This window comes from Nansenia antarctica (assembly GCF_963989245.1).
Source record: "Nansenia antarctica genome assembly, chromosome: 2".
Lineage (NCBI taxonomy): Eukaryota > Metazoa > Chordata > Actinopteri > Argentiniformes > Microstomatidae > Nansenia > Nansenia antarctica.
Window position 1 is genome coordinate 67,768,557 of NC_137675.1, and position 72,089 is coordinate 67,840,645.

Here is a 72,089-nt window from a genome sequence, read left to right on the forward strand (position 1 = left end):
TGCCACTGTCTTATGTCCTGTCTTGTTATCTGAACTGTTTTTTAAGCTACTATTTTGACCCTGTCTTGGCCAGGTCTCTCTTGTAAAAGAGGTTTTAATCTCAATGTGACTTCCTGGTAAAATAAAGGTTAAAAAAAACACACACAAAAACACGTCTTTGCCTTGTGACCGACGTGCTTGATCTGTTCGGTTGCGATGTTATCCAGTCCAATTGCCTTTCCTGGTTTGAGGATAGAGATTCCCCCTTCCAGCTCTCCCATGGTAAGCTGTCTTGTAAAAGCAGGTCCGCCATGTATTTCTTGCGGTTCAGCTTGGTCTTTTTCCCTTTCTTTATACTCTTTCCATTTTAAAGCAATTGGTTGGCAACTTGGTTTGCAGTGACTTTTGGGTGCTGAGGAGCTGCTTTAGGATCACCCCGTAGCTTGTGAATAAGTGTCCATGCTTTCTTGCTGTTTTTTGACATGTCTGTGGACTCAATAAGAGCATTCCAGGTCTTGCTTCGCTCTTGGGCAATGCTTTCCATCACCTTCTCGCCTTGGGCAGTTGTTTCATCTGAGAAGGGATCTGCTTCAAACATGCTGACGTAGTTGTCATAGAGTCCTGCACAGTCCTTTGAAAGTCCAGGTATATATTCAACTCTACAGCCTCGTGGGATATGTTTCCGAGCAGTTTTCAGCACCAGGTTAGCAAATTGGTCGTAGTTCTTGCTAACTGGTATTATATTTTTGATCTTCTCTTCCAGCTCGTTGGTGAAACCTTTCCAGTCTGCTTTCTTGTAGTTGAAGCGCCTTTTAAGGTTAATATAACATATATATTTATGTGTTGTGCAATAGCAGGTAGCGTCTAATACCATTTGATGTACGGCACCACTGAGGTATTACTTACAATTCTCCAGGTAATGACACTGTCATATCATTCTAATTCACAGACAAACAATCCAATACTTTTTTTTGTCTTTGGGAAACCTTTATCCATCACTCAATGTCTCATGACATCTCATGATGTTGTGATCAGATCTGACTACATTTCCCTGGTTGCTAATGGGCCTCTAGTGTTCCTCTGATGAGAGATTGGATGGACAGAGAGTAGAGTGAATTTCTCATCTCCTTCCTCAGGCTCTATGATAAGGCCTCCTTTACCTTCTCCCCAGGGACCCCATCTTCATCTGCCTCATGCATACTCCAAAGCTTATTCTGATTAATGGCTTCATGGTAAATCTCTTCAACACTGTAAGGGAGATAGGAAAAAGAGGTTGCAGAAAGAGAAGAGCGGCAAAGGAGGTCGTTACAGAAACTCTCAAATCTAGCAACATATTTTGCCTCAATTCTTTACCAATTGGGATCTGGCAAGATACTCAATACTGTTTCTATCTTCTAGAAATGAGACTAAGAACCAATCAACAGGTGCGCACAAAGAAAGTGACAACACTTTTATGTAACTTTGTTCCCACTGAAAATACTTAAGCATTAAAATACACATTGTTAGTCATAACCTTGCAATCACATGCTGAGTTAACACCTTGCAATCTGCCATTGTGATGAAGAGTCACCAGCTGGGGCTTATGAGGCTCCAATAAAGCTGCAGTTTATTACTCTGAACAAACTTTAACAGAAATGTCCCTGGGGACTCTATGAACCATTCTGCCCTACAAAGTTAAAAATAGACAAGCCAAAACTCTCATGACAGCCAATTGTAAATAAAAGTAGATTTGCATGGCATAGACAAGCTGACTTCAAACACAAATGAGTGAGATTTCTCAGGTGGCAGATGGTACTTTCAAACAACGCTGATCGTAATTCTAGATAAAAGCAGTCTCTCTAAAAATAAATGAGCAAATATATAACTTCTTACAAATTCATGCTTGTCAAGACCCTTTCATCATAATTTCTTGGTAATAAAAGACTAAAGAGACAGGTAATTAATTGTTGAGGAAGCATATATTTGCCACAGCAAGTGTTGCATGAGAAAAAAACAGTAGTTCAAGCTGCTTTGAATATGATTAGTAAAAACTTCAGGGAAAACTTTTAGTGCTATTCAAAGCATTTTTAGGTGTAAGCAATTATATAATCAACAAAATAATAATAGTTGTGCAATTGTTTTTCATTGAGTTGCAAAACACAAAATGAACTATGTATTTCATATGCAACCTGAACTGGCAACACGGTTATCTACAATAGCATTCAGAAATACTAGTCTAGTTTGCAAAATACTGTCTCTGCAACTCTTCACATGCTTTTATACAAGTCTATGTAGTAACACTGTATAACATTCGTAACACAATGTTATTAATATACCAATTCATTAAATAGCTCTGTTTGTTATTGTACTCATGGAACAGAGACTCCTCCAACTTGTGTAATAAAAACAGTCTGTTATTACAAAACAATGACTAAATACAGTAACTACGCAACACCATGTTAATACTATGTTGTTACTATATATCACAGGTCTAGAACCAAGGGGGGTTTTAACGCTTACATTGAATATAGGCTATCTTTGCAAGTGGTCTCTTAATGTTTAGATTTCACTAACAGGAAATCACACTGAATTTACTCTACATAAATGTATTGTTATTTTGTGGCTTAGTGTAGTGTAGAAGATGAAAATGAGGCTCTATTACGCACCTGGTTTCTATGGCAATAGCGGTACTAAGTGATCCCTATAGTGACTCAAGTACCCACTGAAGGGTCTCATTGACCTGTTGCCCCTGACAACCCTCAATCCACCCTGAATTACAGTGCAGTTGGTGTTATCTTGGAAGTACAGTGACAGCTCTAAAGCAGTTTACAAATCAGGCAAAAGCAGTCAATGATATGATGTCTGTGTCTGAAATAGCACTCTACTACTCTTGTCCAGTGAAAGGCTGACATTATAATAAACATAATCTCAACAAACATGATGTCATGTGAGTGGTATCAGGATAAGCCGTACATTATAAATCCTACAGAAATCATGATGCCAAATTTACCACAACATTTGTGAGTATTTCAATCACTATAAATACCAATATACATTTAGAAACCAAAATTAACATTCTTTTGTATGTGTCCCAACCAGACTTTAATGAATTGTCATCTCAATAGATAATAGATGATGTTGTGGCCTTTTGAACAACAATTGAACCAATTGAAAATTGTACATATTATATAATAATATGTACATTGATAATATATTATTGAAATGTTGTCAAAAAAGAACATTACATTAAACGAAATGTCACATCTGTACATCAAATTGGCAACCTGAGACCTCTAATATGAAAACAAGAAGTAGGCTATTGCATATAACTGTATCATGAAAATGTGAAATCTGCACTCCAGCAGATTCTCAATTCTCAATAACAACAACAGATTGCATGCATCAGATCGCTCTCTCTCTCTCTCTCTCTCTCTCTCTCTCTCTCTCTCTCTCTCTCTCTCTCTCTCTCTCTCTCTCTCTCTCTCTCTCTCCTCCCACAGTAGGGTCTCTCCCATCCTCTTTCTTTCCTCTCACTCACTCTCAGTAATCGGTTGGGTAATATTCCTACTGCCTGAAGTGAACTACCAAAAAGAGCTCCGACTACCAACGGAGGATGTCAGTTGCGCAGCGCGGTGCTCGAAAACGATTGAATGTACCTGTAGCAGTTGTTGGACAGTAAGTGTTAGATAGGCTACCCTGTGTTTTAAAACATTTTCATTTTTTTTAATGTAGGCTATTCTGCAAAAATCAAAAGAACATTAACAATATTCCTAAAAAAAAAACATACGTACGCTGATGGGCAATTGCACACAGAAGTTGCGATAATCATGATAATCATCGCGGATGGCTGTGTTTCGCTCCTATGGATTATGTGTGAAGGCTTGTTATGAGAGCAGGTTATCTCCTGTCCTTTTGGCTACAGTGGAGAAGAAGTATAACAAAAGGGACGCAAATGATGAGAAGCGTGGGCTTGTTGCTTGGCTACTTTTTGGTGAAAGTTCTTGTATGCAACGCGGAGGGGGAGCCAGGGCAGAAGCTTGACGGCTTTATTATGGTATCGCCGGGGTCCAACGAATCAAAGGATGGAGAAAATAGCATCTCAGAGACCCCGCACACAGAGGACAGGTGCCGGGGTTACTACGATGTGATGGGCCAGTGGGACCCTCCGTTCGTCTGCAGGACGGGCAGTTACCTGTACTGCTGCGGGACCTGTGGCTTCAGATTCTGCTGTGGGTTTAAAAACTCGCGGCTGGACCAAACTCCCTGCAAGAACTATGACACCCCACCTTGGATGATGACAGGCAGACCCCCTCCTAAGAAAAACGACCCCACACACGACCCTACAAAGGATAAGACCAACTTGATCGTGTATATAATATGTGGAGTCGTGGCTATTATGGCTCTAGTTGGGATTTTCACTAAACTCGGGCTGGAAAAAGCGCACCGTCCACACAGAGAGAATATGTCAAGGTATGTAGGAGTCTAATTCCCATGCAACCCCGTGCGTAATAGCACACAACCGTTATAAGATATGATGAGTGCAATGATTGATAGTGGGGCTACATAAACATCCCCGTATACAAATGTGTTGTGTTGATGTAGGGTCTGTAGACTTCAAAAGTAAACCTTGTAGTTTTAATTGGGTGTTACAGAGGTTTTTCTTAAAACATGATTTGATTAAAAAAATAAAAATAAAAAAAAGTGTTTTTCAATGGTTAGGAATAAGGACACGTGCCCAGCTGTTCAGCTGAGAATTCAGGCATACCTGTGGGATCAAAACCTCTCAATGTATTGGCCTGAATAAACTATCCGTCACATTTCAAACCTGTGGTGTAGACGTTTTAAGTAATTACCCGGCACCTCTATGTGCTAATTGTTGGGGCGTAATTGAAAATAAATAAATAAAAGACATTCATTTTCAACGACTTTTCAATACAACGAAAAAAAACATCTGAGTATCTGGGCATACTGTATGTACCAATAATCAGCAATTAAAATATGTCTGTTCTGTACATTGTACTGTAAATTGAAAACAAACAAAAAGCTTTGAAATTTGGAATAGAATTGAGTTTCAAAATACTTCCTGAATTGATGGAATTGAGGGGGGGAAAAGGAATCCAACACTGGTGTGATGATGGGTACTCCCATGCCTCTTGTTGTGATTTCATCATACACCCACAGAGAGCCATTTAAGGCAAATTCTTAATCCATTACATCTGGAATTGTTTTCAATTATCTCATTGCCCTGGATTTCTTCATTTTGATTAGGTTAATTGCTCTTCTTATGTGTCCACTTAGGGTTGTTCTTTTACCTTGCCTTGTGATATGCCTGTTGAAGGTGAGCCCACTAACAACCTATACTGACCCTCTCAGGATTTCATAAGATCATTAGTAATCATACTAGGTAGACACAAATACAGTATGTAACGAATTACTCCGGGCTGGATCAGAAATACAGTGTTGAAGTTGTTGAAAATGTGCATGCTGTTTACCAGAAATGTAGGTGAGTTTGAGCTAGTGTTGCCAAGTCTCTGAACAGCTCTAACTTACATGTTGTGCTTTATTGACTGCAACAACTCACTGAGTGTATACTGTATTTCCTCAGGGCTCTTGCCCAGGTGATGCGGCAGCCTGGACCAGGGGAACACACAGAGGACATTGGAGTGCATGGGCAGCACTATGAGAACATGCAAGGCAGGGCAACGGTTAACAACCTCCGTAAGTGTTCGTCTTCTTTCATGATTTTATACACAGGCAATCATTCGATAAAACTAAAACAAAGTAACTAGCAACGGTATAGAGTGCGCACAAATATGGAGCTCTTTATTCACAATGGTCATGGTGGAGACATTGAACAGAGGATGCCATCTGCAGAATATCTAGGGATTGAGTGATGTGCTCAGAATTAATATTGGCAAGGTTTATCTCAGCACACAATGCAGTGTTTCAAACAGTCACCATCAAACTGTGTTCAACACAACTAATTCCTGTCACGCAAGGAGCTCTGAGTCTATTCAAATGTCCAACAAAATCAGATCTGCCTTTGTGGTTGTAGAGAGGCAGCTGTGAAATTCAAAAGCTTTTACACCAACACACATCGCCTTGCTTGCCTGATTGAGCTTTTCCAGATAAGAGGGGAAGTTGTGAAAGAAGTCCATTTTGAAGAGTAGGCTGGTAAAGCAATTACTCACGTCCTCAGTAATCATTTAACATACTGTGATAATTACTGTATCATCATCAACTGAGCCGCTGCTAACTCTAGCTAGCATCTATACTAGCATAACGTCTCCTCTCACCACTCTTTCTCTCTCGCAAGCACGCAGGCACACACACACACACATAACCAAACGCTGCTGCAAAACAGTGTTCCTTCCTCGCTCACAAGCTCACACGAGTCACAATCTGGTGTCCTCTGTATTGCCAACATGTAACTGCCCTCCAGAATACCCAATGTTTACCAGCTATACCACGAAAAGCTATTCGATGGCATGGGTGGGGGTATTTCAACTTAAGGAGGGTGTTTGAGCTCACCTCTTCAACTTGGTTACACTCTCTCACTCACTCACTCACTGATATAATGTTCGTGACGCCATTTGATAATAAGGAGATCTTTCTTGGTCACGTGGCCGGAAATTATATATTGATGACTCAGAGAGAAGGTTGAATTGTAATCATTGTATTAGGCAGATCTGGGTTGCATTCCCATGTACAGATGTTTCCAAGGCAGCATGCTCTGTTAAGTCCAAGCTTCAATCATGGCTACGACATGGCTGGTGCCGAGCCTGGCTGTGGCATAGAGATGCCAAGCCAAGTACTGATGTTTGTTACAGCTTATATACAGTTCTCAGAGAGGGAAATAGCTTTACCTCGTAACTTACAATAGTGACATTAGTTCCCATACATGGCTATGCTGTGTTCATGCTGTTCTGTCTTGCTGCTGACCACTGGGCTAAGGCTCCTATGTCCTTTAGAGTTAAACTGGTCTCACTGTTACTTGATATGGTATGTGCCTGCTCCTAAAGAATGTTGTTTACTACTGAGAGTGGGCACACATAACATATGTTTAAGGTTAAACAATGAGTATTGCAATATTTGATAGGCACACAACATTTGGCATTATAGTCACACAAAAACGCATCATATCAGCTCACTCTTTTTTTTCCCCATGATGTAAGATTAATTTGACTGGTAAATTATTTCTATTGAAAAACATGTGGAGTTCTTAACAAAGTCAATGAATGACCACATCAGAAATAAATTAGGCATCGGTTCCATCATACAAAGTACATTATATGTCAATATAACAATGTCTGGAAGTAGATCTTCAATCAAAGGAACGGCCTTGTGTTTCTGGTAACAAGGAGTGCTATTTGATTCTTTGATGGTCATCAGTCTTGCACGTGTTCTTGCCTCTGTTCACAGCGTTAATAGGTTTTATTAACTTAAGACAATTTTAGCATTATCATTACACTACACCCCTCCTTTTCTTGACTTAAGTCTATAAAATCTTAGGCTCTCCATCAATTGATTGTGGAATTAACCTGCTCAGAAACAGTTGGAAACAAAAATACAGATGTTAAGCATAAGTTTGTTAATTGGGTTATCTGGACTGTTGTTCCCGTCCCTTAGAATTCCTAGAAGAAAGTTTGTAAGTTCGTGCTGTTGAATTCAGCTGTTTACTGCTGATGACACTGTTAGTTGCGTGCGTCAGTACAATTGAACAATTACGACTACATAAAAGTATGTGTAAGTCTCTCTTGTCATCATCATGTCTCTGTCTTAAATCATAAGAATTAACATTTCCATTGTTTGTCACATTGAAATGTCATTAGTTTGTCTCATTTCTCTTGTTTCATCCGGCAATAGCTTCCTTCAGCATCTGCAACATTCTCTCCCCACTTCTGCAATGGTTAATATAGACCAGATCTTAACAGCATCTCGGTCTCTGAGTCCTTCGCTCAATGTCTCTTGATTTCCTTGATTCTGTCAGGAAATAGAATCGACAGGCATTGTCAGAATACATTCCAGGTCTTTCTTGCTGAATTGTGTTTTCTCCATCAGAAATGTCCTCCTTTGATGTTTCACAGTCTTAGAGTCTTAATGCGTATTTCTCTGTTCACTAAATCAATCAAAATGTTATATGTCTGCTGAATCAACACAGATTTGCATGATAATTTCATTATGAGACAAATTTGTCTATTTGTTGTATGTTGTAGCTCGATGTGTGTGTGTGTGTGTGTGTGTGTGTGTGTGTGTGTGTGTGTGTGTGTGTGTTTGGTTACAGGAGCAGTCTCCGTTCTATTAATAGCCTAGGGTCAGAGTTTTAACACTCTCGCCCTGTTGTGAAGCTTGGTTCAGAAATATGGTTGTTATTCATTTCATTCTTAATGATAACATTCTGCATGCCATTCATACTAGTTTGCTTCCCATGATGTTAATAGACATGCGGTTTTAGTCATCAATTATGTTGATTGAAACTTCTCTTAGAGTCTTTTAAATTTTATGGCCAAATCTTTTCAAACTTAGTTTTCCTCAAAGTGCTGTGCTTTCAATCACGTATTTAAGGTCTTGTCCCTAACTTAATACACAATAAATATCTCAGTCTGTACTGTTTGTCCACAGTATTTCCATACACAATAGACTTCTGCTTTGTTCCTTACAAAGTTCAGAATCTCAATAAATCCTAACTCTCAGTGTTTTGACCACCGTCTTTGACTATACAGCGCCTTCTATTCAAACTATAATTATTTTAATTTAGTACTTTCCAATATCAATACATCTCCTTTTTGAATTTTTTTTAGATTCGTTCTAGAACAGCAATTCAGGTTAAGCAAATAATTACATTGTGCCTTACCTGTTTCGCTGAATCTAGCATCCTGTTCGTTAGAAGCCATTTGATATAATGTTCGTGACGCCATTTGATAATAAGGAGATCTTTCTTGGTCACGTGGCCGGAAATTATATATTGATGACTCAGAGAGAAGGTTGAATTGTAATCATTGTATTAGGCAGATCTGGGTTGCATTCCCATGTACAGATGTTTCCAAGGCAGCATGCTCTGTTAAGTCCAAGCTTCAATCATGGCTACGACATGGCTGGTGCCGAGCCTGGCTGTGGCATAGAGATGCCAAGCCAAGTACTGATGTTTGTTACAGCTTATATACAGTTCTCAGAGAGGGAAATAGCTTTACCTCGTAACTTACAATAGTGACATTAGTTCCCATACATGGCTATGCTGTGTTCATGCTGTTCTGTCTTGCTGCTGACCACTGGGCTAAGGCTCCTATGTCCTTTAGAGTTAAACTGGTCTCACTGTTACTTGATATGGTATGTGCCTGCTCCTAAAGAATGTTGTTTACTACTGAGAGTGGGCACACATAAAATATGTTTAAGGTTAAACAATGAGTATTGCAATATTTGATAGGCACACAACATTTGGCATTATAGTCACACAAAAACGCATCATATCACTCACACAAGGCCCGTCCGCACGCACACACACACACACACACACACGCGCACACACACACACACACACACACACACACACACACACACACACACACACATATAGATAAGACTGGTTTAACTAAGCATTGCATGTCTTTGTTACCGCTCATTGCCTTTGACTACTAATTGCTCATTGACTACAATGCTAGCATCAGCCTTGCCAATGGACATTTCTTTGGTCTTTTTACACATGGGTGATCTCATGCATCTCCTCTATTGTTCAATTGTTTTATGACGACATGTTTTGTGATTTTGGTAGTGATACTGTATGAATGATTTTTGTTTGAGAGTGAGATCAAACATTAGTTGACATTATGAAACTTCATGAAATATGGTTTTGATAGTGTCGTTTTATTGGGTATGTTTTTAGAGACCTTTGTATTGTATTAATGAAGATCTTGATTGAATGTACATCTTGATCAATAGACACATGCCCACCTTTGATTTACTGTTATGTTGACTGTGGATGTTGCTTTGTTTATATGCTAGCATGTCTTTTGGGCCAGCTTAGTACGTACAGTACATAAACATCAGTTTCTCAATAGTAGTGAAAATACAGGTCATGTCGTTCATGCATTCAGATGCTGTCAGCTGGCTCAGTAAACACTGCATTGACTTTTACACACAGTTCAGTTGAAACTCTCAAACTCTCCATATTTGCATCAGTCTATCTCTCCCTTCTATAAGAATGACGAAATGGGATGTAGACCCCGTTCAGAAATAATGTGGGCTGGGCTGCATGACCACACTTCACATTGTCACAGTGTGGAAGGATCCACTTCTACACACAATAGTATTGTGGATTTAAGAGGGCAGATGAATGGAGAGCTGGGCTCCCGGTAATCTCTGTCTGTCAACGGTCTACCCTACACAACACAATCTCTGAGTCCATCACATCAACGTGGGGCAAGGACCACTTCAATCCCCATTGTGTCAGTGCACAAAAGGTCGTGCAAGGGAAAGTATTGGTAAAAGCTGGACGTCACTCAACTTTTTTTCTTCCAATTTACATAGCATATTTGTGGGTATAAAATACAACAAAAACAATACTAAACAATAAATGTAATACAAACAATATGATCTAATACCAAACCATAGACCCCCAATAAGAAACCATGGAAAGAAATGGGAGAAAAATATAGGGCACAGTGGCAAAAAACCCCTGGGAGGAAGAAACCTTGAGAGGAACCAGTCTCCAGGTGGGACCCATCCTCCTCTGGTTGATCAGGTGCTGAATAGTAAACTAATGTGGAATGTGGTGTGATGGAAATGTTCAGGGGTCCATTAGGGCAGCTTCCTGGTGGCACCCGGCTGGGGTGAGAGAGATAACACCAGGAGTGATACTGATGATCATTTCTGGGCTATAGGAGTAGAGGTACAGTAATGTGTACTTATGCACAATAAATTGTTCAATAAAGAGGGAGGGCAGATTCCTTTGGGCAAGAAATCCCATCTATTTCCCACACTATCCTCCTGTATGAAATCTTAAGCAGCAGCAGTCTTGTTTTTCATGAGGAATGATGGGGAATCAGTGTTAACAGTCTCAGTGAGTGTGCTCACAGTTGGAATTTTTGAGAGGGTGCTGGTGACACACAGGTGTTATGCCACTAAAGAGCTGTCTCCAAGCAAACAGAGGAAAAATAACAGGGAGAGCAAAGTGTGGGGCTCTGCTGGGAGCTAGGCTATTACAGAGAGCAAAAAAAGAATCTTTACATCATAGGGGTTCTCTTGCAATGCCATTAAAGTGCTTAACAGCGCGAGTGCTGACTGACTCTCAGCACAGCATGTTATTGTGTGTGATTGTTTTGAATGAGGTTCAAAACAAATGGGGCCCAGGCCAGACCAAGGCAGAGCAGTTCAGTTGTGATAGACAGCAAGTCACCAATAGTGAAGCCTCTATGGTACTGTACATGAACTGGTGTATCAGTCACCTCAGCCACTAAAATAGCGATAGCATAATCAGTGCTGTACTTTATTAACAAAGGAAAGATAAAACAAATTGGATCTTAAAAGGAGACCAATTTCAAAAGGAGTCCAATTTAGCATCAAACAAGATTCAATTGAGTGAAACCCCTTGGGGTGCAACCCTACTGTGTTATCCACTGTGATATGAATTGTGCTATCCCTGTGGATGAATTTCATCATCATCACACTTGTAAAACAAGAACATGGAGCCAATAGTGCAGACCAACCATTCCAATATAGAATTATGCAAGGTGTCTTATCTAGTCTGTGTTTGGACTCAACCTGAGTCCATAAACATATGTCTCCTTATGGCATATATTGACACCCAAAATACTCTAGCGTATCTTGTGAGAGACTAGCACTTGGAGAGGGTAATAGCTCTCTCTGATGTAATTTGTTAATTTGAGGCGAAGCTGTGTTTGTGTATCATCTACTCCCTCTCTGTTTCTGATCGGCTGGGGTTGGTATTATCCTGAATACACACAGGAGGCTCCACTGGCCACTGAATCATTAGCATGGTGATAGCATAATCAGGATTACCGAATTACAACATGGGGAGATGTATCCAGTGATTGAAAATTAGATTTCCCCAGTGTGTGTGCATAGTTGCACTTTTGTTATTTTGTGTGAAAATGGGTTAGAATTGTCTAATTTGGCTTGAAAAAATATTCTAGGCAAGGCAAGTTTATTTGTATAGCACATTTCATACAACAGGGGCAATTCAAAGTGCTTTACATACATTATTTAGAAATACAGCAAGAGGACCATAGTAAGAAAATACAAATTACAATGAATAAAAGCAAATAAGAAGTAAATAGATAACACATTTAATAAGACAATAGTTAATGGTTAAAGACATTGATAGAAGTGTTTGTGTTTAATCATAACTGCTGCAAAACATGAAGGTTTTTAGCTTAGATTTAAATGTTTTAAGGGTTTGGGCCTGTTTGATTTCTTCAGGGAATTTGTTCCAGGAGCATGCGGCAGCGTGACTGAAAGCTGCTGCACCGTGTTTTGTTTTCACTCTTGGAATGATTAGCTGATTAGTCTCAGCTGACCTTAGGGACTTTGCGGGAATATAGGGTGGGAGGAGATCTCATATGTATTTTGGTCCAAGACCATTTTGTGATTTGCATGTAATTACGGTAGGAGGATTTTGAATTCTACTCTACTTCTATTTTGTGGTCGGTCATGGATTCAAGTAGCGGACAAGTAATGGTGTATTTGTTTCAAGGACCAATAAGTAGAAAATGGCATAGAACATTGAGTAGAACCCTCAGCAAACAGTATATGGATTTCTCCAACAAGAAATGCAAATCAAGCAATGGGCAAATTGTAATCCCTTCATGTTTTAACAGGTGAAGTACCACAACACAGCACAGCCAGCTGCCTATAAAGGTACTCTGCATTGGTGATGAAATAGCTCAGAGCGAAAAAAGTGTTGTTACAGTATAGCACAATCCTATAAAAGGCGGAATGCATTGCATCAGACTGTGAATTATTTTCCACACAGTTGCAAAAGGCCCTGAATATACTTGCAGTTTACTTACACTGAAAGCCATTGTAGGATTTGTGCGTTGCTGTTTCCATGGAGATCTCACACAATTGTGCTGACAACTGTTTTTCTCCTCCCTATTATTTCAATTTAAGATTGAACTGACAGGAAACGTACTGAAGGGATTTTGCCATGAAAAGTATACAACAAACATGTAATGCTTTTGTTGATATGGGGAGGCAGCGTCATAGAATACATTATTTTACTTTAGCATAGTATATATCAGTACCTTGAGGAATGACGGTTTATGATGGCTTAGCTTTCTCTGGAATTCAAGGACAGTCTCAGCCTTAAAGGACATAAAGGTATAAAGATGATGCTCTTTGTTTTGAACTTAAGGAAGAAGTATGATTTAATTTAGTTTGTGCTTCAGGCTTCCACTAGCACAGCTACTGTAAACCTGCTTTAGGCTGAGTATGTCTGGAAAGTTATATGGTTGTACTGTATCTCTCTGAAAAGGAAAGCTGGCTGCTTTTCACATGTGTACAGTACCCTGCCAACGCACTTCAAGGTGCCAACAGAATTAGTTTTTTCTCCTTCAGCTCAAATTATTATCATTCACTTTAATGAATTTAGGCGATGCCTAGGCACTGCCATGACAGGCAAATAATGAACCATTCTTTAAACAGAGACCTCTCTTTTCTGCCATGCCCCCTCCTGGAATAATTATCAGTTCATTACCAGCCAGCCGACATGTTGACAGGTAGGTGGTTGTGTAATTCAAAGGCTCAGAAGCAGCCGATGGGTGCTTCAGCACTATGGCCTAAGCCTCCCTCATGCCACATAGCCTGGTTATTAGTGGTTCACATTTAAAGCAACATTGAATAAGGAAAAAGTATGAACGTGAATGTCAAACAATATGCAGTATAATATTCAACAATGCAATTCTGGAGTTTAAAAGAAGGTAGCCTCACCACTTTATAGATACAGCTCTGGAAAACATTAAGAGACCACTCCATATCTTTCTGAAATCAGCATGTCTACATGTATGGCAGCCATTCCATTCCAGTCTCTGTTGAATTACAACACAGGCACACCTCATTCTACTTAGTGAGGTGCTGAATAAGAGATCACCTGAACCAAATCTTATTTAACAAGGAAAAGTATAAAAACCATTGCTGTGGTCATCACTATCCTCTTGCAATAGGACCAGCTGGATGGCAAAAACAGTGCTAATAGTACTTCATAAGCAATTGGAATAAAACAAATAACTATTGACCATGGCAAAAGAAAAGTTTTGAGTGAGGAAAAGAAGGGTTCAATTCTGGCTTTACCGGCAGATGGATACAGTGATCGTTAGGTTGCTTCCATCCTTAAAATGTCAAACATGGCGGTTCATAAGAACACGGTCAAGCAGCAAACATCAAACAACAAAGCTACAGACTGGCAGAGGGTGAAAACGACTCTCCAGTGACGGGGATGTGACCGCCAACTCATTCGAATGTCACTCATCAACTGTAGGATGACATCAGATCTACAAAAAGAATGGGTTGAAGTGCATGGTTGCATCGCGGTTGAAGTGCATAGTGAGAACGGTTCAAAACAGGCTCCTAGGGGCTGGGCTGAAGTCGTGCAAAGCTAGAAAAAAGCCCTTCATCAATGAGAAGCAAAGAAGAGTCAGGCTGAGGTTTGCAAAAGACCATAAGGATTGGAACATAGAGGACTGGGGTAAGGTCATCTTCTCTGATGAGTCCAATTTTCAGCTTTGCCCAACACCTAGTCATCTAATGGTTAGACGGAGACCTGGAGAAGCCTACAAGCCACAATGTCTTGCACAAAGTCTCACAAAGTATCAGTGATGATTAGGGCTGCACGATTTGGGGGGGGAAACATCGAATTGCGATTATTTGGACAGATATTGCGATTGCGATTTAATTTGCGATTATTTTTTTGAAAGTGACCCAAAGGAAGTTTTTGTAAAGTGTGGCCATATCTCCGGCTAGGAAGGTCGTATCAACGTGCAGTTTGTACGTCTTCAGGGGACTTAGAGGCTCCCTCCTCTAGCAGCCCCACAGCCCGAGCTACGAGTGAAAGAACTAAACTTACATTGGGTTGCTTTAAAGTTGGGTTGCTTTAAAATCAAGCTTCAGATTAAAACATGTGATGGAGCATTACTAACCTGACTCAGGTGGTTTGTTTCACACAACCATCTAGGAAAGCTTCATTGGAAGCTGTTTGGAAAAGGGCAGGTACTTTCAAAAATACTTGGCAGGTGATTGGATGAATCTGTCTATCACCTTCTATCATGGACTAATTTCAGAGAGCATTACCACATGATACCATCAAACTGTTAACTGCTCTTATGCCATCAAACTGTTCTAATGCAAGGATGAGAACTTAAAAGATATGAATTGGAACAACATATTTATGTATGGGTTTTTTAAACAGCTGCCATTTTGTTTCTCTCAAGTGTCAAAACAATTTGAACAATTCCAATATGAAAATAAAATAGGACCTTTCTACAAACAAGGTTATTTAATTATGGCTCAGGAGCAGCATCTAAATATTGCACATACTGCAATCAAGTTAAATAAAGTCATAATAAAAATGTCCAGTAAAAAAGAATAGGTCCTTTCTGTAAACATTGAAATAGATAAAGCTCTTCAACTCGTCGTAATGTATGAAGTGCACGGCTCGACCGCAGATCGGTTGTTGTTGCATAGTACTCCACATTTTTCAGCTCCGTACGTGCGGGATGGAATCACATTATCTTTTATCCAGCGTTTGGATGACTTTTTTAAACTCTTCGTTGCTCACAGTGTTAATAGACACCACGTCTTTAGCGAGGTAATGCGTGATGGAATTGGTTATTTCACGGTGCCTTCGTGAGAACAGCCGCAAACGACTCTAAAACTCTAGTTTGCTTAACGTTAGACCGGGCTACGGGACTTTCACTTAACTCTCTGTTTCTGACCGTACACTCGTCATAGAGCTGCCCGTGGTACTTTTTCAAGTGCTGATACAGGTTTGTGGTGTTGCCTCTGGATGGAGCGATTGTTCCACGACAGGTCGTGCGCAACACCTGCTTTTGTTGCACATCCTAAACCCGAAATACTTACAACAGAAGTGCTGTTTTTCTTCAGGACTAAATCGTTGCTTCTGGCTCTGCTGAAGCCATTTATCCACCATGAATGTTGCTAGCTACTGAAACGTCTTCACAGATTCACACCTGGGCGTTTCACGTGCAGTGTTGTTGGGTGTGTGCGTTCATTGACGTTGAATCCGACGCGCTGTATAATGTATCCCAAATCGCAGGCTTTGCGATTTGCTAATCGCACCATCTCAAATCGCGATTTCGATTTAAAATCGATTAATCGTGCAGCCCTAGTGATGATCTGGGAGTGCGTCAGCAAGGCTGGAATTAAGCAGATTTGTTTTTGTGAAGGACTCATGAATCAAGCCATGTACAGTTGTCCTGGAAGAAAACTTGCTGCCTTCTGCTCTGACAATGTTCCCCAACTCTGAGGATTGTTTTTTCCAGCAGGACAATGCTCCATGTCACACAGCCAGGTCAATCAAGGTGTGGATGGAGCACCATCAGATCAAGACCCTATCATGGCCAGCCCAATCTCCAGACCCGAATCCCACTGAAAACCCATAGAATGTGATCAAGAGGCCATCAAACAAAGCTGAGCTGCTTGAATGTTTGTGCCAGGAGTGGCATAAGGTCACCCAATAGCAATATGAAAGACTGATGGAGAGCTTACCACCCAAAAAACTAATATTGATTTCTGAACTCTTCCTAAGTTAAAACATTAGTATTGTGTTAGTAAAATGAATATGAACTTTTCTTTCTTTGCATTATTCAAGGTCATTCAAGGTTATTTTGACCAGTTGTCATTTTCTGCAAATAAATGCTCTAAATGACAACAAACACATCTATAAATAGTAAAACCAGATAAACTGATAATTTTGCAGTGGTCTCTTAATTCTTTTTCAGAGCTGTACTTTCTGCAAAGTATTTCTCCAGGCTTCCCAAACTCTGAAAGCCTGGTCTCAGCAAGGTTAAAAAGGGGGTAACCCTGCTGTATGTCATACCTCAAAATCCAATGCTCTCATATTAAAACAGGATCTTAAAGCTCCTTGATAGAATTCTTTGGTCTTCCATAATCAGGGAGATATTAAAGCTCTCTTACATGGAGGGCCTGTTGGGGGTACTCACACATCCAATGTAATATTAATACCCGCTGGGACAAGTCACAGCTTCAAAGGGGGCTTTCTTCGCTTATGCTTGAAAGAGGGTTCTTTGGCCATTGACTGTTTCTCTAGTTGGCAGGATCCTCTTAACTAAGCATTGCCATTTCTCTCAGCTTGACACATATCAAAGTTGACTGTCAAATTTAAGTGACCACTCTTTGCCATTTTAGAGGAGTTCAGAAGGATTTCACGTAGATGTGGTCCTTGAGACCAATAGCCCACAGTGTAGATCATGAGCAGTATTTGTGCATTCTGGGTGTCATGGTACTGTAGTGATGATTAAGGTGGAATATAATCCATTGCTGTTTCATACAGTGTATCCATATACACTATTCATCTGTATCATCATCACAATCTTTATATGCCTCATCAATGTATATTTTGTTGTGTTGTTGGTACAGTACATTGTGTCTATGTATGCCTGGAGTGCCTGTCTCTCCTCTCTCCACGGCCTGCAGGCTTGGGTGGGAGGAAATCTGGAGGGATGTCAATCGTTTTCAAATGCTGGGACATCCTATCCCATGCTATGACAGCACTATATTCCACAGAGTCTGCCCAGTGTCTCACAAAACTCCCAGTGAATGAAGTTCAGCTCCTCCAATGTAACAATCCCCACACCCTCTCTCTCTGTTATTTCTCACAATTGCATGGTACAGAATAATCATTACAGAAAGTATAATTTATGCTATCCATAACTAAGGTGTAGTGAAGTAACCACTGTCGTACTGTAGTGTGTAGTGTTTCACCGTTTTTTTTATGGATACTGCTACAGTACAAAACGACATATTTCCAATGCTATTACAAATTCCATGCCAGGATTGCATTTGGTTGCGACAGAATGGGTTGTGCTCCAGTAGGTTTTTGCCCACACAGTATATCTATGACACTGTTATTTTGATGTGTTTCATTCATCAAGATGTGAGTTTTCTACAATACACAAACTACACACTGTGAGAAGGCATGGTATACACAGGTATGAGAGGAGCTAGTAGTATTGATTGGACGTAGGAGTATTGTATCTATTGTACTGTACATTGCAAGAATGGTTGCAGCAACGTATGTGAAAGACTACTCTTTGCTGAGCCAGTGGGGAATTACATGTTCAGCAGCGGCTGTTTTGTCAGTGAGGTTCAATAACAGCCTTTTGTGAAACGGCTAAAGAAAAATCTGCTCTAGAGATGGATGGATTTTTTTTTTTTCTTCATGTTTTTAGGGCATTTCTGCTTTATTGGGATAGAGACAGTAGAGATTGACAGGACGGATGGGTGAGAGAGAGGGGGGATGACATGCAGGATATGGAGACTGCCAGAATCGAACCGGAGACCCTGCGATGATATGGAATGTGCCTTAGTCTGCTACGCCACTTATGCCAGATGGATGGATTTTTACCATTCAAAATTAGCCACAATGGACTGACATCACTACAGAACACGAAGCTTGCTGATATACAAAGCATACACTACAGTATCTTCAGAGGCATAGTAAAATACATATACATATAAACTGCATACATACAAACATACTGTACATGTGTACCTTCTTCATACTGTGCAAACAAACAACGTACAGTATTCAGTGTGTACATAGCCTGGACATGTCCTGTGTCTGAGAAGTACTATGCAATTCGTTTGACTCTTCAACTGCTCGATTAGAACAGTTATTCTCTCCTTGGCAGTTTGCCTTCTTGTCTATGTGACTCACTCCTGGGTCGTGGTGAGATGTTGCAGCTACAGCTACAGGGCACTGCTCTGCGCCTGTTCCCCTCCTCCAGCCATGACTGGCACCATCAGGTGTAACCATGCCAAGACTGTACTGGATGCTGTATGCCAGCGGTGGCTGTGCCTGGTTGGCACTGGGTGAAATGGTCCAGAGGGAGCCCTGGCTCTGACATGTCGCCTGTCACAGACGACAAAATCCCGCCAGACAGACAGGACCACGCTCTGCTTCCCTCTCTCCTCAGGGTGGCAGCTAGGCCCCTGTGTGCTGGGCTATCTTGGCCACCTACACTGTCATGTCCTGCTCATCCAGGCCTCCCTGTGTGAGCAAAGGGACACCTGTAGCAGCTTGGCCTCTTTTCTCTCTAGGCGGTCTGCCGAAGAGAACAAAGTCTCCTCTGGCTGCCAACAGGCTAGGGCTGACCGTCCAATTTTCCCCTAGATGAGTGGCACAGTGAAATGTATTTAAATGGGTCACCTACAGCTCTGAATGAAAAATGTTTTTTAAAATCAATTTTTCCATTTGCCACATTGATGCCATAGTTTTTTGCACTGCTGCTTTTATCAGAGGGTGTTCCTCCTATTAGTTTCCTACATGCATTTCTATTTTCCTCAACACAAAAGGTATAATGTGGAGCACAATAAGCACTTATTCTTGCTTGAACACTGTTAAAAGAATCATAATAGCCCAATTGCATTCGTTTTGTGTACACATTTTTTTAAAGCCCAAACTAAGTCCTGTACATACTAATGTCTCATACTGCAGATTCACTATTATGAACTAGACAGGGACAATTCCTGTGGAAATGGTGAAGTATGCTTGCCCCACACAGGCAGTAGGGGGCAGGTCAGTGGCCTTTGGGCCACCCCCCTGCACCTGGGCCACCCCCCTGCACCTGGGCCACTCCCCTGCACCTGGGCCACCCCCCTGCACCTGGGCCACCCCCCTGCACCTGGGCCACTCCCCTGCACCTGGGCCACTCCCCTGCACCTGGGCCACTCCCCTGCACCTGGGCCACTCCCCTGCACCTGGGCCACTCCCCTGCACCTGGGCCACCCCCCTGCACCTGGGCCACTCCCCTGCACCTGGGCCACTCCCCTGCACCTGGGCCACCCCCCTGCACCTGGGCCACTCCCCTGCACCTGGGCCACCCCCCTGCACCTGGGCCACTCCCCTGCACCTGGGCCACTCCCCTGCACCTGGGCCACCCCCCTGCACCTGGGCCACCCCCCTGCACCTGGGCCACCCCCCTGCACCTGGGCCACTCCCCTGCACCTGGGCCACCCCCCTGCACCTGGGCCACCCCCCTGCACCTGGGCCACTCCCCTGCACCTGGGCCACCCCCCTGCACCTGGGCCACTCCCCTGCACCTGGGCCACTCCCCTGCACCTGGGCCACCCCCCTGCACCTGGGCCACCCCCCTGCACCTGGGCCACCCCCCTGCACCTGGGCCACTCCCCTGCACCTGGGCCACCCCCCTGCACCTGGGCCACCCCCCTGCACCTGGGCCACTCCCCTGCACCTGGGCCACCCCCCTGCACCTGGGCCACCCCCCTGCACCTGGGCCACCCCCCTGCACCTGGGCCACTCCCCTGCACCTGGGCCACTCCCCTGCACCTGGGCCACTCCCCTGCGAAGACCGGGTTTCTCTCGCTCACCCAGGGGCTGAGTTGTGGGATTTGTGTGTGTGTGTGTGTGTGTGTGTGTATTTGTGTGTGTATGTGGGCCAGTCCCCTGCACCCCCTGCGAAGACCGCGTGTCTCTAAGTCACCCAGGGGCCAAGTTGTGGGTTTTGTGTGTGTGTGTGTGTGTGTGTGTCTGAGTGTGTGTGTGCGCGTGGGCTAGCTAACTAGCGCTAGCTAACTACCTGCCTAATCCCTCCTCACAAGCACTATTTAGTTACTGCCAAGCTAACTAGCGCTAGCAATATTACCCAAATGTCTCTCTCCCTCTCTGTCTCTCTCCCTCTCTCTGTCAGTGGGACACCTCTAAAAGTCCTGCCATGAAAAGCCTTTTGACAGTGGCAGTTAGTGGTTGTCATGACAACTCACTCTAAAAGTGAGAAACTGGTTAAACTGAAAAAACTATTAATGCTAGGGCTTATTATGTTCCGATTTTTTGTGACAGTGAGAGTCGCTGAACATATAGATGGAAAATGTGTGTAGCCTATGTCGACTTTTTGAAAAAACTATTTTTCTCACTCTCTCTTCACTCTGTTCTCAACATTCCATCAATTCATTCCTAAACCGTATCCCATAACCTTCAGAGTGGGAACGAGCTGCATGCTACGACACCTCTCATGTCTATCTAGTGCCAAAACTGTGGGACAAGTAGCCGTGGCAAATTTATAACAATAACACACACTACAATAACAATAGTGTTGCTTGCTACTTACTGCAAGCACACTAATGATAACATCTAGTTAATCTTACGGCTGAGTACAGTAGCTACAGTAGATTCTGTATGGTTTAAACGTGTGATAGATGTTTACTCCCATAGCTGGCATACAAATTAAGTTTTCTCTGTCTGAACTAATTTAGTTCATGTATCTTAAGTAGCTCAAGCACATAATATGCAATATGCAAAGTGCTTAGATTTGATTGGCTTTTACGTTGCTAGGCACTTTTTGTTGCAGTGCAGCAAGGGTTGTGTTGGGAAAATGCATGGAATACACACTTTCACACACTGACACAGCTGGTCGTATTGAGAGTACCACTCTCATAAATTCAGCATAATCCCACCATCAGATAGAGCATTAAGTAGTTCACACTAACGCACAGCACATAGATCTTAATGCCTTAAATATATGTTTTATGTATATTTAATGTACCTTTTGCTTATTGTTATTCAGTGTTTTTCTTTCTCAAATACAGTTAACTGTTACATTATCATTTACATTACATGTTTACATTTGATGTCTGTTGCATTATCAATTAAAGCGCATTATAAATTCCCAAAGAGCATACAATGTGGTCACACAATGAATAAGTAATAAAAACACTGTTTTTTCAATTTATTGTACACTTAGCATAGGGTAATATCAATTTAATTCACCAGCTGTATGATAGGAGTATAATCCCTAACCAGCTGTATGATAGGAGTACTCCCTAAATATCTGTATGATAGGAGTATACATTGTTGTTCATCTGGGTGGTACTTCATGGTTAATGTATGAATACAAGAGGCAGGCCATTGTGAGTCTGAGATTCCATCAGTTGGAATAGTCAAACTTGTCTCTTGATAACCCTCTTAACTAGTTTTGCTATTCAAGCTAGAAATGTGAACATTTACTAAATGAAATGGCGGACCCAATAACACTTAGCGCCTGGCGCTATATCTCAAAGGTAAACTCATGAATGTCCATGAATAACGTGAAGGGCATAGGTGTAGCACTAAGGCATAAACAAGGATTTGAGACGTAATTGCCAGGTTTCACTGCAGATTTGGCGCATTGTGAGCTCCCTCTCTGATTAAATCACAAACAATGTCCACATTCTGGAGACATTCAGACACATTCAGTGGTTTCAGTTTTGACTGCTTCACCTCAATGCAATGTACTGGTGAGTCATGGTTTCAAGTCTGTGAAGGACCACAGTTCTCTTTCTCCCTTCAATCCAGAGGCCAGATGTTCTGTAAAAAACTTCTGAAAAGTATGTTAATTTATGCACTCAATACTTGGTTTGGGCTCCTTTTGCACAAATTACTGCATCAATGCGGCATGGCATGGAGGCAATCAGCCTGTGGCACTGCTGAGGTGTTATGGAAGCCCAGGTTGCTTTGATAGCAGCCTTCAGCTCGTCTGCATTGTTGGGTCTGGTGTCTCTCATCTTCCCCTTGACAATACCCCATAGATTCTCTATGGGCTTCAGGTCAGGCGAGTTGGCTGGCCAATCAAGCACATTAATGCCATGGTAATTAAACCAGTTACTAGCCTCAGTCCACTCCTTATGAAGTTTCCCCAAGTTCTTGAATTCAGCCTTGCTTGACAATCCTCGCAAGGCTGAGGTCATCCCTGTTGCTTATGCACCTTTTCCTACCACATTTTCCCCTTCCAGTCAACTTTCTATGGATATGCAGACGAGCTGAAGGCTGCTATCAAAGCAACCTGGGCTTCCCTAACACCTCAGCAGTGCCACAGGCTGATTGCCTCCATGCCATGCCGCATTGATGCAGTCATTTGTGCAAAAGGAGCCCAAACCAAGTATTGAGTGCATAAATTAACATACTTTTCAGACGGTCAACATTTCTGTTTTATAAATCCTTTTTTTTATTGGTCTTATGTAATATTCAAATATTTTGAGATACTGGATTTTTGATTTTCATGAGCTGTAAGCCATAATCATCAACATTAAAACAAAAAAGGCTTGAAATATTTCACTTTATGTGTAATGAATCTAGAATATATAAAAGTTTCACTTTTAGAATTAAATTATGTAAAATAATGAACTTATGAAATATACTTTTTTTTGTAGATGCACCTGTATTATCTTATTTTCAGTACAGGTGTATTGAATTATTTATTATTCAAATTCTATTCTACTGCATTGATGACGTTATAGATAAGAGACAATCCTGGGTCAATCCTGCGCTAGTCTCACTAGGTCAGACTCTCCATTTAAATGGAGCCTGCCGAGTCTGACGGCGCACCCATCGAAAAGTGATGAATTTCACCAGTGACACACAGATTCTACCGACAAATAGAGAGGCGGCAGAGATTTTATAAAACTATATAGAAAATGTAATGCTCACTGCTGACCTGCCAAATGCTGGCATATGGAATCACTGTACCATAAGGAATCAATAGTACAGTGAATACAGTACAGTCAAAAAGCACAAATCAACCTATATTATTGTACATAAGACATCAAAAGGTACTTGAAACTCACTCATACTTAACTTATACCTACATGTAGATTACATTGAATAGGTGCAAGACATACTGTAAAAAAAGTGAACTTGAAGTGTTTTTTTTTAAGAGAAATACTTACCATCCTAAGATGGAAGCAATTCTGATTACTACTGTACATTTGTTGAGCATATAGGCCCTTTTACTAAGCCTTGTTCAGGCTTTGGAAAAGAAGAAGTGAAGTAACCATCCCAATTTGGAAATAACCTGTGAATAAGAGTGCCCTTCTCATTGTACCATCCCTTTAGGGCATCCAGCTCCCAAAATACTCTCCTGCATTTTTTATGAGTTTTGCAAGGTATCTGTCTGTCGTGTTTCAGTGTTCACTTACTCCACAACAACCTTTGAGTCTTTAACCTTACAACAAGTTTCCACAAATGGCCTACTTTTTTCAGTGGCAGACAGATGGAAAGCTCTGTAGTGAATTTGACAAGGGACTGCAGCAATTTAGTATTTTTAGAGAGTCTCTATGTATAGTACTGAAATACCTCAACGTTGAGCATGGGTGTGTAAGCTTTTGTTTCAGCCCTAATCTATCATAGCTAATTCAGCAAATGATATTAGTATCAGGTGTGTTAAAGCGGTCTGGAACACTTCACACCCTGCTTCCTATACAGTAGAAGGACGGTTGGCTACCTCTGATGTAGAAGAATAACATCTCAGCTTTCATGACTGATTATTTATTTATTTATTTAAAATATATATATATTTCTTACCCTATTTAGAGCCACACAGATCATGCAATGTACAGTACACTTTTCCCACTTTGAAAATACTTCAAGTACACTATAGGCTTATCGAGAACAGCATGTTTATTACAAAGAAACAGAATAATGATTGCTGAAAAGACACTCAGGGCCGGTTTCACAGACAAGGCTTAAGCCTAATCCTAGACTAAAAAACATCTTCAATGGAGATTTTACATTGAAAGTGTGATTTAGTCCAGGACTAGGCTTAAGCCTTGTCTCTGAAACCGGCCCTCAGTGTTTCACCTGTCACAGAACATACTTGACCAGACTATTCGGTTAGACTTGAAGATGTAGTGAAAGGGTTCTTTAAGCTGACCTGCAAGTATTTTCACAAGACAACACAGATCATTTCATAGTTCTTTCCTAAGTAATTAGCACAGCACTGACATTTCTCTTTGACCGGTGGGAAATTAGGTCCTAATTAGCCTAATTCTTGTATTAATTATCAGTTTTTTATTACGGAGATGCACTAAGGAATAGTGGACTCTCAACAAGTAAAAGTTGATACTTTCAAAAAGTTTGAATGAAAAACATAAAAAAACCGGCAGAGTCCTTTTGAAGTAGTTCTGGCAGCTGTTTCATGTTTGTTTCACGCCTCCCGACCCTGACCTTGATTTCTGACTGCCCTCCTCCCACTTTCAAACTGCTGGTACCTTTTCCTTTTTCATTAATTAGACTTGCTTAAGAAAATAAACACCCTATTATCTTTTCAAACCAGTTTTCTCCTATAAAGCCAAATCTACTGCATTGTAGTTGCAATGCAATGGTATTTTTACTCGATACTTTCCCACAGAAAACACGCTAAAGTTTCAACAATCATCATTAATTCATGACTGGCTCTCTCTGGACCTCTTTTCAAAGCTTGGGTTTATTCCCCTGTTGTTCCTCTTTCAGTTGTTTCCCACTGCAGAACATCCAGTGTGTTGCAGAGGGAAATATGTCTCTTGGATGCTATTTCACAAGGATTTCCTAGCAGGGTTTTCTGCTAGTTATAGTGAGTGGATCTCTAGGAACTTCATTCAGGTCCAATAAACAAACATTACAAGACCATGCGAACGATAAGACTGATTAAAAATTAAATTTGTTAGCAGTTGTTTCTTTCATAAATCTGGCTTTGCATAAAGCCTTATTATTTTCTATCCACAATGATGTACCCATCGATTCTAACTGAGTATAGAACAGTTGTGTATCTATGGATGCACCTGCCCCACACAAACGTATCGTTCATGTCTGGTCTGTCTGTCAGACTAGACATCTTTCCTTACAGTGGTGCAGCCAATGATGATGATCAGCTGGAGTAGAGACACCATCCAGGGGGCTGCTGAGTCCTCAGCCAGGAAGCAAGTGTAACTAAAGCTGGCATATTCATTAAGTAGCTGTCTGGAAAAATGGACCAAAATCCAATCAAATAGCCTGCCAGGGGAAGACGATGAGAACAAAAGCTTGGGTGACATTTCAGTGACAGCTGACATCTCTTCCCTGACAAATGGTCTTTGCTACCCAGACAAATCTATTTTAGTCAACTGGGAGTATTTTTCACGGACAGAATATTTTTGTCCGCTATGCTGTATGCTATGTTGTACCGTACGGCAATGTTGTCATACACTTTATTTCCCCAGCTCATTTTGCACCATCCAAAGTAAATACTGTAGGGTTCCTTATAGAATGTTTACATGCAATGCTGCGTAGCTAATTAAGTGGCTGAACAAAACTAATTTGAAAATGAGGGATGAAGCACTTTGCCATTGTTCACACCGGAGTGTCCCTGATTAGATGTTGCATAGCAACCATAAAATGGGATATTATAACTCCTTGACAAAATTGGATTTGAAATGCAGCAGATCTTACAGATAAGACATTCTCTAAAGGCTGATGTGCTCATAACTTACTCTACTCTATATCGGAATTGTTCTTCCATATGATCAGTGCTTTTGGACACAGCTTAGAGTACAGCATGTGTGTGTTTCTAAAAAAGATTTTTTTTCCAATTAGGTGAACCGCCCAGTAACATTTGGAGCATAAGTAATGGGGATTGTGTCCTTTTAACCTTTAGCTTTAGCCCCCCCCCCCCTTTTTTTTTGACAAGCCACTAAAGTGTGACTCATTAAGTAGTTAATTTAGCCTCCTTGTTGGCAATTATGAACCTAATCAATGCTTGTGATTATGCATGACATGCTGTACATGTTGATGTTCAAGCATGTAATACATGAGACAGAACTATTTGATAATAAACCGCATTATCATAAATATTATTTAGATATGATTTACACAAGAACACATGTTGCCAGCACTGCGCAATATAACTTTCATATCTGATTAATGCAGTGGAGGATCTCATCTCCATATTCAGCAGACCTTTTCTATGTCTTAATTTATCTTGCTCTCAAAAGAACTCTCACCTGCATTATTACACAAATGCCCAGGTAGCTGAGTAATATTGTACATTGCAATGTACTGCAATGAACCAGTCAGTAATGAATGTTAGTATTGAATGCTGTTTGCATACAGTGAATAATGATCCTCAGTAGAATGACTCTTATCACTACCCCAAAACTCATTGCTATGAAGATATTTCTATATCAATAAGAGATTATGACTGGTCAGGAACCACTATACAGTATGTGAAAACCCAATGCCCATAGACTATTGAACAAATATTCAAAACAACTGGTCTATTTTGAAATGGCAGGCAAGAAGCCATAATTGTCATTGAGTAAACTACAACCTACACAGTATGAATATTACAAATGTCAAGGTTGTGAAAAAAGGTACTTTAAATAAATATCTGTCATCATATCAGGTAATACTGAACTGATATCTCTTACTATCCACTATAGCCATGATGGCAAATAAAGGATTAGCATGCTGAAATCACACACATGAAATATTTATCAATCAACCTACTTTGCATGTTGTGTTGATGAGTATTGCTTCATAGCTATTAAGGTGGCATGGCAGTACATTTAGCATTCCCCAAAGTGACACCTGTGTGTGGGAGCGCTCTCCTGACCTTCTCTGATCCAGCAGGGCAGTTGAAAATGATGCCCATAACATCTGGTAGCTCCGCCATGCCAGCAGGCAGGGGGCCATCCAATTTGCTGCGGCTCTGTGCACCCCTCAATTAACCAGATGTCTGCTGTTGGATTAGTACAGTCTTACAAAGAGCAGTCCTGACTTTCTCCAGCTGGGTCCCTGGGGATAGCCAACCACTTGAAAAGCGGCATACAGTAAGGAGTAACCAAGGAGCTCGAAAAAAATGATCATTGTCCATTTTCATCCATTCTTAATCCATCAAGTAGATTTCTATCAATGGTTTTGGACATCATATCAGCTGGAGCTCGAGCAATGCTGCTGTTGTTTTTGGCTGTAACTTGTTTTGAGGAAACCAGTTCAAAGAGATTCAATTTTGAGAGGATTAACACAGTGGGGCCTGCCTGGTGCTCAGAGCCATCCATGGTTAATGATTTGTATCCTGGGGCTAACACGAAGACATGTGCTAAGCAGAGAATAGTAAAGTTTGATGGGTCAAGGAGACAGACCCCATGCAGACAGCTGACACTGTGGGGTGTCGACTGCCAAAGACATCCTGGGAGACATCAGCCCTTACATCTCAAGACTGAGAGGGAAACAGCAGGGCTAAAACACACCTCGAAAAGTATTGCCTCACCTGTGTGTAAAAGCTAGCACAATGTATTCACTCACTTATTTTACAATCATTGCAACATTTACAAGTGTCCATAATCGCCTTGGTACAGTACATTGTGTATGCTATTTTCTACTGAATATCACACAGTGAAGTTACGTGCTTGGGCTTTCCATAGATAAAACATGCTACAGTAACATACTGTATATATTTGTAATACATGCCTGCATTAATGTGCCTCTCCGAATTTCAACAAATTGCTGCTTTTCTGCCATGATGCTTTCATGTCTCACTGCCACCTCTCTCTGCCCCCACTCTCTTCCTTCCTATAGAGGGCAACCAGATGAACAACGTGGGCACTGGTTCAGCTCTGATGAGCCAGCCCCAACCTTACCCTGCCCTTGGACAGATCAGCCATCCCTACGAACAGCAACAACCTGGCAAGGAGCTCAACAAATACGCCTCTCTCAAGGCTGTGGGTAAGACACCTTTTTCTTCCAAGATGGCGGCGCGATTACACGCGAGGCTAGAGGGGCTACCGACGTCGGTGCTTTTTAGTGTTTTTAAGTACATTTGGATGTACATTTTTATGTCAGTACTTATAGGGAACGGTTGTGTAAATAGTACCTACAGCAGACTAGACTTACTAGAAGTTGGTGCGCAAAACGAGAGGACTGTAACAACGGAATTCTTGAAACAGCAAAACATCCCACACGATATCGCTCGGACACCGGGTGAACAATGGTACACGGTCCCAACCCTCAGGCGCAAGCGTCGGCGTCGAGATCGCAAGCAACGCCGAGGCCGCAGAGGAGGCCTGCTAGCTAGGCTGAGGAGAAGCCCGGATAAGCCTGCTTTGCCGAGTATCTTCCTCTCCAACGTAAGGTCTCTGGCTAACAAGATGGACGAACTGAGACTGCAGGTAGCTTCCAATAACACCGTGGGGGACAGCTGTGTGATTATTCTCACAGAGACCTGGCTCAACGACTCCATCATCGACTCGGCGGTCGCGCTAGAAGGCCGCACTTTACACAGAGCGGACCGGACGCTGCTTAGTGAGAAGATGCGCGGAGGCGGCCTCATTATATCTACGAAGGACAGCTGGTGCTTAAACACGAAAACTGTAAGTAGCCACTGCTCCCCAGACCTGGAATACTTGACTGTTAAATGCCGACCCACATACCTCCCGAGGGAATTCAACGCGGTGTACATAACATCTGTTTACATCGCACCTAGCGCGGATGGTAGCTTAGCATTGGCGCGGCTACATGACGTCATCAGTGGTGGACAGAGCGCAGACCCACAGGCAGTACATATAATCGCCGGGGACTTTAATCATGCTGACCTGAAGGTAGTACTACCCAAGTTCTATCAGCATGTTAAATGTGCAACAAGAGGAGAAACAACACTGGACAAGGTATACACCAACATCAAGCTTGCTTACAAGGCTAGACCGCTAGCTCATCTAGGCATGTCTGACCACGTGTCAATCCTCCTGATCCCAGCCTACACTCCCATGAGGAAAAGTGCTCCCATCACCACTAAGACTGTCAGAACCTGGCCAGCAGGGTCCGCTCCACTGCAGATCTGCCTGAATGACACCTCATGGCAGGAATATGAGCATGAGGACCTGGAACAGTTCACGTCGTCGGTTCTGAACCACATAGTGAACTGCACCAACTCAGCCACCGTGGACAAACGTGTCCGGGTCTACCCCAACACGAAGCCATGGATGACTGTGAAGGTCCAAAAACTGCTCAAGGAGAGGGACAATGCCTTCTCAGCGAAGGACACACTGCTGTACAGCACCACCAGGGCTAACCTAAAACGTGGCATCCGGGAGGCCAAGGCAGACCACAGAGAGAAGATTGAGGAATGCTTCCTGAGCAACGACTCCAGGCGGGTGTGGCAGGGGGTTCAGCACATGACAAACTTCAGAGCCAACAGGCTCACAGCCGCGGAGGACGACCCCCTGCTGGCGGAAAAGCTGAACTCCTTCTACGCCCGGTTCGACGAGGGGCGAACGGAGGTAACCACAACACAAACACCACTCTCTCCAGCTCTCAGCAGCCTCACCCTCACAGAGCATGAAGTGAGACGCGTGCTGAAGGCGGTGGACCCCAGAAAAGCCTCAGGGCCGGATGGCGTCCTGGGACGGGTGCTGAGGGACTGCGCCGACCAGCTGGCCGGGGTTTTCACCAACATCTTCAACCAGTCCCTGTCCCAGGCCACCATCCCACCCTGCCTGAAAACCTCCACTATCATCCCAGTCCCGAAGAAAAGCACGGTGAGCTGCCTAAACGACTACCGCCCGGTGGCACTCACACCAATCATCATGAAGTGCTTCGAGAAACTAGTCCGGGCCCACATAGTCACACGCCTCCCGCCCAACCTGGATCCATACCAGTTCGCCTACAGAGCCCACAGGTCCACAGAGGACACCATCGCGACGACTCTCCACTCCACTCTATCCCACCTGGAGAGGGGGAACAGCTACGTGAGACTGCTCTTTGTGGACTTCAGCTCTGCCTTCAACACCATCCTTCCAGACAGGCTAGTGACCAAACTACTAGACCTGGGACTATCACACTCTATCTGTGCATGGATCAAGGACTTCCTGTCTGACCGCCCCCAGAGGGTGCGGGTGGGCTCCCACACCTCCACAGCCCTCAGACTCAGCACTGGGTCCCCCCAGGGCTGCGTGCTAAGCCCCATCCTCTACAACCTCTACCACCTACGACTTCACCCCCGTCCACCCCAGCAACTCCATCGTAAAGTTTGCAGACGACACCACCGTGGTGGGCTGCATCTCGGGGGGGGACGAGGCGGCGTACAGGGATGAGGTGGAGCAGCTGGGCAAGCTGTGCAAGGTTAACAACCTGCTGCTGAACCAGTCAAAGACCCAGGAAATCATCGTGGACTTCAGGAGGAAAAAATCTGAGGTCCAGCCCCTGCTCGTCGATGGAGGGAGCGTGGAGAGAGTCTCAACCCTCCGATTCCTGGGGGTGCACATACAGGATGACCTGTCCTGGAAGACCAACACAGCAGCCATCATCAAGAAGGCACAACAGCGGCTCTACTTCCTGAGAGTCCTCAGGAAAAACCACATCAGACAGGAGCTGCTTGTGACCTTCTACCGCTGCACAGTGGAGAGCATCCTCACCTACTGCATCTGCGTGTGGTTCTCCAGCTGCACAGCCGCAGAGAGGAATGTGCTACAGAGAGTCGTGAGATCGGCCCAGAAGATCACCGGCGCCCCCCTCCCCTCTCTGGAAGAGCTGTACAACACACGCTGCCTCAGGAAGGCCTCCAAGATCTCCAGAGACCCATCCCACCCTGGGAACGAACACTTTGTTCGGCTGCCCTCGGACAGGCGGTTCAGGACCATGTTCGCAAGGACAAATAGACTGAAGCTCAGCTTCTACCCCAGGGCCATTCAGGCCCTGAACACAGCAAAGACCTAGGTTCTAGGCCCTGGACAATCTAGACAATTTGATGGCAGCTACTAGATTGTAATCAAGTGCAATACTGAAACACAACTGTGAACATTTCAAACCTGCAAACTGCGACACTTTAAATGAATGTGCAATAACACTATGTGCAATATGACAACCCTCGGGTACATAAGGTTCAGAGATAGGAAATGTTAGAATAGGTATAGCATAGCATAGAGTACAGCACAGTGTTTTATTTGTATAGTATAGTATAGTGGATAGTGTACATAGCCTTTATTTATGTAAACCAGCTCTTTTCCCTTCTTGTTTTTAGTTTTTTTCCTAGCACCAGGGGAGCCCCCCCTCCCAAATTTCGTTGTATGGTACCTGTACTATATCAATGACAATAAAGACCATTCATTCATTCAAGAGACTGTCACTTCCTTCTCATTTTAAGATCTAGGGATAAAGGAACGAGTACTGTGCTGCTCTGCATGGATTACCCTCATCATTGAAACAGCTAATCACTCCAGCTCATCAATGGAAATAGCTTATCACTTCATCTCGTCAAAAGGGGAAATATATATAACATAATTTGATACACAGTAGATAGCACATAGTATAAGTAATCATTCATTGTTAGGTGAGTAACAGAACCTATTCCACAGAGTTGGAGGTGAATTTAAATAAATTCCACTGCATATTGGTGAAATTGACTACATATCTTTGAGAGAGAACATGAGGGGTGAAATATAAAACAAGAGAATGTTGGATGAGCCTATGCTTCTGAAGTGTGGCAGTATTATGTAATCACAACCAAATTACATGATTAAATGTGGGCTAATTAACAAGAATCACTTCTCTTCCATTTCAACTGAGGACAAACACATGAAGTACTGCAGATATATTCTGCCTGCTGTAATTATCATTTAGCCTCGTCTCATTTAGCGTTTCTCAATTCTAGCACGCAAATGTGTGTTTACTGAAAGACAGTGTTGACGTGACACTTTCTATTGAAAGAAAGAGCTTAGAGAAACGGCCTCACAACAAATTGGGTATACTGTGTAAACATGTTAAATTAGATGGGATAAGAGGTAAACAATTACCCCTTCAGAAGGCAAGAAAAATTACTATTATTGATTTACTCACTCAGAAACCCCTGAAGTATTAAAGGCCTACAGAAATAAAAACATTCAAAGATAGTTGTGACTGATTTTAATTGATAGTTGGAGACAACTATTATTTTTTTTAAAGAGCTAAATCTACACAGTTTACCATATAGGTGTAGTCAAATCTAGCTTTTGGTTGTGAGTACCAGAGACAGTACCAGGGAATTTGAGACTATTCGAATTTCTCTTTTTTTCATCTGACTGTAAACTTTAAACTGTAAAATGTAAGCCATTGACAAACATAGAAGTCACTAGAACTGAGATAAAGAGTGGCGATTTTAGCAGGGCATTTGTGGAGGGCCAGTTTTGTATCACGTCACCATTACAAAAAAGGTAGAACTAAATTTCTATAAATGTCAAATCACCACCATCAGAGCAGAGGCTATAACACACTACAAAAGCCACATTAACATTTAGGCTAGGCTAATTAATGGAGCTATATCAATATACAGCCCAAACCCTGTCCAGGGGTTCTGAAAACGAGAAGTAACAAGTGTGTCCAAACAGTCTCCACCAAAAAGTGTGCATGGGAAACAGAACAGCACATGTTTCGAGGTGCTAGCAGTTAGCCTTCTCTTCTTGACAAACCATTTGTGTTTGAACGTATGGGTCACTTTATCCCCAGCCTGAAAAGGACCAAGTATTCTGGTCTGTGTGGCCCTAAACTCTCCAACTTCTCTTCCAAACTAAATGTAATAAACTGCACGGTCAACAAATAATCTACACAATTCATTGTTCATTGCTAGCTAGACAGACGTACAGTAGATCAACTGAATTGCTTTGTGATTATTTCCTGTCACGTCAGGCCATGTTAACGTCATTAATGTATAATATTTTTTCGCCACTTGTTGCTAGGTAGAATTCATTGGGCAGCCGATGTAATTTCCCCCTACTTATGCCAATCACGCTCATGTTCCCATAGCAACGATGGGGCAGAGTGCTCCACTGCCCTACAGCAGAGAGATAGGACAGGGAGCGCAATCCTCACACACACACACACACACACTAGAGAAATTACTCCAAAACAGCACGGATTGTGAGTCAAGTTTATTATATTTATACACACCAATTTCACCATTGAATCACAATTTTGTATTAAGTATAGAATACATGCTGCCACAACATTCAGATGTAACGAGCATCTTGCACCACAGTGCTACGTGGGGGTCTCTCCTCTCTGTTGTGTATTAACGTTGCCCCACCTGCCCCTAATGTAAACCCCTCAAAAAAGGTTTGGAAACGTTATTTCAGTCGATTCTTCCTCCCCTTTACTAATACCAATTGGTATTGTATTTTATAGCGCTGGAAAGCCTGATTAGTCACCTTTACAACGAGGTACAACTTGTAAGGATCATGCATTTGTGGAATGAGTAACACAGCTAAACGTGTGGGTAGCGGCCCAAATAATTTTGCCAAAATGCTGCAATATTCTTCTGTTGGTATTCACTCTCGTTTTGAGCTTCAAGTGCTGGCAGGTGTATGCCAGTCACAGGTGTGTGAATGGCACCTGAATGGCACCTAATTGACAGGAATGATATTCTGGAGCCAGTGGCGATCCCATATCTCCAGAATCTGGGACCTAACTCCATCCTCCAGGAGGACAACGCTCGCCCCCACAGAGCCAGGATCATCACAGAGCACCTCCAGAATTTGGGAGTGGAGAGGGTGGAATGGCCTGCCGTGAGTCCAGACCTCAACCTAATTGAACACTTGTGGGATCAGCTTGGGTGCTGTACGTGCCAGAGTGACCAACGCAACCATGTTGGCTGACTTGCGGCAAATTCTAGTTGAGAAATGGGATGCCGTCCCACAGCAGTGACCTGGCTGGTGACCTGCATGAGGAGGTGCCAAGCTGTTGTGACTGCGTATGGATCTTCCACACGCTACTGAGGTCCCTGACAGTGTAAAATTAATAAAGTGTAAAAATGGCCAATATGTGTTGTTTTTTCCTTATTACTGTGGGAGAGTGCAATCATCCAATCCACCAAGCAACTCAAAACGAGAGTGAATACCAACAGAAGAATATAGGGGATTTTGGCAAATATTTTTGGGCCGCTACCCACACGTTTAGCTGTGTTGCTCATTCCACGAATGCATGATCCTTACAAGTTGTACCTCATTGTAAAGGTGACTAATCAGGCTTTCCAACGATATAAAATACAATACCAATTGTTATTATTAAAGGGGAGGAATAATCAACCAAAATAACGTTTCCGAACTTTTTTTGAGGGGTTTAGAATCAAAAATAAACATTTTGAGGAGCTTTGTCTTTGAACCATTCATCTTTGATGCAGAAGATGTCTGAGTATTGAGTATTCTGCCAAACACTGAATTAGATTTAGAATTTCCAATTATACATGGCTGCCTGTGCCAAATGGGCTATTATTGTTTCCCAGTCATAGTTCAGTGAGAGTATTCCTGTCTTTGACTTTCAATTCAAGGTAATTACCATGATGGTGAACTAAGTGCCCAATCCCATCAAAAATGTTTACCCCTACCCCTCCTTTTGGAGTGCCACTCGCTTTTCGGGTTGCCCCTCGGAACAAGGGGTAATGGTTGAAAATCTTCCCCTATGAAGTGGGATAACCCTTCAAAACCCTGATACGTCATCAGTCGTATCAGAAAAGCATGGACACTCGCGATACTTTCACAACTTAAGTTTCACGCTATCAATCGATCAAACAAGTCACTGCTTCATTATCAGTCTGCACTGATATTAGAGGAGCAGTAATAAGTGCAACAACTTTGTGGCTGAAATTAAGTAAAATGTCGGCCGTCATATGCCATCAAAGGGGGAAATGCGACATGGAAATATGTCAAAATGCGGGTGTGTCATGCACAAATCAGCCGTAAACATTGCTGTAATGTTAGATAGCTAGCTAGAGACATCAGCATACTAGGATGTTTTTGTTATGCTTGTTAAGAAAAGGTCTATAATACATTGAAATTACATTAAACTAAGATAATTATGATATCGAGTGGGTTCTTCATTGCTTCAATTTTTGTCCTATGCCAAAACGTTTTTGACTTGTTTGGCTTGATTGCGAGGTTTCATAATTCCCGACATGAGGACCTTTTCATCAAACGGTGTCACATATTTGATAGCATTTAGCCCAGAATGAAACAGGGGTCTTTCTTATGGATTCCACCAACTCAGTTCAATTAAATGGGATTCAAAGGCCTGCCCATGAAAGGGCTCCGATAGGATGACAGCTGTCATAGTGCCATAGGGCCCAACCACCAGAGAGGATGCAGCATGTGGAACGTCAGACTCCCTGTGTGACATATACAAGCAGCTGAAACTTCTGTGTCACTAATCCACTTAAGTACCGTCAAGCAGACTGATCATTAGGGAAAATAAAGACTGGAAATCTTATCTAACAAGACCGTTGGGTGCTAGGGATGGGAAACGGAGGAATCAGAGCGCCAATGAGCTGAGGGGAAAGATAAACTGTATGGGATGAGCCGTATCAACTGCTGTGGTCTCACCTCTCTGATGTGTATTACTCTGGGTGCATTGATGTGTGCCGTATGAAATCACCTTGTTCTGAGGAAGCGCCCCCCCCCACACACACACCCCCCTCCCCCGTTTGTGATGTGTCTCCCTGTAATGTGCTGTATGATCCAGAGGAGAGAAACAGGGTGGCATAACAGATTAAAGGTCACCTGGAGGACATTTAATTAAAAGAAAGTCTGAAATGTCACAGGGAAATGATAAGGACTAACACAGGAGCATGGTGTGCTCAGGTCCAATTAGTGCTGGATACTGTTTTCAGACAATGTCTGCACCAGATTGGAGACATGAAATGACACCTTGTAACAATGTTAGTGGCTCTTATGGGCAAATGTATGGCTGATAGTAGGTTATTAAATACATATCCAAGGACTTGCAGAAGTAAGCAATCAGATACAGTACTGTACTCTCCAAATTGCTTAGGGACATATTCATTTGCATGAATATGTAAAATATGTGCATATGCATGGATTGGAAAGGAAAACAAAGACCTCACGCCAATCTGGGGGGTTGTTTACTATTAGCCAGAGACTGCATGTTTCCATATGATAATGGTAATTGTAGGAAAAGTATTTACATTTGAATTCCAAAGGCAATATGACAGACTGTACATAATATAAAAGCATTCAATACAAGTTGTGAATAATTAACTTTCAAACCTGTATTTTCCCATTTGCAAGTTCAACCCATTGAGAATTATATTATTGATGGACAGGTAACTGATACACCTTTTCCACCAAGGCAGTTTGAGGGCCCGGTTCGGAGCCGGTGCCTAATCTCGAACTAGTTCTTCACGTTACAACAGCAAAAAAAGAACAACTAGTTCCAGAGTGGCACCAACACTTGGCTTGTCTAGAATACGAAGCCCCGCTTATGTCAGGGGCTGCAAAGATTGTGACCAGCAAAGATTGTGATCAGCAAAGATAGAAATCTGTGTATCATTAATTTACTAGATTTATTTAACTGCAATGTGATCGATACCAGCATAGTCGATGCTAGATATCTAGCTATATCGACCTAGTGAGCTAGCTTACAACAAAGGCTAACTTTACCATCTTACGTTCAGTGTTAATAATAATCAATCAGGTTAATTATTACCTTTCTTCTTGAACATAATCACTGTCCATAGCAATCGTGACGAGCAACACAAATATGTTATTCATGTATTATTATATTGTTGTTGTTGTGCTTGAAGTTGGAGAAAGTGGAGACTTATACAGACTTATACAGTACTAAAGTACTACTATGTATTACTGTTGTATACTTATTTATATACAGTAGTTGGCAGAAGTTGGACTTTTGGGTTACCCTCCTCACATCTGATAGTACCAAGCATTTCTGGGTGTGTTTTCTCTGCCTGTCTTCGGTCATCATCAAGGCTAGATAGAAGATACTGCACTGTGGAGGATTTAGGCTGGATATGTAGTCCTTCTCTCAGAATAAGATGTGCACTCAAACTGAGAGTGTGTGTGGGGGTGACAGTGAATCATAATACGGCAGCCTTGTTTACAACAGAACATAAATGAACCAAAATGAATCTCACCATACGCAAGAAAAGCAAAGTTGTTATTGCATGTTATTATGAAAATGGCTGTCGTACAAATATTTCTGTTGATGATGTTGTTTTTTGCTCTTGTGTATCTGTGTGTGTGTGTGTGTGTGTGTGTTTCCAGCGGAAAAGGCTAATGAGAACTTCTACACCAACCGGCGACACATGGTAGAGCTAACGTCCAAGGGCAGCCTCCCCATGCACCCTGTGTGTCTGGAGCAGGAGCCCAGTAACCCATACAGTCCTCCCTTACAGCCATCCCTGAAGCAGAACGGGCACAAGTCCAAAAACACCAAGGGCCACAGTTCTCATACTCTGGCCTATGGCTCCAACACCATTGCTCCCCAAGGGTTACTGAAGGGCTGGGACGGCACAGAGACAATGGGCCGCCGGCAGAACTACGGTCCTAAGAAACACTACACCATGGAGCAAGTCAACGAGATGCACACCACTCGCAGCCAGCACTACATGCCCCCGCAGCCCTACTTTGTTACCAACAGCAAGACAGAAGTGACTGTGTGAGAGAGCCTATGGCCATCCCACCACCATAACCACTATAATCCCAGCTGCAAGAGTGAGAGTGAAATAATGATAGAGAGAGAGAGAGAGAGATAGAAGAACAGAAGTGTTGGTCATGAACCTACATTCTGAAGGACGGGCTCAAGGAGGGCTGAAGGAGGACAGCCGGTCCTTGGCTGTAGGGAATCTGTGTCTTCTGATGTGTGTTGCGGTGCATGTGATGGGCATGTGTGCAGCTTCTGCCAATGGGGAAGAGTGACCACAACAACATACTATCACACCTACAAGGTCCATTGATTATATTGCAACCAATTCAAAATAAACATATAACTCAGAATAAAAACATCCATGAGCATATACAAGATGGAGCATCTGATCAATGGACTAGACAAGAAACTCGAACTCTGCCGTGACTGGAACTATAAGCCAGTGAACAAAATTGTCAGTATTTACTGAGATATTGATCAAAGGGCCTGAAAAAAAAAAAGTTCATCTTATGTAGTTTACCTTGAATCCACATCTGAGAATTCAGTAGGATTAGAATGGAGTTTTGGGTTAGAAGGTAAACAATAATATCATCATCATCCTCAACATTGATGGATAATTTCCTTATATACTTTGTATACTGTAGAGGAACCACTTGCCACTGTTCTTGTTCTTACAGAACCCTGAGCTGAGACAGGGCCCATGACAACTATATGGAGATAGTGACAACTGCAAATCCACACCTACAGATTGGACAAACAGTATACAGACTGTACATGTGTATGTACTCATTCAGAGACCAGAGAGAATGAGACGGAAAGACTGCGCCAAACCGGATCTGTAGCCACAACCTCATACTGATACTTCCAATTATGTTAGGGCTGTGCCTTTCTCTGAAAAATATCCAACACTATTCATGTCGAATAACTCAACTTACAAAACATTGTGTAAGGAGTGTATTGAAATTCAAGATTGATCAAATGCTTATTCTTGTAAACGTATTCACAAATGTCAGTTATGGTTAGTGATTCATGACTATCATTGAGCAATCTTGACATATTTTTTCATTTCCTTTTGACAATGCATTGTGGGTCCATCTCCCTACATTTGGTACCTTGGAACTTACATACTGTATAGGTGACAAATAATAAATTGTATCCTTCATCCAATAAATTAGCAATTATACTGTATTTGTAATGATCATGAGAAAATAGTAGCAGAAATACATTGGATTAAAGTTATACAGGGGTAACACTGATCCACAATCACTACAACAGTACCAGCAAGTGTTTGGTTTTCTTGGATGGTGTCCAAGAGTTACAATAGAGACCCAGCATTTGGGGTTTAGGGATTGGGAAGCTACTGATGTATGGCTACCCAGAGAGTTGGTGTACTTTTGAAGTAGATTTTCTTGGACCAGCAACAATACTGTAGGCCAAGCTATAGTACAGTATGTCAAACAGAGAGTGGGAGACTATGATTTCATATGTGACAGCAGCTGGTGAAAGTGGGAACATGTCGGCAACCAATTAAAATGTTCAGATTTTTTTTTTTTTAAACAACGTTGACATTTATTTACATTTTTCCGAATAAAAGTCTGAACATTTGGTCGGTTGCCGACTTGTTCCCACTTTCACCAGCTGCTGTCACATATGAGGTCAAGCCCAGGAAGAAGATATGATGATCCTCTAAAATAATTTGAATCAAAGTCATTGCATGCACAGCACACCTCTACTGGACTCTTTTAACCCATTACTGAGAGAGAGAGAGAGAGAGAGAGATGAAAATGTGTGCACGTTTGGCATAATGTCGGCATAGAAAGCAGCTTTTGCTACACTTAATAAAAAAGAAAAACAATGAAAGCTGGTAGCTTTGAACTTCTACTGATGTTTAACTAGTCAATCTATAGCGGCAGGATCTTTTGTTATAAATGTCAAAAATCACGTATTGTTTTTGCACATAGAAACACATCTAATCATGTTAGCTCATTTTAGTTGGAATTTGAAAGATTTCGAAGTAACAATGTACAAACATACAGTCCAATGCCCTGCATATCCCTAAGACATTTCTGGATTTAAGTGGGCTAGCTGTGCGTCATCAGATGAGAAATAGGACAATAGTCCACAGGAGCACAGTGCACGTTATGATGCATGCTACACTTAAATAAAGGGCTTCTGATGCAATTTGCCATGTGTTGCAACATGAGTTCCCTGCCAAATGATGCAAGCCCAGCCCACACCTTGTCTGCATGTCTTAATCATGCCTCTCTAGTTCCTAATGGCTTTCCTCTGTTCATGCCAGTCAGGCAGTCTGTGACAAAGTGGCTCTAATGGCTGAAATAGTGGCAGCCTGCTTGTCATTCATTCACTCCACATAACGTCTGCTAAGAATACCACACAATCAAGTCCATCATATTACATCATGTGCCCTGCTTTAGAACTTTAGAACGCATTACGGTGGTTTAAGACATTTTTGAAAAATGTGTGTGGTACAGAAAAACAACGGGATTTGGGAATATTGGAGGATCTATTATTGGTACCAATTCTACTACTTTAGAAGACCTTTAATAAGTGCTTATATTTGTATTTCTAACCATCTAATTGTATAGTTGGACACACAAATATATGTTTCTAGTGTGTGACGTCACATTTGTCCTGTGTTATGCACTGGTAGATTGTTCAACCAATAGCCAAGGCATAAACTCCTCTCTTGCCTTCATGAATATGTTGAAATCGTTATTATTATTTAACAATCATTGAGTCATATTGTATACAGTATTCTTTGTTTACTATATATATGCAAGGCATACAGCATATCTGTTTCACATTTGCATCAGTCATGCTCCCTAGAAAGGTATACAGTATACAGTATGTATTTGTGTATTACATTATGTTGCGGAATAGTGTTCTTACTTACTGTATATGACAATGTGAAGAAGGGTCTGGAAGAGTACTGATACAAAGGTTATCATGTTGAAAAAGACTGTACAAGGGCTGAACATTTGCAAAAAGTGATAAAGAGCTATTGGCAAATCAAGTGCAGGCATAGCACAGTACATCACCAAAGGTGCTGTAGATATCCGTTACTGTGCTGTAGATGTCACATTAGCCTGAACATGTTTGTTTCTTTTGGTTAGAAATCTAGAGAGCGATATAGAATGGATATAAATAGCTACAGTGATGGCCACATAATAAGTCTGTGCCTTGTTTGTCAAAAAGATAATTTCCCCAACATTTAATTTCCCTAGGTCCGCATGATATAAAATCAACATTCTACTCCAAAGGATCCCTTCAAACAAAATAAAAATAAAAAAAATGTATCAATTTAGAATTATTTCAAAGTGTATTTCTAAAGGCTTATATAAACAACAGATTTATAATCACCAGAACATGTACAGTATCTGGTATATGATTTCTCTGTGTTACAATGTGTGCGAAAGACAGCACCTCAATTGATGCCCTACTGTTGTGAGCACCTACTGTATATGTGGACGGTTTGCATGGGCCAATGAATTATATTTGTTCATTAAGGTCATGAAGTGAGACTAACACTTATACAATGTATGTGTATATATAGTAGTGAAGATATAATTCCCTCACTTGTTATTGTCATGCCAACATAACTATTCCACTTATACAATAGTAAACAACATAATGTGCAATGAAACATTCCAAGATTGGTTCTCATACAGTAGCAGCACTGGTGATACTGAAATAAAAGCAATACTTTATACAGTGGCCGGTTTGTGCCATTGATCATTAACATATGTTCTACCAGACGAAAGTCAATATAAAAACTGTAATTTCAAATGACAATTTCCATTCCAGCGTTACTCTGTCCATGTTGGTGAAAAAAGCTATGGTATATTATAATTAGAATATGTTCAATCAATTTACCTCTTCAAAGTGTTACAACCCCATCCCTCATTGAACTGTGCTCTTGGCAGAGATTGGACTGTATTCAAAATGCAGTAGGGGGTTGATTACAAACAGGAAGAAGAAGATGGTGCTCAGTAGATCATCATGAAGTACAACAGATTTTTGTAAACCTGAAATAATACTTGTCATATTTGTATGTGCAAGTTTAAAAGGAGGGAACACCATTGTATTGTACACATCTAAAAACATATTTACAATAAAACTGTTTCTCCTCAAACTGTTTCTGTGGAACTATATGGTTATAACAACAATTAGAAAACTAATTTCACAAATATTCTAAACTGTTACATTAGATATAGAGTATTGTGCACCAATTAGTATGAATGAATGAATCTTACAAATGCTCAATTGATTTCTCATAAAGAGATTCTCATCATCCATGTTACTCATCTATTGAAATTGAAGAACAGAGGCCTTCGTAACCTTTTCAGCAGTACCTTTGAATAAGGCAGTGTCCACCAGCACAGACCTTCCTGCAGACTGATTGTGTTCCCAGTCAGCTAATAAAATCACAGTTACAAGCCTTGCTCTATGTAATGAGAGTTAATCTGCCTGTCCACACTGATCACTGAGCACCCATGTCAGCCCATCCATCATCAGGAGAAGAGCCCTTTCTCTCTGGGTTGGAAGGCTCTTCATTAAAACCCAATCAGTCCTTGGACGTTTTATTAACACTGAACTCTGCTGACCTTTCAATGGAAATTGTTCTCCTCTCCTTCAACTCTATCCATTACCAAGGATGTAGCAAGCCCCCAGAAAATGTTTGCTCAAAGCTGAGCTGTTTAGAGGTACAGTTAGATTAATGTTCAGCTATCCTGTCTGAAATCATCTACTCGTCTCTAGCCATCCCTACCAGCTGAATTTTCTTTATAAAGATTTTGAGACGGTGAAGGGAGACAAACACTCTCCCAACAAATGACGAGTTTGAATAGGTGGGATTCAGAATGAAATGGAGGAATACGAGTAGGATGTTCAGAGTAATAACGATAGCATGAAAGGCTATTGTTGAACAAGCAGTTAGCCGGGAGCATATATAACTTATGGTATCCATCTACTTGTTCTGGATATACAGTTCAGTCAAGGTGCTCACATCAGTTGAACCATTTATTGCATGGAGGGAGGATGCCCATGACGTATCAAACTACTTATCAAACCCTCACACAAAACTGAAATGTTTGATGGTGTTTTTGCATACGTACAGTTGAGGCCAAAATTATTAGCCCCCCTTGTGAAATCAGACAAAACCTTTGATTTCTCCATGGAAATGACCGTTAACAACAAATGTTTATAGTGTATTTGTTTCCAAAATAATAAAGACAAAATGTCCACTAAGTTTGATTAGGATATTTTATTGATGCACTGAGTTGAAACAAGAAACGGCAAAAATGACACGTCCAAAATGATTAGCCCCCTGGCCATTAATAGTCAATAGTGTACCCTTTCTGAGCCACAACTGACAACAACCTCTTAGAGTAGTAGTAGGATAGTAGTAGTAGGATTTTGGCCCATTCTTCCATTGCAAATGGTTCCAGCTGGTCCAAACTGCGTGGTTTCTGAGCATGGACATTCACTTTGAGCACCTGTGAGAGAAAATTATTATATGTAATAAGACATTTTTTCTACATTTAAGATTCAAACTCCATCATCTTAAATTGAATATCTACAGCAAGCTATAGAAACTGATTTCCTGTTGTCACACAATGAAACCAGTTTCTCTACTTGAAGCTTGACATTGGCTAGACAACAGACACATTTAAATGATTACAATGACCTGATTGCTCTCTTTTCTACCTAGATGGACTAAGCCATCTAGAGCAGTTTTGGACCTTTGTGTTCCCCAGACCCAGTACTCTATTATCAGACTAAACCAGTTGTAGCTATTGTGTTCCTTTTCCACCTTTGTGTGTCTAGGAGAAAGTGGGGGCCGATTCCCCCTTAACCTTCATCCCCCATCATCTTCATCCATGTACAAACCCACACCCCTTGCTCATGATTGGTCTAGACCCCACCCGAGGGCGGACCTCTTACCGGAGAGTACCTGAGTGCATAAATACTGAGATGGAATGAATGATCTAGACTTTACGAGGAACTTTGAATCTTCAGATGCGTCTGACGAACCTGTAAACTTCCTCCTTCTGCAGAAGAATATTAAATATCTTTTCTTATACATCTTGAAACGAAACAGGCTGCCATTATTAATAATTTGCAATAGGATTGAGATCTGGGCTCTGTGCGGGCCACTCCACGACCTTGGTTTTGGTGTCCTTTAGGAACTGTTGGACCAATGTTGATGTATGCTTTGGGTCATTTGTCTTGTTGGAAGACCTAGCGATGACCTAAGCCTAGACTAAGAGCAGATCTCGTCATATTATCCCTCAAAATGTCAACATAGTTTTCTTTTTTCATGATGCCATGCACCTGAACAAGGCTGTCTGTGCCTGAGGCTGCAAAACAGCCCCACAGCATGATGCTCCCACCACCATGTTTGACTGTGGGAGCTTTGTTCTTAGGGTTGAAGGCCTCTCCCTTTCTTCGCCAAACATAAGTAACATCCATGTGCCCAATCAGTTCCAGTTTGGTCATCAGACCAAAGCACAGACTTCCAAAACTCATCTTTACCTTTCAAATGTTCACGGGCAAACCTCAGTCTGGCTCTGATGTGCCGCTCTTTGAGTAAAGGGGTTCTTCTGGGACCATGGCCCTGAAGCCCACCACGATGAAGAGCCCTCACAACTGTATTCCTTGAAACATCAACTCCAGAAGAGGCCAGGTCAGCAACAATCATCTTGGCAGATGTCCTTGGTGTCTTGCTGACATCTCTGACTATTTTCCTCTCCAGAGTTCTTGAAATCTTAAGCTTTCGACCACACCCAGGTTTGTTTCTTACAGAATTTGTCTCCTTGTACTTAGCAATGATGCAACGTACAGCGGTTCTAGACACTGTGAAATGCTTGGAAATGGCAGTGTAGCCTTCCCCCTTATCATGAGCCTCCACTATCTTCTTTCTGACCTCAAGACTGATTTCCTTTGTCTTTGGCATGGTGAGTAAGAGTAGTAGTATAGTCCCTCTCAATAATGTGTTCAAGTGCCCTGTTTCTTGGAGTCCTTTTATGCTGATTGAATGCTCAGTTGTTGTTAGGAAGCCAATTGACTGCACAGGTGTGGTTTGAAAGCGGATTGGTTGATTAGGTGTGTTTTTAAAGCAAATATTCACATGGGGGCTAATATTTTTGACCACCCCATTTTTCACTATATTTGATATAAAGCAAGCCTAAAAACTTATTTTATATTCCAAAATGTACCAAAAGCTAATAAATAGCACTGGTGAATGTTTGATTATATAACGTTTTATCAATGCTGCAAACATTGGGAAGAATTTTAGGAAAATGTTCCATGATTCCTGGGGGGCTAATAATTTTGGCCTCAACTGTATGAATCAGCTGAACTGTCACCTGATGGACAGCTGCGCCATTTGACTAAAGAGTGCTCTCCCTGAATTAATGCTATGCACCATTTGCTCTTGCCTGATATTGTCATTCTGATCAATTTCCCTCTTGCGCTAATTTGATTGAATATGAATTTCACAATGTGAAAGGATTATTACTTTGTCATTTTAAAGTGAGATACTGTGGTAACTTTTTGGAGCCACAGAAAGTAAAAGTGATGACTCAACTCACCTGTTTAACACATTCCTATGGACTGACTACAATTAAAGTTTTAATTAAATACCAGTTTTTTCTCATTCAGTTGTCACACCAGGAGAAAGCTAATTGACTTGCTGACAGTGGTCTTACTGCAGATGGATCTCTGCCATTGAATGGCACCTTGTGAAGTGAATCTGTCACTCTTATGTGAGCTGGTCAATACCATCTTGTCTCCAGCCTCAGCTTGGATAAATAAAGAACCTGAATTGATGGAGTGGCACCCAGCAGAACATATGCTTATGGATGCCATGTAGTCACTTCAACTCCAATGGGAGGAGAGTGACTTTTGGGTAAAGGATGACCAGAAATCTTGGTGAGAAAATGTATTAAGAAATCCTGCCTTTTCTTCTCTGAAAAAGGTTGCGTTTGTACAATAATCCTGGTCATGACAAAGACAAACTCAGAAGATGTGTGGTGTCTGATTACTTTCAGACATCCCTCATTAAAAGATGAGTAATGATTAATGACCAGGTGTTTGCCTTTTGCACATTACAAGACCCAATTACCTGTAAAACATTGACACATTGTCAGATTTAATGAAAAAATACAGGTCTGCACACCCAAAGATAGATAGGCCTAATTGTGCACAGACTCTCAGGCCATCTGGAATACCGTGGTTTGATTTTTGTGTTTATGAAAACTAGAGACATCTGGTTAAAAGTTATTATATGGACTCATACAGAGTCTTTCAGACTAATGCAGACAGCTCCTCCAATTAATCTGATCAGAACTAAGAGGAGAGCAAAATTGAAGCAGAGACAGTTTCAATGGATGATTATTACTCTTTGAAAGAGTTTTATTAGTATAAAAACTCCAAGAATCTCCAAAAATAAATCCACACTCAAAAGCCCAATACATCAGAGGCAAAGCTTCTGGATGACTTTCTGCAAGCACACTGTGATTTTCAATGGGTAAAGGATCTTTTTGTCCCAAAGCTATGCTATTTTCATTTTGGGACACTTGAGAATTAACCTAGAAACCTAGGAAGTTATTGTATATCAACAGTGAGACAGCCTGTTATATGTGGTTTTTAAACTTCCCCCTTTCAATGACAGTGGCATGACACCAGCCACCCTATACTTGGCTACCACTGTCTCTCACCTGCCTTTGGTTTGGCCTCATTCCTCTAACTGATTACACATTCTAGTAATTAAGGCCACAGTGGTGTGGTGCTGGGCAGAAATGGTGATCACTTACTGCGGCCGACACTGGCAGGACTCCACTATGGAACACATTTTCACATGAATATTATTCAAGTTACGATGATTCGTTCCATGGCCAGAAATTATCTTAACACTAAACCCAAATTGCAATTGACTACTGTATAAAAGCATTATAATCTACTGTAAACTATACTACTATAAAACACTACACCTGTTAAACCTGTTTTCCAGTAATCTGGAAGAATCTGGAAATCTGAAACAAGGTATGAAGTACGTCACTGGCCGTGTGTTGATTGATCTCAGAATCTGCAGGTGCAGGATAACCCTGATGACATCTCACATCGGAGGAGAAAGAAAGCCTGATGTTGTTTTTCATTCGACTGAGGTATTTGGTATTTGGGAAGCGAGGGAGGGAGAGAAAGAGAGAGAGAGAAAGAGAGAGAGAGAGAGAGAGAGAGAGGCCACAGTGCTTGGATGAAAGGCATGAAAGGCATTGCCACAAAGGCAATCATAGAAATCACACAGTGACCCTGGACAAATCCCTGTGTGTGTGTGTGTGTGTGTGTGTGTGTGTGTGTGTGTGTGTGTGTGTGTGTGTGTGTGTGTGTGTGTGTGTGTATGTGTGTGTGTGTCTGCACTTACGTGTTGTGCGTGTTTTAAGAGTATCTTATCTATCTATCATATCATTGGTCATAATTGATCCCAAGTGTTGGATTTTATTAACATAACGGTAAACACCCAGATATGACCTGATGACAGATTACTGCAATACAATGTAAAGTGTGCTCGCAGAACACAGCAGCCAATCTGATACCCAAAAAATAAAATAAAAAATTCTGACAGGAAGTGGGTCACTCACTATTTTGGACAGATAACTGTTCAAAGTCATGTGACCATGTGCTGACGGATTCAACAGAAAGTACATTTAAATGGGGCAATGTCATTCATTACCAGCACTGTCTCAGTTTGCCCTCCCAGTTGGCTGTCAAGGAAAAGCAATTTACTCCACTTTCCAGTATTAACATCTTTTTTCCTTGTACGACAATGCGTAAAATACAAGTAGATCCCCCGAGAACCCTACAGAGGGGAAAGCCCAAGTGGATGTGCTGCAAGCCATATGGAATAACAATATGAGAATCAACTTAGAATTACACACCATAAAGGATCAAATATCCCTGGGATCCCTTGGGATACTAGAATATGAGTTGAGTACTGATTCCTACAGTACATGTATGTGACATCTTCAGGATTGGAAATATATTTGTCTGAATGTATATTATATTTTGATAACATCTGACATCTACTGGCCTCTGGAGGTTGATGTGATTGTATCTACAGTAGTTAATTCCTGAAATGTGAAGCAATTTCAGGAGCACAATTATGTCACAAAAAATATTTTAGGGAAAACTTGGCAATTTCCTCCTTTTAGAACCATTTGATATTGTTATGAATCTATTAAACCCCTGTCACCATCCACAGCTTCACAATTCAAGACTAATTCAGGATACATCTACAGACACACTACTGTTCTGATTGATAGAACAGAACAGGGCAGGTTACAAGAAGAGACCAGGGAGTTGTTAGAAAAAGTAGGGCACAATTCCTGCCATCAGTCCTCTGGCAGGTTCTTCCAATCAACCTCTCTGAGGAGTTGGAGGTGTTCACTGGACTCTGCACACATCAGGGTGTCAGTCTGCTGTCAGAGTGATGAAGTACTGATCATTATACTCTGCCTGCTGTTAACGTTGCACAATGTGTTTACACCCTGATGCTCTCTAAGATAGCAGAGGTAAGATAATGTGAACTTCAGGAGGAGGGTGTTTGAATTTGAACTTCAGGACGAGGGAATGACTTATTTCATTTAAAAACATGGTTTTGGTCCTGAAAAGTGCTTTCTACAATAGAGTGTCTAGGGTTGACACCTAGGTTTGTTTACAATTGGCCAGAGATGTTCTAGGGGAGTGGACTCACTGATTTTCAACTATCTTTATTTGATGTGATTTGTCATTTGTATAACCAGGGAAGCCCACGCATGCAGAAACCACGCATGCAGAAACACAACAGCTATTAGGGAGGACGTTGTTATTTGAAACTACAAAATGAATTTTTCATGTGGCCAGAGGTGGCAGATTTCAGATCCCTGGTGGATTCCGGCTGACATCGTTTTTTCTGTTTTAAAACAAACGTCAGTCTGTGTGGATTATTGAGGAGAAGTCTACTGTGCTTTTTATAAGGCCACTTATCATTCACTCGTTTGAATAGGTAGCTCACTCAATTGGAGATGTCCTGAAGAACCTGATTTCCAAAGTGAAATGGGAATTTCAACGGTGATCTTTGTAATGTACAGTACCATTACAGTACATCAAAAGAAAGTCAATTCCAATCACACAAAAACATGGAAACACCAGATTCTATCAAGATTCCACTAAATACTGTACCTACGTTTCCATCTACAGTACTTGCAAAGTCCCAACTTCCCAGCTGGCAAACAAAACGTTATACTTATCTAGTAATTAGCGCTGAAACCAACATATCTTTAGGAACCCTTTGGGAGAACCCCCATTCTACGTATGTAGAATACATTTACAGTGCTGTCAAGAAAACTGCACAAAGCTATTCTCTCATGTCAATGTAACGCTGCCTGTGAGGCGTGAAACATTGAGGCTGTAGTGTGTGAGGCGACCTGGTCCTGCTGGCTGCCCTGAGGAATGGGCCTGTGGCCAGCAGACAGATGGCAGGGTGGGAGGACAAGCTGCTACTTCTGTGTTAAATGAATTATAAATGCGCTTGGAGCCCTTTAGCCATGTTTTGCTAGGCTTACATTTATTTTGGAAACTTGTTGACTGTGCAGCTTGTGTGTGGCTTTGTTTCACACTGGTGACACATGCAGGATTCCCTGTAGGAAAAACAGTCTCATCATTCTGGGAGCAGAACTGAGTTGAACAGAAGTTCTGTTCTCATTAGGGGCTCATGTTCCCTACAGAGTTTGTTGACGTTTACATTGTTGAAAACTCAATATAGTCTAGCTGCGTCATTGTTGTGCATAACACGTTTCTATACCAAAAACATTATTCAAAAATATGTTTACCCCTCTAAGGGTTCACAGAAGCCCATGTGGCAGAACAAGCATTTTATTTGAAAAGGAAATTATCATTTACAGATATTAAAGTTAAATTATTTTCTCACTATAATTGGAGGTGCCAAAATATGGACATGAGCTGAGCATGTTCTTCTATTGTAATGCGCCTCTGCAAGACATCTATGTTTCTGTTACACACAGGACATGTATTTGAGGAGTTTATTTCTCAACCCTTTTGAACTCTTTATCATCCTCTTCCCCGGGAGAGCAATTTAGACAGTGTGTTATAGATAGCTGCAGCCAGCCCAAAGGACCTGTGTTTTTACTGGCCGTCTCCTAGGAGCTCCCATAATGGTGCCGCCATCAATGTGAACAGTGTTCATTTGTCAGGCCCACTGACTACCCAGTCATGCAGAAACAGATTTCACTTACTATTGACTGACAAATGTTCAGCACTTCATTAATAGGAGAGGGCAAAGCACTGTGTAAACGAAAGCCCTTTAATATCCATTTAACGCTTGGGCGCAGGTCTGTGTGTGTGTGTGTGTGTGTGTGTGTGTGTGTGTGTGTGTGTGTGTATGTATGTCTCTGACGCATCTTTAGTCATTGCCACCGGGTATCTTTTATTATACAAATTTTTTGGCTCCAATTACTTAGTGATCACAGAGACAGATTTTCTCTAAGTCTGCGTGGTTAGGATAAGGGTGAGTTGTCAGGGGAAGGTATTGGCAAACATCAAAAACATACTCTTGTAAAAATGGCCCCAAAAAATTGCCAGACAAACCAAGTCTTGGTCATATGCCCTCACACACACCCAACCTACCACCTAGAAAGGCAATCTTCCTTTTGTAGCTCGCGGCCGGTTGCTTTTGCTTGACACCTGCATTCACACATGCTTAGCTACTGTCGTGTACACATGCACATATTGTGTCCTGTAAGTGACTGACTGAGGAAACCTAACTTACAACAAAGACTCAAACATTTTGGTACCAAAAATTATAATGGAGGAAAAGTCCTCAAAGTGTCCATGGGTTCTCATGCTAATCCAAGCACTGACATGGGGGAAATGCTCAAATGACTACCAGTGCAAGACCCTGTGTAATCAAAAATGAGTGCTACCTAATGGGGTCACACCATGTGAAGCAAAGTCAAGTGATAGCAGGGCTGAGGGTCACCATATTCTTGCAAGCTCTTATTATTCATTCACCCCCCAGGGGAACGAGTGACCCCCTCTCCCTCAGTGTATTCATTACAGGCCAGTTGATTTCATCTGGGGGGCCTCAGTGGGCTTTCAATGAGTCCACTCAGCATCTCTCCAGGCCTCTGAGACACAAGGCAGGCCTGTGAAAGGGAGCTAAAGCATGTGAGGTGGATTCCAAACAGCAGCAGCAGCAGCAGCAGCCCTCCCCCTAACTCATACCAAACCAACAGTACTGTATACAGTATGGAATGTTAACCCCCATAAATATGTTCTCTATACAGTTTTCACTTTATGATATATATATATATATATATTAATATTATTATTTTATTTTTTTAAGTTGGGGGGGGGGGCATTGTATTCTTGACTCTTTTGTTCTGTTATTTGGGAATGCTACTTTGTAGAATATTTATATAACTTGAATGAATGTGTTGGTGCATAATTTCCCTCAGAAAACATCAGGTGCGTAACTGCACAGTAACTGCACTGGCCCTGAATGCTTAAAACAGAGGTTTAGTTGAAATTGTGGGTCACAAGGAAATGTCAAAGGATTGATGTTATAAATAATAACAATAATAATAATACAACTTAAAATATAATCATATTTATCTATACACTCTTAAAGTACTCTAAGTACTGTTGTACTGACTTTGGACATGTTTGCAGACATACCTCTAAATCATGTTGTTCTCGCACCTCCTTTTGAGGTTAGGAGAAGCCGATCTGTTTTGGATTGAACTGGACGGAGTAATGTGCTTGCAATTGGTTGGATGTTACATTACAAGAACCCTCCCCCACATGCATGTAGAATGGTTGCTTGTTGTTATGTGCAGTGATGTGAATAACGGCGTTAAAATAAACGGCGTTACTAACGGCGTTACTTTTTTCAGTAACGGGTAATCTAATTGATTACTATTTCCATCGTTATAACGCCGTTACCGTTACCGGTAATTCAATGCGGCGCGTTACTACTGAAGCTTCTCATTGTCATCCGACCTCAGTCACAGCTGCAAAGGTGTTTTTTGTTTGTTTGTTGGGGAGGGGAGGGGCGAGACAACCGCTTAAGTGATCATGATTGGCTATGGTAGAGAACATTTCATGGTAAGCCAACCATAAGCCAACCATAGTTCAGTGTCAACACTTCATATTGGCTAGGATGGTTAGATGACTGGGTTGGCTGGATGAATGAATGCATGCAGTGGCGCCGGCAGGATTCGATTTCATAGTACGCACAGAAACGTAAAAAACTTTGCAGAAATAGCGATATTGAGCAATAAAGAGCAATATTTCTGCTTTCCTTCATATTTTCTTCATATTTTTGACATTAGGAACAAGTTATTAGTGTGATCACGATATCCGACCTTATGTACAATCCTCATAGCTTTTTTCTGTAGTGTAATCAATGGGTTTAAAGTGCTTTTATATTCATTTCCCCATATCTCCACACAGTAACTCAAATAGGGTAAGACAAGACAACAATATAGAGTATACAACATCCTCTGTTCCAGAATATGTTTTGCCCTGCACAATACTGCAATACTCCTTGATACTTTGGATCTAACGTATCTTATTTGAGATTTCCAACAGAATTTACTGGGCTTAAAGTGCAGACTCTCAGCTTTAGGTTAAGGGTATTCACATCCAAATTGAAGGAAGGGTTTATGAATTATAGCTCTTATATATAATAACCAAAAGTAATTAGACAATTGACTCAAAAGCTGTTTCATGGGCCAGTGTGGGCTATTTATTCCTTCATTATTTCTTTATCAATTAAGCAGGTAAAAGGTCTGAGTTGATTCCAAGTGTGGCATTTGCATTTGGAAGCTGTTGCTGTATACGCACAACATGCAGTCAACAGAGCTCTCAATGCAAGTGAAACAGGCCATCCTTAGGCTGTAAAAACAAAACAAAAATCCATCAGAGAGATAGTGGGAACATTAATAGTGGCCAAATTAACTGTTTGGTACATTCTGAGAAAAAAAGAATGCACTGGTGAGCTCGGCACCACAAAAAGTTCTGGACGTCCATGGAAGACAAGAGTGGTGGATGATCACAGGATCCTTTACATGGTAAAGAAAAACCCTTCACAACATCCAGCCAAGTGAAGAACAGTCTCCAGGAGGTAGGCATATCATTATCCATGTGTACCATAAAAGAAAGACTTCACACAAGCAAATACAGAGGGTTCACCACAAGGTGCAAGCCATTCATAAGCCTCAAGAATAGAAAGGCCAGATTAGACTTTGACAAAAAACATCTAAAAAAGCCAGCCCTGTTCTGGAACAGCATTCTTTGGACCGATGGAACTAAGATCAACCTGTACCAGAATGATGGGAAGAAAAAAGTATGGCTTGGAACGGCTCATGATCCGACGCATACCACATCACCTGTAAAACACGGTGGAGGCAGTGTGATGACATGGACATGCATGGCTTCCAATGGCACTGGGTCACTAGTGTTTATTGATGATGTGAAGACAGAAGCAGACAGATGAATTCTGAAGTGTTTAGGGATATTCTGTCTGCTCAGATTCAGACAAATTCAGCAAAGTTGATTGGATGGTGCTTCACAATACAGATGGACAATGACCCAAAATATAGTGTGTAAGCAACCCAGGAGTTTTTTAAGGCAAAGAAGTGGAATATTCTGCAATGGCCAGAGTCAATCACCTGATCTCAACCCAATCAAGCATGCATTTCACTTGCTGAAGACAAAACTAAAGGCAGAAAGACAAACAAACAACAACTGAAGACTGCTGCAGCAGAGGCCTGACAAAGCATCACAAAGGAGGAAACCCAGCATTTGGTGATGTCCATGTGTTCCAGACTTCAGGCAGTCATTGCCTGCAAAGGATTCTCGACAAAGTATTAAAAATGAACATTTTACTTACTGTATGATTGTTAATTTGTCCAATTACTTTTGAGCTCCTGAAAATAGGGGACTGTGTATAAAAATGGTTGCAATTCCTAAATGTTTCATACAATATTTTTGTACAACCCCTTGAATTAAATCTGAAAGTCTGCACTTCAATTACATCTTGATTGTTTCATTTCAAATCCTTTGTGGTGGCATACAGAGCCCAAATTATGGAAATTGTGTCACTGTCCAAATACTTCCAGACCTAACTGTATATAAATAAAAGAATGTCAATGACCCCAGGTGTGGGACTTTATTAGGTCAAACAGGTTTGAGGGGTCAGGCAAAGGACTTGGTGGAGTCAGGCAAGGGTCAGGCGATCATCGTTGTAATCCATGGAGCAGGGCAGGAACCGTGGTGCAAGGTGCTGGGCTGGAGGTGTCCATGGTGCTGAGTGCCCACTGATGAGCTAAATAAAACATTCTATTTCTGATGAGTCAACAGCACTAGGGCTCCTTCACAAAACCCTTACTGGAATCTTCATACACTCTGTGAATTAGTCTTTACTTTCTGATGAGTCAACAGCAATAACCCCATCCAGTGCGACATGTAGATAGCATATATTTAGAATATGTAAAATGCAAACACCAGAAATGCAAGAAAGTTTGAGGTATACCAAATGGAATTAATAACAAGTGTTACGACCCTTCTGTCTAGAGTAAAATAAGGGCCTAGGGTAGAGTGCACAATGTACAGGTGTGTTGCAACACAAATGCCCAAAAAAGTGTACAAGGGATCAAATCAATTCAAGTTTTATTTGTATAGCGCATTTCTTACAAGATGCGACTCAATGTGCTTCACGTAATGACATGTTCAGTGTCCAGTGTAGTGTAGTGTTCAGTGTTGTGTCCAGTGTAGTGTAGTGTTCAGTGTTGTGTCCAGTGTAGTGTAGTGTTCAGTGTTGTGTCCAGTGTCCAGTGTAGTGTAGTGTTCAGTGGTGTGTCCAGTGTCCAGTGTAGTGTTCAGTGTTGTGTCCAGTGTCCAGTGTAGTGTAGTGTCCAGTGTTGTGTCCAACCCCCAGTGGTCAGACACGGACAGCTCCGTTGGTCGCCAGTCATCCCTCTGCTCGGGACCACAGCTCGGCGCCTGCAAAAAGTCAGCTCTCAAAAACAAGAAAACAAGCAATAAAAATAGGGGGATAAGTAATCGGTAGACATCTGAGAATGTATCTATTGTGAACTTTTAAATTACATTAAGTGGTTGAAGACAACGCAGCGTTTTTTAGCCCTGCCAGCTGTACATCATTATCTTTGTTTTGTCACTATTTGCACTTCTGGTTATATGCATAACTGCATTTTGTTGTTGGTACTTGTACTCAGCAATGACAATAACGTTGAATCTAATCTAATATCTCTCTAATATCTCTGATAACGCTAAACCACATAGGATTACCCAATTAGCCAAGCCAGATGAACAAAACTACGTGCGAAACAGCCGCGTAACACATGCAACAACCTAAATAATAAATACACATCTGAAAACTATAACATGTTCATTAATAATAATATTATTATAATATTATTATTATTAATATTATTTCGAAATTCTCACCTGAGCTGCATTTGCCATTGTATTTGTAATTCTTCTTCTTCTTCTTCTTCTTCTTCTTCTTCTTATCAATTGCGTGTTCAAATTATTGTTCGTTAAATGTCCTATAAAATGTCGCCGTGTTTTTAAGATCCTTCAAAATCTCGCGGTTTCTCGCGGTTACTTACCGACGCGCTTACGATGACGCGCCCCAACCAAATATGGTCCATCACGTTTCCGGGTGATAGATTTGATGTCTGCAGCTGGACCCTTCTCACGTCATAAAGGGACCAAGTAATTTGATTGGACAACAGGCATTCCATGAGTGCTGATCAGATTTCCAGAGCGTAGTTACGAACGCACCCCTTGTTGTTCAGCGAGTGTCCTCGCGAGGGAGCAGGAACTGTGCAGCACACAAGCTCAATAGCAGCTCGCTGGCTCAGGTAAAACTGTCGGTGACTTTAGTTTAGATATATTATAGTATCTATATTATATTGTCTCATGTCAGTGGTGTCAATATTTACCTGAACACATAACAGCATGTGAAGGAGCATTTAAAGCCCAGTAAGGCAACAATTTCAAAGGTTTATTGACAAGTGCCATTCTCCTCAGCTGGGTAAGGCTTACGGTGTACTTACTCTAGCTAGCAACTTTTCAGTTCGTGGCTAACCACCAAGTTTAACTAACTAGCTATTTCCTTTCGCTTCTAGATTATTTACGGGATAATAAAGGCTTGACAGTATTCCAGTTATTATGGCGAAAGTGACAAGGAAATTCACGGTGACCCACAAGTATCACCGCAGACGCCGGCCGTATCCCGTCAGGACCATCACTACCCGCAGTCAGTGTCGTCAGGTTCGGGCCAGCGACTGTTTCTTTGAGCGGCTGGCCTCCGAGGTCTTTGACATGATCCTGGACAGACTCTCTGGTGGGTTCTGTTTGCTTTGGACATTTTTCAGGATGGGTGAATTATGATTATTTAGATGAGACATACCTATGAGGCTGAACTATTCTGATTGAAGCCGTTACCAGGGGCAGGGTACTAAATTGCATAAATATGTATAGCTCCAATGACGTGCATCTGAATTAATGAGATGTTTCTCCCTGCCTCATTGTTTGTTGTGGTAAAGTGTTGCAGATCAGTGTGTTGAGCATGGTGTCCAAGGCCATCAGTCGCTCCATCGTGGGCTATGTCTCCACTCAGACCTGGAGGAAGAGGATCATCGTACAGGGGTGTCATCACTCCACCGAGGTGTCCTCACTAGAACACTACACATCGCTGGGTGAGAGGCTCCTCAACAGCTTTATTTGATTAATTTACCTTTATTTTACTTAGTTGGTTGGCCAAGAACACACATGTTTATAATAAACTAATATTCAGAGCCACATTATTTCTGCTGTAATTCTTTATCAGGTAGATAGACCAAAGTATTATTTCGATCTCCTTTCATAGGGGGTCCGATGAGGAAAGCAAGTGGTCCTAGTTGGCAAATATAGTCACTATGTTACATTCTTGTTGTTTTTGCTCATTGTTTCAGGTTTATTGTTCAAGAGATGTACCCTCTTGCTGCCAACAAAGGATAGGCTAACGTTCATATATAGCAAGTTTTCACAGGTAAGACAGAGAGGTGAGGGAGGACAGATGAGGCAATGTTTAGCTGTGTGTGCTCTACAAACATTCTCACATTTCTAAACAAACCGAACAGTTGACAACATTGAATAGATTGTTATTTTCTAGTTAACCTTACTTAGACTAACACAGTTGTTACCTCCCACTCAGGTTCCTTGCTTCATGATGGAAGAGTGCATTAAATCAGTGCAATGCCAAGGCTTCTCCAGCTATGGAGCGTTTCTACAGGTGAGAGCCTAGTTACAAAGAACATCAGACAATTTAATGTCAAAGGCTGAATCCTGTATTGAGATGGTTAATGTTTGACTGACAGACATTGATAGCCGGCTGGGATGAGCTGGAGTGTCACAGAGTTTTCAACTTCCTGTGCGACTTCACAAATCTACCCCAGAAAATCATGTCAGTGGTCACAGGAAAGCCAGGTGAGTGTCTGTCCCTATAAGAGAGAGGGAGAGAGAGAGAGAGAGAGAGAGAGAGAGAGAGAGAGAGAGAGAGAGAGAGAGAGAGAGAGAGAGAGAGAGAGAGAGAGAGAGAGAAACAAACAGAAAGGCTAATTGAAAGAGTGTGAGAGACGTGAGTGATCCGTATGTCTTTTTTCTCCCTCAGGTTCATGTCAGCTGTTGGAGCAGCAGATCCGTCTGTTCTGCAGACAGGTTCTGTTGGACCCCTGGAAGAACCGCAAGGACACTCTGTTCTGGCTGACCCGCATCCTGAAACCCTGGCCCATTGTCAGCCAAGTCCGGCTGCTGTTCATCCTCTACGGACCACTGCTACCAGACGGTGAGAGGGACCTGGCCAAGGCTCTCATCCTGCTACACAGCGACCTGGAAGCCAAAGATTGGACCAGCGACACCATAATGGCCATCCTGGAGGAGCTCATAGGTAACTGCAGTAGCCCAGAGGACTTGGCAACTTTTAATGATTATATTTTACACACCCAAGAATGGTAGACAAACCTTTTACACTCTTTTGTCTGTATACTGTATATACTGTATGTCTGGTCAGTCCACACGTACAGTATGTACCATTACCATAGGATTATAGATTTCACTAAGCAAATGGTGAGTGCACCATCATGTGCGATGATGACTGATGTATAGATGATTCACTTACCTTAAGCCTGGTACACATATAAGGATTTTCTGATTATCTGAGAGAGACCCCACACATGAAGATAAAAAATCATGGATTGAACAGTCTTGATCGTATTGTGTGTGGTGTGCTCCAATATACAACCACATGCATAAAGATCTGTCCTCCGACAGTCTGGAGTCTCGCGTGAACAGGGTAGTAGTACCCTGACTGACCTGTAGAGGCAGCCATGTTCTACAGGGAAAATAAAGTGCAGAAGAACGAAAAGAAGAAGACGCGTCAGTCAGCTGGCTTCTTGATTGGCTACATTCCATTCCACGTCACAATCGGACTTGGGAGTTGTCAGTTTTGACCACAGACAAGAAGACTTTTGATCGTAAATATTGAACACGTCTAATATTTACGATCGTCGGCCCCGACCATTTTCCGAGCAGACTGTCGGGAGAAATTGACTCTTAACACACCTCACACCACAGGATAATCTTGTAGGATAATCTTTAGAGCCATCCGATAATCGGGCGTTTGCTGTCCTTGGTCGGAAGGGGGGAAATTGGGCCATAATCGGCCAGATTATCTTTATGTGTGTACCGGGCATGCGATAAATGTACTTCGCTTGTAAGTCGCTTTGGATAAAGGCGTCTGCTAAATGTCAAAAATGTTAATGTAAAGTGTGAATGCTGTGTGTATGAATGACAGTTGTTTTGTTTTGTGCTGGTTCTGTTGGCCTCCAGTCCTCGCCCAGGCATGGCACATGGAGAATGTGGCTCGTCTGTTGTTCCTGTGTGGGAACAGCGTGTGCCACAGCGTGCTGGCCAGCAAGGCCCTCAATGGACGCCTGTTTGAGAGCTCACGACTCATTGTGTACCTCACACTGGTCAGTCACTGCTGCTAAATAACTTTATTATCTGCTCTAGGGTTCCGGTATCTTTTAACCTAAGAGACACATTTCCCCCATTTTGTGCCCACTTAACGGAAGGTACTGCCTGAACCGGCCTGAGCTACTGACATTTCTGGTTCCCCCTCTCAGGTGTGTGAGAAGGATGGGTACTGCATGAACTGGTCCGTCAAGATGGTGCAGCAGGTGTGTGAGGTGTTCTCCTCCTCTGCTGACAAGTGGTCCTTCATCCAGGCCGTGGAAAACATGTTCTCAGAGGTTGCCATGGAGATGTACGAGATTATGGTGGCTGGTGAGTTGTTATAGGCACTTAGACTATCGTATCAGATCAGGGTCCAGATCCTTCAAGCTTTGTAGCACTAAAATAATCTTAAAGTTAAGGGCATATTATTTGGGAACACATTAATAGAAAAACAGTTAAAATAAGTAGACATATGCGGATTTCTAACTGTCAACGATCTTGTCACAGATAACGATCAAGAAGACACAAGAGACAAGTCTTCCTCAACGCCAGTGCTCACTTCCACACTGTGATTCTCAACATGTTCCTCACAAAAGAGTGAGATCGAGGAGAGGAGTAGTGTATATTATATATTATTATTATTATTGTTATATATTAATATATATTATATTATTATATAGAGTGATAAAGGGCATTATTTTGGGACCATGGATTTTCCCTCAATGAAAGAACATAACATTCTGTCTCAACTTGTATTGTATTATGGTTATGTATTGATTATACTGTTGTTTCTGTATGAAATATAAAAACACATTTGCATTATCATCAATTAGCCGATCACAAATGTTAACAATGAATATCTCCTGAAGACAGATGGATAGCCTGGGTAAATTAGGCTGTAAACCTACATATCGATCTATAGTAGTCTAATTGCCTAGATATACAATAGATCGACATCTATATTATTTCATACAAGTCACACTCTCTCACCTTAAGGCTACAGCATTCATTTACATTAAACTATTGTCAGAAGTTGACGAAATGACTTCAGTTGTGAATGAGATTCAACAGCAAATAAAGAGTCGAATATTATTATTATTATTAGTGATGTTTACTTTTGGCGTGAGATGGTTATGATGAATTTCTCTCCACATTTTTCACCTTGTATGATGTACACTGTCCACTACAAAAACAGAGAAAACACAAATATGAAGACAAGCCCTGGATTACAAGAGGACTAGAAAATGCATGCAAAAATAAAAATATACTATATAAACAGTTCTTAAAGGACAGATCAAAGGTAGCAGAAAATAAATACAAAACTTACAGAAATAAATTAACTAGTATAATGAGATACAATAAAAAGGAATATTATAATAAACTATTGGAACAACACAGAAGTAATACACAAGGTACATGGAAAGTGCTAAACAGCATAATTAAAAAGGGTACAAAAAAATCGGACTATCCAAATTACTTTAATAAAGATAAACTAAACATAACTAAACCAAAAGAGATTGTCGATGAGTTTAATGATTACTTTGTCAATGTTGGCTATAACTTAGCAAATGAAATTGTGGACCCAATAACGAAGGACGGTGTAGACGAAGATATTATTGATATAAACACCAACACCATATTTCTGAAGAAAACTGAAGAGAAGGAACTGATTGATGTGGTAACCAAATTTAAGAATAAAAAATCTACAGATTGTAATGACAAAGATATGAGACTAGTAAAAAATATTATAGAATATATTGCAAAGCCACTGACTCATATCTGTAACCAATCATTTCAAACCGGCATATTTCCCAACCAAATGAAAATAGCAAAGGTCATTCCTATCGACAAAAATGGAAACAAGCACAGTTTTTCCAACTATAGACCAATTTCTCTCCTTCCTCAGTTTTCAAAAATATTAGAAAAACTTTTTGTAGTAAGACTGGACGATTTTATAGAAAAACAAAACCTGCATGCATGGATGGATGAGTGTTAGGAAGGAGTGTACGGATGGATAGATGAATTAATGAATGAATGTTTAGGAGCTAAAGTTGGATTTGTCCAAGAAATTCATGTCTTATTTTTTCAGTACTACTTTAAAAGCACTTCATATTGTTTAACTGTTTACTTTTGTTGTGTTGAAAATACTTGAAGTTACAGTCTGTCTACCAGTTGTCTGAAGTTGTGTGACAGTTAATTTACACTACAAAGATTTAAAAGCACTTCATATTGTTAAATGTTTACTTTAAAAAGTAAGGCAATAGTTACTTTCCCTAGTAACTAGTTACTTTTATAATGAAGTAATTCAGTTACTAACTCAGTTACTTTTGGGGATAAGTAACTAGTAACTACCGGTATAACTAATTACTTTTTGAAAGTAACGTGCCCAACACTGGTTATGTGCATCGTCTTTTCCAAACCAGGTAGGAGTTTTTGCCTATGCTAGTTTTTCAACATTGAACAAAATGAAAGAAAACTGAATTCTGTGTTTTTGGAGCTCTGTCCAAGCAAAGTACTTAATTGATTTGACGTGCCGCGAGGCATCACTCCACCCCTTTTTCCTGCAAAGGATTTCCACAGGCTTTCCGAACTAGGAAATCCTGGTCTCAACGAGATTACCTTAAAGTATACTTTAATTTCATGCCCTTAAATGTGTGCTTTAATATACTTACAAAAAGTATACTATAATTTAATCTGTACTTTTGTATACTTTTGTATAAAAAGTATAAAAAGTTTGTATAAAAAGTATACTTTATTGTCATGTCCTTAATGGAACAAATGACCTTCTCTTTAAGGCTTCAGAAAGAGTTGGGGGGAAAACGATGGGAAAAATGGTGCGATTATTTAGCCAATGAAGATGGCGATTCTTTGTACTGATTGTATGTTTATATGCTGTATTTGCTGACCCCATGACCTTGTGTATGTATGTATGTTTTTTCTTTTTCTGCTGTTGATGTTTGTTGTCCATAAAATGTGGAGGAAAAAAAAAAGTATAAAAAAAAAGAAAAGACAGGATCCTGGAGTTTTATATACACAGCTTATTATTATGCTCTTAGATTTCTCCATATTTATTTCTACAGTGACACAATCCATAATGTTTTCTATTGTTATTGACATATTTTTTTACTATTTTACAGTCAAAGTCATTATTTACATACAAGGCAACTCCTCCTCCCTTCTTGTTTGTTCTGTTGGAGGTAAATAGTTCATAGTCCTCAAGTTCCACATCGGCTTCTTTTTCTTTACTGAGCCATGTCTCCGATACAGCAATGATGCTGAACTTGGTGAACTGTCTCAAATAGTCCTTAGTTTTCGTAAAGTTTCTATAAAGACTTCTACTGTTGAAGTGTATTATTGATAAATGATCATCCATTATTATATTACTTTTGAATTGTTCCTCTGTGTAATATTCAAAGTTGCAGACGGTTATTATTGTTGTAGAAGTGGTTCTCTGGGTCGATGTTGTTGTCAATGTCATACATTTTGTAAGGTTTTCAAAGTTCGACTCTTCATAGTTTTTAGGTGCAGCTGGATTATAATCCACACAGTCCAGTGATCCCATTTCTCCAAACTCATCATCATTTATATCGTTGAGTGGAAATGAATAATCCTTGTCCATTCCCATTTTGACAGTCATTGTCTGTTCAAGTATTTCCACTCAGATTTGAGTCATTGTCTGTTCAGGTATTGCACAGTCATTATTTGTTCTCTCACCATAATGAATGAATGAATGAATGAATGAATGAATGGTCTTTATTGTCATTGCTACAGTACAGGTACCAAACAACGAAATTTAGGAGGGGTGGCTCCCCTGGTGTTAGGAAAGAAAAAAAGAAAAAACACTTTTAAAAAAATCACAAGAAGGGAAGGAGCCGGTTTACATAAATAAAGGCTATATACACTATCCACTATACTATACTGTACAGATAGACGACTAGGGTTGTCATATTGCACAATAGAGTTATTGCACATTTATTTAAAGTGTCGCAGTTTGCAGGCTTGAAATTTACATATTTGTGCCTCAGCACTACACCTGATTTTTTCAGTCCAGCAGCTGCCATCAATCCGTCCAGACTGTCCAGGGCCCAGAACCTCGGTCTTTGCTGTGTTCAGGGCCTGGACGGCCCTGTGATAGAAGCTGTTCTTCAGTCTGTTTGTCCTTGCGGCCAAGGTCCTGAACCGCCTTTTCGAGGGCAGCCGGGTAAAGTGTTCGTACCCAGGGTGGGTTGGGTCCCTGGAGATCTTGGAGGCCTTCCTGAGACAGCGTGTGTTGTACAGCTCTTCCAGAGAGGGGAGGGGGGTGCCGGTGATCTTCTGTGCTGTTCTCACGACTCTCTGTAGCGCATTTCTCTCCGCGGTTGTGCAGCTGGAGAACCAGTTGCAGATGCCGTAGGTGAGGATGCTCTCCACTGCGCCGCGGTAGAAGGTCACCAGTATCTCCTGCTTGCTGTGTTCCTTCCTGAGGACTCTCAGGATGTATAGCCGCTGTTGTGCCTTCTTTGGAGGTTTCAGGAGATCCATTGGGCCTAATCATCACTTTACAGTTTCTTGTCCAAATGCCTTGCAACTTGTTTTCCTTCCTTAGAATGCGTGCCTGCCAGGCAATTTCAGCAAACCTGTAGCAGACATGTTTGGAAAGGTGGGGGCTCACCCCATAGATATCTGCCTTTAGATTGGAGGCACCGCTGAAGGGACACTCGAAAGCCGACACAGACGAAGATAAAGGAAATGATGCTGCAGATGCAGCCGCTAAATCAGGAGGGGGTGGCTGTGATTTAGGAGGTAGAGCCGCCATCTAATGATCGCAAGGTTGGCAGATCGGCGGTTCGAGCCCCGGAAGGCCACATGTCAGAGGGTCCTTGGGCAAGACACTGAAACCCAAATTGCTCCCAGTGAGCGGGCCGGCGCCTTGTATGGCACCTTGTATGTACCTTGTATGGCGCCTTGTATGGCTTGGTGTGTGAATGTGTAAATGAGAAGCCTTTGAAGCGCTTTGGATAAAGGCGGTATGTAAGTGCAGTCCATTGATATGTCCCCAGAGAACATCAGATGGTTTCAATCCAGCTAGACAAACCTAAATGCTCTGTACAGACTATAGATGACATACAGGGGGCCGCCCCCCCCCAAGAAAGGTCAGTGTGGGTAACAAGGGGGGTGACGCAAAGCTGGTCCTCTGAAAAGGGCTACGGGTTGTGGAGAGCGCATGACGGAAGAATCGTGGCCCGTGCAGGTCTAATGAATGTTATTGGTGCTGAGGCACATGGTCCCACTCATGGGTCGGTGCGAGACACTTGGGCGCTGATAATGAGAAAGTTGGTAGATGGTGATGAGGATGTTTACAAGAGGTGTATGCAAACGCTGGAGTTAGCACTGTTATTGGTGATTGGTTCGACTCTGTTTTTGGTAAATGTATAAATCTGGCTATGCTATGCTCACTGCCCTCCTCATCTCTGCCACGGTGTTGATCCTGTTTGGCTGCTGTATTGTCCCTTGCATTAGAGGCCTGGCCCAGCGACTAATTACTACGGCCATAACCAAGGTTGATGCTGGAACACAGATGCAATTACAAATGCTTATTGCTGAGCAGCAGCAGTCGCTGTTAGAGGGTGAGGAGATCATGGATCATGATACAGGAGTTGAAGATATGTTGTGATTATGGAGGTTTGTGAAGGAATGGTGTAAATAAAGGCATTTGCGGTCTACGACCCATCTCACCATGTCTGGCTACAAATTCTCTGTAATGGTCATAATTTTGTTTAATGACCAAGGGGGGATTTGTTGGGAATTTGTTATTAAAATAACTAAAAGTGATAAATCATGTACTATGTGCTCATTTAAATGATATGTGACTGAGGTCAGTTGAGAACAATAGGAAGGTCACGCAAAGCCAAAAGAGAGGTTCTGTTTTTGAGCGACAAGAAGAAGACAAGCTCCTGACTAAAATAAAGTTTTATGATTCAAACCGCCTGTAAATTACTTATTTTTACCTATGTGCTAACAACCATTTTATACCTGCTGTTATGATATTCTATTTTTCTGTACTGATTTTATACTTTCATAACTAATTATTAATGATAAGTCTATTCTTCTATACTATATTTTAACTTGTAAATCGAATCCTGACTCTGTGTAACTTCAATAGTTATGTTTTCACAAGCTATTTTGATAAGAACATAGCCTACTGACCTAGTCATGACCCCAGGGAATGGGTTTGATGATCAAATAACTGGCCAATCAGTGCTTTAGAACGCAAGTAGAATATACCCAAGGTAACTGTATAAAAATGTCTGTACATCCTAAAAACATAACTGTGTGCATATGCTTACCTGTTTCTTAAATACATAGCTGTGTGTGCATATGTAATTAACGAGCCCCAGACAGGGGGTGTGACTGCAGAGGGACACAGAGGGAGGCCAGAAGAAGAAGATAACACACAGTACACTCTCGCGCCCACACAGAGAGGAGTTGAAGGCCACATAACTAACTAAAACACTTGCTCACAGCTGCAACAGATTTTATGCTGACAATTAAAAAACTACCAGATAGGGGGGGAGGGACAGACCAGCCCCAAATGTTAAATAAAATGTATAAAGACTATGTACCAAGGCCAAACGGGGTTCTTGTTTGGTGAAGCTTCTGCAGTTAACCTGTTGACGGCTAGCTGATACTGGCCTGCGGGGGTGAAACTAGATGGGACCACTTTTCCATGGAAATGAACTATTATTGCTTGCTGATGTGCTTGAATAAAGATTATCTTAATGAACAGTTCAGTAGTGGTGCCTAATATTTGATTGGATCATTTAATCTTAAGAAGTGATATCAAGGACGTCTCGTTGAGATTAAACGAACTCGCTTGTAAGTGACGACTCAATTAAATCGATTCTGGAGAAGTTGATCGCCTTACATGTGGGGAGTGAGTTTTGCACTTTAAAAGCACCTTGTGTGTTTCTTCAAATCACAGAGGTTGGGACAGAACCCATATCTACCTTTTAAATTAATTATTCCTGTCAGTAGTTTGCACAAATCATTTTGTACAAACAAATTGCCTTTGCACATGGTTGGGGGAGGGGGAATTAAGTCTCTCCAAATGTTGAGACTCTCTTACACATTGAGTGTGGTGTGTGTGGAGTGAGTTTTGCACTTTAAAAGCACCTTGTGTGTTTCTCCAAATCACACTTATCATTAATCATTAGTTATGATAGTATAAAATGAGTATAGGAAAATAGAATATCATAACAGCAGGTACAAAATGGTTGTTAGTACATAGGTAAAAATAAACAATCTACAGCACTTTCTCCCAGTCAGGAGCCCCTTCCCCCCATGTCGCTCAAAAGCAGAACCCCCCTTTATGGTTCTGTGAGACTTCAACTGACCTCAGTCACATATTATTTAAATGAACACACAGTACTTGATTTATCACTTCTAGTTATTTTAATACAAATCCCTAACAAATGTAGTAAAAAAAATGTAAAAAAAAAAAAATGTGCTTTATGGATCTGGGACCCCTTAACATCATTATTTGATTTTTTCAAATTATCATTTCATTTCCCCACTCTATTAGACAAAATCACGCTATAATTAGTCGCTACTTGGTTTTCAGGTGTGGATTCCCCCCCCCTCCCTTTCTTTGAACTCCTCCCTTTCCTTTTTCTATTTAAACTTCCTCTTCCTGGTTCAATCTTCAATTCTCCCTGATGAAGGCACAGTGTGCTGTAAACGTTGGAGCTTTTTCTTTCTTTTAAGCCTTTTATGAGATCAGTCTTGCTTGACTTTTTTTTAAAAACATTCTTGATAGGTTGGGACAGAACCCATATCTACCTTTTAAATTAATTATTCCTGTCAGTAGTTTGCACAAATAATTGTGTACAAACAAATTGCCGTTGCACATGGTTGGGGGAGGGGAAATTAAGTCTCTCCAAATGTTGAGACTCTCTTACACATTGAGTGTGTGGTGTGTGTGGAGTGAGTTTTGCACTTTAAAAGCACCTTGTGTGTTTCTTCAAATCACAGAGGTTGGGACAGAACCCATATCTACCTTTTAAATTAATTATTCCTGTCAGTAGTTTGCACAAATAATTTTGCACAGACAAATTGCCTTTGCACATGGTTGGGGGAGGGGAAATTAAGTCTCCAAATGTTGAGATTCTCTTACACATTGAGCGTGTGGTGTGTGTGGAGTGAGTTTTGCACTTTAAAAGCACCTTGTGTGTTTCTTCAAATCACAGAGGTTGGGACAGAACCCATATCTACCTTTTAAATGAGTTATTCCTGTCAGTAGTTTGCGCAAATAATTTTGTACAAACAAATTGCCTTTGCACATGGTTGGGGGAGGGGAAATTAAGTCTCTCCAAATGTTGAGACTCTCTTCCACATTGAGTGTGTGGTGTGTGTGGAGTGAGTTTTGCACTTTAAAAGCACCTTGTGTGTTTCTTCAAATCACAGAGGTTGGGACAGAACCCATATCTACCTTTTAAATTAATTATTCCTGTCAGTAGTTTGCACAAATAATTTTGCACAGACAAATTGCCTTTGCACATGGTTGGGGGAGGGGAAATTAAGTCTCCAAATGTTGAGATTCTCTTACACATTGAGTGTGTGGTGTGTGTGGAGTGAGTTTTGCACTTTAAAAGCACCTTGTGTGTTTCTTCAAATCACAGAGGTTGGGACAGAACCCATATCTACCTTTTAAATTAATTATTCCTGTCAGTAGTTTGCACAAATAATTTTGTACAAACAAATTGCCTTTGCACATGGTTGGGGGAGGGGAAACGAAGTCTCTCCAAATGTTGAGACTCTCTTCCACATTGAGTGTGTGGTGTGTGTGGAGTGAGTTTTGCACTTTAAAAGCACCTTGTGTGTTTCTTCAAATCGCAGAGGTTGGGACAGAACCCATATCTACCTTTTAAATTAATTATTCCTGTCAGTAGTTTGCACAAATAATTTTGTACAAACAAATTGCCTTTGCACATGGTTGGGGGAGGGGAAATTAAGTCTCCAAATGTTGAGACTCTCTTACACTGAGTGTGGTGTGTGTGGAGTGAGTTTTGCACTTTAAAAGCACCTTGTGTGTTTCTTCAAATCACACTTATCATTAATCATTAGTTATGATAGTATAAAATGAGTATAGGAAAATAGAATATCATAACAGCAGGTACAAAATGGTTGTTAGTACATAGGTAAAAATAAACAATCTACAGCACTTTCTCCCAGTCAGGAGCCCCTTCCCCCCATGTCGCTCAAAAGCAGAACCTCTCTTTTATGGTTCTGTGAGACTTCAACTGACCTCAGTCACATATTATTTAAATGAACACACAGTACTTGATTTATCACTTCTAGTTATTTTAATACAAATCCCTAACAAATGTAGTAAAAAAATGTGGTTTATGGATCTGGGATCCCTTAACATCATTATTTGATTTTTTCAAATGATCATTTCATTTCCCCACTCTATTAGACAAAATCACGCTATAATTAGTCGCTACTTGGTTTTCAGGTGTGGATTCCCCCCCCTCCATTTTTTTAAAATCCTCCCTTTCCTTTTTCTATTTAAAGTTCCTCTTCCTGGTTCAATCTTCAATTCTCCCTGATGAAGGCACAGTGTGCTGTAAATGTTGGAGCTTTTTCTTTCTTTTAAGCCTTTTATGATATCAGTCTTGCTTGACTTTTTTTTAAAAACATTCTTGATAGGTTGGGACAGAACCCATATCTACCTTTTAAATGAGTTATTCCTGTCAGTAGTTTGCGCAAATAATTTTGTACAAACAAATTGCCTTTGCACATGGTTGGGGGAGGGGAAATGAAGTCTCTCCAAATGTTGAGACTCTCTTACACATTGAGTGTGTGGTGTGTGTGGAGTGAGTTTTGCACTTTAAAAGCACCTTGTGTGTTTCTTCAAATCGCAGAGGTTGGGACAGAACCCATATCTACCTTTTAAATTAATTATTCCTGTCAGTAGTTTGCACAAATAATTTTGTACAAACAAATTGCCTTTGCACATGGTTGGGGGAGGGGAAATTAAGTCTCCAAATGTTGAGACTCTCTTCCACATTGAGTGTGTGGTGTGTGTGGAGTGAGTTTTGCACTTTAAAAGCACCTTGTGTGTTTCTTCAAATCACAGAGGTTGGGACAGAACCCATATCTACCTTTTAAATTAATTATTCCTGTCAGTAGTTTGCACCAATAATTTTGCACAGACAAATTGCCTTTGCACATGGTTGGGGGAGGGGAAATTAAGTCTCCAAATGTTGAGATTCTCTTACACATTGAGTGTGTGGTGTGTGTGGAGTGAGTTTTGCACTTTAAAAGCACCTTGTGTGTTTCTTCAAATCACAGAGGTTGGGACAGAACCCATATCTACCTTTTAAATTAATTATTCCTGTCAGTAGTTTGCACAAATAATTTTGTACAAACAAATTGCCTTTGCACATGGTTGGGGGAGGGGAAACGAAGTCTCTCCAAATGTTGAGACTCTCTTCCACATTGAGTGTGTGGTGTGTGTGGAGTGAGTTTTGCACTTTAAAAGCACCTTGTGTGTTTCTTCAAATCGCAGAGGTTGGGACAGAACCCATATCTACCTTTTAAATTAATTATTCCTGTCAGTAGTTTGCACAAATAATTTTGTACAAACAAATTGCCTTTGCACATGGTTGGGGGAGGGGAAATTAAGTCTCCAAATGTTGAGACTCTCTTACACTGAGTGTGGTGTGTGTGGAGTGAGTTTTGCACTTTAAAAGCACCTTGTGTGTTTCTTCAAATCACACTTATCATTAATCATTAGTTATGATAGTATAAAATGAGTATAGGAAAATAGAATATCATAACAGCAGGTACAAAATGGTTGTTAGTACATAGGTAAAAATAAACAATCTACAGCACTTTCTCCCAGTCAGGAGCCCCTTCCCCCCATGTCGCTCAAAAGCAGAACCTCTCTTTTATGGTTCTGTGAGACTTCAACTGACCTCAGTCACATATTATTTAAATGAACACACAGTACTTGATTTATCACTTCTAGTTATTTTAATACAAATCCCTAACAAATGTAGTAAAAAAATGTGGTTTATGGATCTGGGATCCCTTAACATCATTATTTGATTTTTTCAAATGATCATTTCATTTCCCCACTCTATTAGACAAAATCACGCTATAATTAGTCGCTACTTGGTTTTCAGGTGTGGATTCCCCCCCCCTCCATTTTTTTTAACTCCTCCCTTTCCTTTTTCTATTTAAAGTTCCTCTTCCTGGTTCAATCTTCAATTCTCCCTGATGAAGGCACAGTGTGCTGTAAATGTTGGAGCTTTTTCTTTCTTTTAAGCCTTTTATGATATCAGTCTTGCTTGACTTTTTTTTAAAAACATTCTTGATAGGTTGGGACAGAACCCATATCTACCTTTTAAATGAGTTATTCCTGTCAGTAGTTTGCGCAAATAATTTTGTACAAACAAATTGCCTTTGCACATGGTTGGGGGAGGGGAAATGAAGTCTCTCCAAATGTTGAGACTCTCTTACACATTGAGTGTGTGGTGTGTGTGGAGTGAGTTTTGCACTTTAAAAGCACCTTGTGTGTTTCTTCAAATCGCAGAGGTTGGGACAGAACCCATATCTACCTTTTAAATTAATTATTCCTGTCAGTAGTTTGCACAAATAATTTTGTACAAACAAATTGCCTTTGCACATGGTTGGGGGAGGGGAAATTAAGTCTCCAAATGTTGAGACTCTCTTCCACATTGAGTGTGTGGTGTGTGTGGAGTGAGTTTTGCACTTTAAAAGCACCTTGTGTGTTTCTTCAAATCACAGAGGTTGGGACAGAACCCATATCTACCTTTTAAATTAATTATTCCTGTCAGTAGTTTGCACCAATAATTTTGTACAAACAAATTGCCTTTGCACATGTTGGCTAGGCAAAGGAAGAAGAGCATCCCACTCAACAAGTTGACTACTCATGACTCTGTGCATTCAATACACAGACAAGACAAGGAGATTAACTACTTCAGCTAACCTCTGTGTGGAAAATGATGTGTTTGAAAAGTGTTTCAGTGTTAAACCCACTTTCCCTGCAGGGACCTAGATCCAGCTAGTAGTTCACAACCAGCTGGTAGCTATAGTGATAACAATTATTCAGACTCTTCTGAACCTAAAACGGATGACAGTAATAAAGAATGGATGGAAATGAATGAACCTCAGTTATTGGGAAGAAACACTTGAGTTACCCAGTTTGTGTTTAAAAAAAATATGTTCAAAAAGGAGACTTGAAGAGACACATGATAGTTCACACAGGAGAGAAACCATTTATTTGTTCAGTGTGTGGTAAATGTTTTGCTCAAAAAGGCGAGTTGCAATCACACATGATAGTCCACATAGGAGAGTCTGTTATGAGTCTGTTATAATGTTTAAATAAATAATTTAAACATTATATTATTATTATTGTCAAGTGTTTCTAATTTCAACACGAACACCACGATGTGTGTGTTCAGGGATGCATGAAGCTGTGGGCGGGAGGAGAACAATATGAAACGATGAAGGTTGGGGTAGTAGCCTATAGTTCCTGTAAGAAACTCAAACCACTTTCACCCCTGGTTAAAATACAGTATAGAAGAATAGACTTATCATTAATCAT

At 41.2% G+C, this 72,089-nt stretch overlaps 2 protein-coding genes across 2 annotated transcripts; both read left to right on the top strand.

The window, feature by feature from the left end:
- Positions 1 to 3,910: 3,910 nt before the first annotated feature.
- shisa9b (shisa family member 9b) lies at positions 3,911 to 38,387 on the top strand (the record flags this gene model as incomplete). Its single annotated transcript, XM_080524816.1, has 4 exons — positions 3,911 to 4,428; positions 5,564 to 5,676; positions 28,532 to 28,678; positions 37,990 to 38,387. 4 exons carry the CDS (start codon positions 3,911 to 3,913, stop codon positions 38,385 to 38,387), a joined length of 1,176 nt encoding a protein of 391 aa, XP_080380942.1.
- Positions 38,388 to 56,650: 18,263 nt separating this feature from the next.
- LOC308150505 (F-box only protein 47-like) lies at positions 56,651 to 60,048 on the top strand (the record flags this gene model as incomplete). The annotated part of the gene is made up of 9 exons (XM_080523327.1): positions 56,651 to 56,825; positions 57,028 to 57,180; positions 57,436 to 57,512; positions 57,678 to 57,755; positions 57,841 to 57,949; positions 58,134 to 58,409; positions 59,351 to 59,493; positions 59,647 to 59,806; positions 59,984 to 60,048. The coding sequence occupies 9 exons, from the start codon at positions 56,651 to 56,653 to the stop codon at positions 60,046 to 60,048; spliced, it is 1,236 nt and encodes a 411-aa protein (XP_080379453.1).
- Between the last annotated feature and the right edge of the window lie 12,041 nt (positions 60,049 to 72,089).